The following is a 72089-nucleotide window of genomic DNA, read 5'->3' as shown; positions in this document are numbered from 1 at the left end:
ATGAAACAGAAAATACATTGGCATTATAACCCACATCTCCACAAACGTTCTTGAGAAGCTGTCTACACTGTGAGGAGGGATCAAGTACCTTTTACTTTATGGCTAAGACCTTCAAAGATTGCTTTTCGTCACAGACACAGTGACAAAGGGTGGACTGTAATAAGAGTATAATTTTAATATGTCACTGTACTCTGTGCAATATATATCTTATGAATCTTTCATTTTCTACTGTTTCCCACATGCACAGATGACACAGAGCCAGATTTAGTACAGGGGCTCACCATATAGACAAGACAGATAGACACAACAGGGAAACAGGCAGTCAGACTGAGGACTGTTGTATACTATTTTCATTTGTCAAATTCAGCATGAAACTGTATCCTCTTTTGCATTGTTTGGAATTGCATGATTCACCTAAGTGGGGGCCTGCACATGAAGAAATAAAATAAAGCCTTGGAACATTGCTCAGCACACCTTTGAAGCTGATGGATGGATGGGAGATAATGTCATCCAATCCTGAAAATCCTTCCACTGCAATGATGAAAATGGCAGACACTACACATCGGCACCCCACTCCTGAACTCGGTTTTGCCATTGGCTTCCTTCTGTATGTTATGCCGTGTAAGCCGTCAATAAACAAAGCTATTTCTCCTATGTGATTTCTTACCGCTGTATCACTAAGGAAAGGGTATTGCCTTTTTAGATTATATCCATATAGTTTCGGGTTATGTAACACGCCACAATTACAAAAGAACTCATTCCAAGGGAGCTAACACCCCCCTGCTGGATACAGTTTCTAATTTGAAAGTAATGGAAAAATTGTTTTGAATGGATGTTAAATTTGAAGCATAATTGTTCATCAGATGCAAAGACATTATTTATATGCAGTTCTCTAAGTTTTTTAGTCCCAGACATTTTCTTAACATTAAATACTGCGGTTTGAGAAGGTAGAAAAAATGTGATAGTGTAGCAGTGTAGAGGTGCAACAGATAAATGCTTCCCTGCCTTAAAGTGCTTCCTGCATAGGTTCCATATTCTAAGTGATTGATGGACAATTGGCTTATTGGTATATTAATGTATTTCGTATTTACTGGGGAACAAACCAGGGCATATAAAGAAGTACAGCAGGATTTATTTCTATTGCAGAACAGGCTTGTGTATATTCATCAATTTATGTTAATTTCTAGGTCTTTATAGCTATGAATATTTGCTGCTGAGTAATATAACTGAGAGTTAGGTATTGCCATGTCCCCTTCTGCTTTAGGTCTTTGTAGAGCCTCCTTTTGGATGCATGGATGTTTCATATTTTAAATAAATAAGGTTACAATTTGGTTTAATTTTTTAAAGAATGATTTCTTAATATTTATGGGGATGCTCTGAAATAGAAACGGAAACTTAGGAAGGATGTTCATCTTAACTAGTATTGATTCTCCCTGCTAATGTGAGATGGAGGGTAGGTCATTTGTTCACATCTTGTTTAATTGTTTCCATACTGATAGCAATATTTTGTTGAAAAACATCTTTATATTTACTTGTGATGTTTACCCCTAGGTATTTAAACTGATATGCTAAAATAATTGGTACATGTCCATTATAATAGTGTGTGCTAGAGAGCTGCTGGTATGGACGTTTGTGATATATACAGTACCATATCATTTGCAAAAAGTGGTATTTTCTGTTCAAGTCCTTCTCTGGTAATTCCCTTTACCACTGATGCCTGGAGAAGTTCAACCCAGATACCACAGATCCCTGCAGCCTTCCCTACCCTCAGCTGGTTCACCATCCATCCTAGCTGGAGGATCAGCTTTAAGTAGCTATTCAATATAGCCACAATTGCAGTGACCCACCATTTCATCACTTGCCCCGACTGTGACTCTCAGAGGAACAGATATGAATATGCATAATGCTTTGATTCCTCTGTAAACAGGACATAGCACACTAGACCACAGATGGTGTGTTACTTGCTCACAGATTCCTCTAACAAACGCCTCCTTACCTGCCCTCATAGCCCTTGCAGACCATCAAGCCATTCGCTGTGACTCCTATTGATTATATACAGGTTGCCCTGCAAGAGAAAACACCTCCTTCTGGGAACACTGGTAACACCAACACAACCCTCAGCAATCTTCAGAGTGTTGTCACGGAAGGTCTTCCACATCACATTAGGTTCAGCAGTCACATCCACGTCTGTAAGTTCCGCACACAAACTGTGTGCAAACTGATTACAAACAGCCTGATCTTGGAGTCTGCCCATGTCTAGCCTCATTCTCCTAGTAGGTGGTATCCTGGATCTTCAGAGTAGCAACAAGTCTGTGGTCAGAATTCACAAGCTAGGCACTTCTGTAGACCCTGCAATTGGTAATTGCTGGTGGTAAGGCTGTTCTCCTTGCATTGCAAGTAATCTTGGCTTCCATTTGGGAGACAGGTGTCATCCTAACTGATTGGAAAACAGGACTTGTCATTCCGGGCGGCACGGTGGCGCAGTGGTAGCGCTGCTGCCTCGCAGTTAGGAGACCCGGGTTCGCTTCCCGGGTCCTCCCTGCGTGGAGTTTGCATGTTCTCCCCGTGTCTGCGTGGGTTTCCTCCAGGCGCTCCGGTTTCCTCCCACAATCCAAAGACATGCAGGTTAGGTGGATTGGCGATTCTATATTGGCCCTAGTGTGTGCTTGGTGTGTGGGTGTGTTTGTGTGTGTCCTGCGGTGGGTTGGCACCCTGCCCAGGATTGGTTCCTGCCTTGTGCCCTGTGTTGGCTGGGATTGGCTCCAGCAGACCCCCGTGACCCTATTTGGATTCAGCGGGTTAGAAAATGGATGGATGGATGGACTTGTCATTCCCCATCTTTAAAATGAAAGGTGATTGCCTGGATTGCGGCAATTACAGGAGGATAACATTGCAATTGGTGCCAGGTAAGGTCCTTGCCAGGGTCATCCTCAGTAGGATCCGTGATAACTTGCTCACTTACCAGAGACCAGAGCAGTCTGGTTTTATTTCTAAGAAATCTACCATTGACAGGATCTTGCCACTGGGGGTTTTTATAGATTGCAAACACGTATATTGGCAGAGTTTTCAGCAATAATGATAGAGGGCTCCTTGTTGAGTCCAACGTTCAAGTTTGAAGTAGTTTGAAGGAATGTTGTTAACACAAACAGAAGCTTCAAGACTGGTATAAAGTAGCTTTATCCATGCACATACAATTTTTATTACCTAATGATATGGGGTTAAGATGCCAGCCACTTAATGAATGTGTAGGACATAGTGGTTTAAACTCCATGATCAAATGTGCGTGATCATAAATAACAATAGCATTGTACTTATAAGATTTGATGGTGGGCAATAAATTATTATCTCTCTATTATATAAAAAAGTCTTGGGGAGGCAGACTAGGGAGATGAGACGTGATCTTTTCAGAAGACAATTTGAAGTCCCGCAAGAGACACTTTAAGTAGCTCCCAGCTCTTAAAACAATGACAAGCGACAAGCAAAACAAGCAGCTCGCAGCAGATCATCCGACCACTTCTCTTTGCATGCGTTCAGCCACCCTAATCCCCTCTTTACAACTCAAGCAGCAGAGAAACAAAGTGGCACAGGCTTTACAGGCTTTAAAATGATCAACGATCAGCGCATCAGCAGCTGTCCCCCATTCACAATGCGAGCAGCGTTATACGTCCTGCGAGAAAGAAATTTAACCACGCCTGGGACCAGAAATAAAGGACAAGTATTGTTTTTACAATGTCCCACGAGACAAGGCAGTGAGCCATCATTTAAAACAAGTCCACAGGCATCTAATCTAGCAGTTGTTGGATTGCTTTTGGCAGACATGCATCATGTGCTTCCAGCTCTTAAAACAATGACATGCGACAAGCAGAACAGGCAGCACAGGCAGCTCGCCAGTAGCAGAAAGACAGCAGATGATCCGATGGCATCTCCTTAGCGTGCGTTCAGCTGCCCCCCCTTCACAATGCTAGTAGCGTTATACGTCCTGCGAGAAAGAGCGGAGTTGATTTCGTTGACTCACTGGGGTGTTGGTCTTTGGCAGGCCATAATGTGAACTGGCTTAATCTTTGACCTTTTCCTTCTCTTTCTGACCCGTTCATGCCCTGTTCATGCTTTTAATATACTTGTAATTAAATCCTCTTGGATTAATACAGGATATCTTGGGATATCTCAGATAGGTAATAAATAAGCTAAATACTTCTGCCAGTGGAGCACCACTTCAGATGTTCATTTTCTCACAATGGACAAAACCAACCCCCCATAAGTATAGAATCACTGAGAATTTCTGCAAGTCACATGACCTGGTGTTATATTTGTAGTAAGAGGTGTACAGAGTGAAGAGAAAAGGAGAAAAGACTGTCCTTGTGGTGCTCCAGTGATGTTCACAACCTTATCAGAAACACAGTCCTTGAGTCTCACATACTGCAGTCTGCCTGACAGAGAGTCCATTATCCAGGAGACCATAGGCTCATCCACCTGCATAACACTGAGTTTACCCCTTAACAGGGATGGCTGAATGGTATTGAATTTGCTGGAGAAAAAACATAATCCTCACAATGCTGCCAGCTTTGTCCAGGTGAGAATAAACCTTGTGGATCAGAAAGATAATTGCATACTACACTGTAATCTTTGTCCGATAGGCAAACTGCAGTGAATCCAGGTGGTCTACCACAAATTAACTAATACAGTCCAGAACCAGTCTCTCAAAAATCTTCATGATGCAAGACGTAAGTACCACTGGTCTGTAGACATTAAGTGAAGTGGTGCCTGCTTTCTTTGGAATGGGAACAATACAGGGTGCTTTCCACAGCAGCAGCACTTTCTGAAGGCTTAAGAGACAAACTGAACAGGTGACAGAGGACACTACACAGTTGGTGAGCACAGGCCTTAAGAACTCAATGACTGACTCCATTTGGTCTCACAGCTTTTCCTGTGTGTAGCTTCCTCAGTTGTCTCCTTACTTTATCTTCACCTATTGACAGTCCACAATGATGGTCAGAGGTGGACTTGTCACTGGCCATTCCAGTTGATGTGGTAGGAGTTGTTGATGTAGCAGGAATGGTGTGGGAAGGCTGGTTGTTGAAAGATGGTGGCATAGGGAGAGAAAATCTATTAAAAATGTTTCAGGGCATTAGCTTTGTTGACATCCCCTTGTTGCACATGCACCCTGGATTGCTTAAGTCCTGTAATGATACCATTCCAGAAATCCTTCATATTATTCTGAGTGTTTTTTTGTTTTTTTTAGGATTGTAAGCATTCTTTCCTTCACTCAGCTTTTTGTTTAGCACACAATGTATGACTTCAGAGCACTTTTGTCCTAGGATTTGAATGGTCTCTTTTTTCTTATTCAGGAAACTTTTTAGCTCCTATATAATCCAGGGCTTGCTGTTTGGAAATCAATGAACTGTCTTTGTGGGTACCATTGTATCGACACGCAAGTTAATATAGTCTGTGATGCACTGAATAAGTATTGACCCTATGTGACTCACACATCATTTCCCAGTCTGTCATTTGGAAGCAGTCGTTCAGAGCCATTTCAGCCCTCAGGCTCCTTTTCCTCGCCACTCGTAACAGGTTGCCATCTAATAATAGGCTTGTAACTGTGAAAAGATGAATCAAGTTGTGGTCAGATTTGCCTAAAGAAACCAGTAGTTTACACTTAAAGGCATCTTTAACACTTTAATACAGCAGGCCAGCTTGTTATTTCCTCGAGTTGAACCAGTCCCAAACACGTAGAAATTTGTCATTGTTCCTTCCAAAGTCACATGATTGAAGTCACCACATATTATAACTGTAGGGTGTAGAATGAATCACCATTAAAGCTTTAGTGACAGAATGAATAATTTCCATTGCTAGGTCCCAATTTGCAGAGGGATGAATATAAACATTAATAAGGATTATGTAATGTATGTACCTGGACAAATAATGTGGACAAATTGTGACAGCCAGAATTTTAATATCTTAATTACAAACTGTAGTTTTACATTAGAATCTTTTAAATTAGTATTTTTAAATTGGCCCTAGTGTTAGTGAGTGTGTGTGTGTTTGCACTCTGTAATGGACTGGTGCTGCTCAGGTGTGGTTCCTTGCTAGTGCTAAAGTGATTGCTGGTATAATATTGTGAAGTCTCAGGAACCTTATTGGGTTTAACTGCTCTTGCCCTTGAAGATTAACACAGACATACACACAAACATATAACGATCCTATCCAGACAAAGTCTTGTGTGGTGCCAACTGCCAGTGACTCTGAAATATTACACATATAATTCTCTACATAGGGACTCTCATCCACCAGCACTAACAAACATGCAAGTGTCATCATGATACACATAAAAGTGCAAATTATTTAGTATATGCCACTTACTAACCAAATTATGTCTTGCCTTTATCTTAGTTGTTCTGATTACACTGCAACATAGCCTTGCTTCCTGAAAAAGTTTTGCTGATTGTGATAAGTACCTACTGGGTATGCACAAATATAGTTTTGGTTTTACTGCATCACATAGGAAATCGGAGAAATAGACATTTACATGTTTACTGACAATAACGTATTTAGTCACGTTTATGTTTTGCATAAGCTATTGAATTCAACAGAATTAAATGTGTTTTGCTCCTGATTTTCTTTTGTATTCAATGTCTGGTGCATCACATTGCAGTGTTCAACAGTAGTCAGCAAGCATTGATGGATTCCAGTTGCCCTGGTATTGTTTCTCCATCGTAGCAATGTTCTGGTGAAACCTGTTCATCACTGACAGCACCGAGATTTGCAGGGAAGAAGTCCAAGTGTGAATGGAAGAAATTAATCTTGAGTGACATGTTGCACTTCATTGTCTTGTATGCTTTGAAAAGTTTGTCTACCAGCTAAATCTAGTTTGGGGCTCTGTAATTGCCCAGAAAATAGTCAACAACATCTTTGAAGGGCTTTCCAGGCAATTTTTTCTGGCCCAATTAACATATCTTCAAACCGCTTGTCACTCAAAACATCTGATCTGCGGGCCAACAAAAATGCCCTCTTTGAGCTTGGCATCAGTTATTCTTGGGAACATCATCTTAAATAATGATAACCTTTGCCTTCCTTGTTCAGTGCTTTCACAAAATTCTTCATGAGTCCCAGTTTTATGTGAAGAGGAGGAAAAAATATCTTTGCCAGTTCGACAAGCGATTCTTGTGCCACATTTTTCTGTCCTGGAACTAACTTTTTACAGAGTGGCCAGTTCTGTCAAGAATAGTGCGACTCTTTGGCACGGCTGTTTCATTCACAGATGAAACACCTGTGCTTTGTATAGCCAAGCTGCAGTTCTAGTAACAGAGCAATGACTTTAATATCTCCACAGATATTTCAGTTGTACCTGCTATACTGGACATATTTCAGCAACAGTTCCATATTCTCATATGTTTCTTTGATGGGTGCTGCATAGCCAACAGGTACTGAAGGATAAATGTTGCCATTGTGTAGCAGAACAGCTTTCAGGCTTAACATCGATGAATCAATGAAGGGACGCCACTCTTCCGGGTTGTGATCACAACCCAAGGCCGAGAACAGTCCTTCAATATCACAACAGAAACAGAGACTGTTGATTTGTACAAAAAATGTGGTTATATCATGGTTATAAATGTCGGCCTCGAAACACAGAAATTTTCATACCTGGTGATAGCAAACACCATTCCTGCAGTCTCAAACCCAGCAGCTCGGCTTTTGCTTTTGACAGACCCAAATCTCTGACCAAATTCTTTAATTAGGACTGTGTTATCAAATGTGGATCGCTTGATGAGCACGGTTCAAAATCCAGGTCAATGTCACTGTCAGTACCCTGCATTGCAGTTTCTTCATCTGGTTCGTCTAAGGTCCAATCCTCTCTGGTGGTTTCGGAATTGGAAGACTGTCGTCATGTGGCACGGGTCTCATTACTGAAGGCAGATTAGGATATTAAATTGACTTCTTGCTTTTGGCAGAGAAATCAGACACATTAGTCAAACAGAAGTAACAATCCATCACATGGTCTTTCTGTTCTCGCCATATCATCAGAACAGCAAACGGCATAGTCTTTCAAGTGCCTCTAAGACAGGCTCTCAGACTGACAGCACATGTTGTACAGCAAATGTGAGGCGCCCATTCCTTGTCTTGATCACCAATTTTGCAGCCAAAATACAGATGATAAGCTTTCTTCACAAGAGCAGTCATCCATTGTCTCTGAGGCGCAAGTGTATATTCGCCACAGTTATAGCAGAATGTATCGCGGCTGTTACGACATTGATGAGACATACCGCCCAACACCAAAACATCTATAGCATCAAGCTTATTTACTGTTATATTGCTGCAGATACTATACTTTACTATACTGATATTATAAATACACACTGACTATCTATATTAACCAAATGAGCAGGATCTGTGTATGAAAGCCACCTTTATAGCATGCTGAGAGAGCGTCAAGCTTGTTCAGACCTGCCCAGGATGTCAACTTCTACAGAACAGCTTCCAACCTGGCCTGATTCCATGCCTGGACATGCCCAGGCTGCACAAACCGTTGTTGACAAGTCACTTATGGGAGCGAAAATGTTTGGATACAAATAGAAGAAAAAATCATGACAAAACTAAAGATTTCTCTGAAATGATACATGATGGGTAAATTTTGATTCGTGATCAGCACCCAAAAATCTATAAGAAACACCCAACAGTGTTTTAAGAAGCAAATCTTTGTTGTGCAGTGTTATTGAGGAGCAACCTCAGTAGCCTTGATAAACTTTAAAGAAAGTAGCAATCTAACTCACACTTGGTACCCTTTTATTATTATAAGGATCAGAATGATTCATCATTAAGGTGCTGGTAATTGAGAGATTCATTTCTGTTTCTGAGTCCCCATTTGCAGGAGGTGGGAAAAAAAAAGTAATAAGGATGATATAATGTATTTCCCTGGATGAATTCTGGCAGACGGAATTTCAGTATCTGAATTACAAATTGTAGTTTTAAATGTAATATACACCATTATTCACCATTCTTCATTCACATAGATAACCAGTTTTCCTTCTGTCTTTTTTCCACACAACACCGGGTATATCAGATATTTCAAATATATTCTGAGCAACTCTATTACTGTTTTAATGCCAAAATAATTGTCTCCTCCAAGGAATTACTAATATCAAAGGTGGCAATTTTATCTTTAAGTTCTTCTGACAGGCTATTACAGAATGGAGAAACAAGAGCAGATTTACATCAACCTGCATCATCTGTCAAGGTCTTAAAGATTAAAGGAATTCACTACTTGGTTTGTTTCCCTGATAACATTTAAGCAGATAGTTTGTAGCCTCCCCTCTACATTAGGGTTGGTTAAAAAAGCCCAAAATTCCTTGATAAATTCATCTAAGTTAAGCCATCTTTGTGGTTGGCATTATAAACAGCAACTGTACATTCTAAAGTTTGCCAATCCCCAATGAAATAATAAAGGTTATTTAGAATCATTGTAAAAGATTTATTTTCAAAAATATTGAACACCACAAGATACACTGAAGAGCAAAAAGATCCACAAGGATTTGCCTGAACACAATAGGCAATCCAATAGTGAACAAGTCCCAAAAAACGCAAATCCAAGGAGTCCAAGTCCAAAAGCAGAGCAAGAGGTCAAAAAATCCACAGAATCAACAAAAATGCTTTTGATGAACTGCAAGAGATATTTTGTTTCTTCAGCCTTTATAGGACTGAGGTCAGTCCCTTAACACAGATGGACAGGTGGCCCCAACTCTTGGGGAACCACCCACAAAAGACATGCAACGTAATAGAACAAGCATAGACACATAGAAAATAAATAAAACAAAAGTAATTTTAAAACATAACAATGCAAATAACATACAGAAATAACAATATCAACATTAACAAAAGAATATAAAGGAATAAAAAAAATATATAAAATAGGAATATATACACCAGCCAGGGGAAGCTCTGGCTGAAACATTACAGCTGGTCAAAGGCCAGAGTACATTGATTGAGAAAACCCCAACAATTACTTGGTTCCCCATTAAAACCCTCCAGATGAGAATGGTTTGTTCATGATAAAGATCAGCAGCCCAAGGTATGGATGCCAGTATTATACCCACAGTTGACATTTGGTTTGTCTTATAATGGACAAAAAAGGCTATTTACCAGAAATGATAGCACAAATGAAGGCTTAAATGAAAGGAGAATCAAAAATATGTTCGGTGAAACCTAAATTAACAACAAAAACATTACCAAAAAGTAAGATGGAAAAAGAGGCAAAAAAATAAGAGTATAAGAGTCCTAACTCTAATTAAACATTCCTTTGCATATCTAATTCTGTAATGCAATTCTTCAGCAGTGAATTTTTTAAATGTTTTGATGCATGGTAATGCATGCTTCTAGTTATACAATTGGTTGTTGATGATGTCACATTAATGCTAATGTATCTTTGTTCATTGACAGTCACCAAAAATATTGTTTCATCAATTGTTTTGAGCAATGAATTTCTGCATTACCATCTAAAATGATTTGTGCTCTCATTCTAAAATGTTTGCATGATGGCTATAAGGATCAAAATGATAAATATCATTCAGACTGCTTTAAATTTAACATGTAAAAAAAATTAGGTCAAAAGGGGACCATCTGAGAATAAATTGCTTAATTAAATAACATTTTCTCAATTGAATGGTAACTTCCATTGCAGAGACATGCTCATAATTACATAAAAGCTTAAGAATTAAACTGAGGTTAGAAATTTTAAATTTCATATTAATGTCACAGTTGATTTCAAATGTGGATGAAGAATGCAATAATGATAACTTGTGTAATTCAATATTAAAGAAGAAACATGTGAGCTTCTAGTTTTCATCCCCCTGTCCCAATTTGATTCTACTCTCTCTTTTGGTTGTTGCTAAGCAGTAACAATCAATAATTCATATAATGAAGTCATAACTGGTTCATATATTATAAAGCCCTAGCCCACTTTTCAGGTTATCACATTGTTTTCAGACACTTTGGTTGAGGTTGATACTGTCAGTTTCATAATCTCCATATTTTATGTAAATTGAAAGTTTAATCTTCAGTGTTATCTTTGGAAATATAATTAAAGTTTTGAAAAAGTTTGTAAAGAAATGAAGCGAAGTGGGCACAGGGGCAGCATTACATGTTTAGGTAATTATTCTAAAACTTTTAATAAAATATTAAGTGTGCTTTTATTTTAGGGTTTTCACATGTGGGTTAAGTGAGGTTCTCTATGTGCAAATATGTACATGAACTAGTACAAATATCTCATCTTTGATTTTGAAAATTAAATTTGTATGTTTTCATCTTTTTCTCCGATTTATACTGCATTAAAAAAGTCTTGGGGATCCCAAATCCCAAAAATCAACTGAAGAAGGAACTATATTTCATGAAATATTGCATATAGATTTGAATTTTCAGCTGGTATCTGACATTCCTGGTCCTGTAAATGTAGGATTTCATGTAAATAAATTCTGTATTTAGATGAAAAATTCTGCTTTACTTAATTACACAAAATTCAACATTTAAGTTCTGTTTTATGTGTCTTGCATTTTAAAGAAAAAAAGATTAAGTGCAAAGATGACTAATGTATACTTTCTTCCATATTATACTTTTGTTCTATGGGTTTTCTTTTCATAAATACATTTAGGCCCCTGGCATTTGTTTAATAAAATCCATCCATCCATTGTTCAAACTTGTTTGTCCTCAATAAGGTTACAGGGAAGCTGGGGCCTATCTTCATAAACAACATGAAATGTGCATCACAGGATAGCAGGTTGGGAGTATGCATTGATGCACAGTACGTTGTAGCACCTACCACACAACAAAACACCTCAGGATCCCAAAATAGGACCCGAGTACGCCATGTAAAGGATGACACTTCAGCATCAGAACCCTTCTTTAGAACATTAGGACAATTTTGACTCAATAACATCAGCTCTATAAAATGAACAATCCTATTCACTACTACTACATAACCTTCCTTGACTTGTACTTAACACATCATGATCTGTATATAAACTAACATCCTATTTGCCTTCTTCTGTAGACTGTCCAGATGCAGAAAGTGAAGAGACCCTTATTAATCCTAAGTGTCTCTCTAGGTTTCAAGCATTAAATTGTGTATTTCAATCTAACATTTTACTTTCTACATGTAATACTTTATTTACATTACATTTAATCTACCACAAATCTGCTCAGACTGTATGTTCTCTGTGAAATGATTCACCTGATTCTACATTATCCACCAATCCACCTAGGTTGTTATCTGCAAACTTAACCAGCTTGTTATTCATATTCCAGATTGTTTAAAGATGTATAAAAGGGCTCCAGCACTGATTCTTGAAGATCACCACTTTTAATATCACCTAATTCTGAAAAATTCCTCTTACCATAACCATAACTCTTTCTTCTTCGGCTTTCAGTTTTTCCTGGTGTTTTTGTCAATTTAATACCCACTTAATATACTTTTATACCCATTTTTATACCCACATCGAATACAGAATTGCCACTTCTTTCAACATGAAAATTAGCCTGTCATGGGACCTTATCAAAATTTTTCAGAAACACAATATCAAATGCACCCCTCCGGCCATATATGCTTTTGTTGATTTTGCATAGAATTCTAGCAAATTAGTAAAATATGACCTCCTCTTTCTGAACCCACGGTGACCATTTGCTAACCTGTTTGCTAACACCTGTTCCTAACTTGTGTTGCTCAAGCTTTTCTTTAGTAGCACTTCTCTCTTCATAATTTGTAAAGTAATATGAACTGCAGTAGTAATACATCTTACTGCTGGGAGGTAATCAACTTCTCCAATTCTCAGATTATTTGCTATTTCATTTTCTGTATGTCATAGGTCACTTTTCCCATTGCTAATACACATTCTCCTCAACAATCATTTGTTTACTACTAAAATACTAAAAGGCAGTCACACACATATATATATATATACACACACACATATATACTGTATGTATGTATGTATACACATATGTATAAACTGTATGCATTTCTATACTGTGTAACTGCCATTCCCACCCATGTTTATTTAGTGTATTGGAATGTAATTAGCTAAGGTAGGCTCGTGCTCCTTGTGCTTCTGAAACAGAAAACCATTTTCAGTAATAGATGGGAATAAATAAAGTTGGGATATTACTGATTATGACAAACCTTTATGGTATACATAGAGAATTTTAAAAAAGAAAGACAAATGTAGGCATATTTTTCTCAGAGGAAATAAAAATGTATGGTATTTAAAAAAATGCATAGATTTTATTAAAATGTATAAAAATTTAAAGTAATTAGGTATGCATCAATTGCTCTAGTAAAAATTAACACATTATTTCTCTCAGGAAAAAGCATAAAGAGCTCAAGAGAACAAAGAATGCATGCTCCACGCAATCATCCAGGCCTTGAAGAACCATCACAAGAAAGGCAGCCTTCACAAAATGCAGTGGAGCCTACTGACAATCTTATCTTAGAATATTCTGATTGCCATTGTTCTCAAGATACAGTTGAGGAACTGCCTGAGACAGAACAAAGGAGTTTTACCAGCCCTGAGCAGATGGTACCTTGTACCAGTAATCGTAACCTTTCCAATCCATATGACCACTGGGTTGCATACCGGAGTCTTTCATGCATTCGAAGAGAAGATGAATACAGATTTGTGGGTGAAATCTGCATTCCTGTTTTGCAATGTGTGGCTCAGACAGTAGACATTGCCAATGATATTATGACCTGGCATGTGTACAGTGAAGTAATTCAAGAAGAAATACGGTACCTGTTAGCCCAAGACACGGATGCAACAGTGTATGTGGTGTCTGAGATGTCAAGAGGCTCTACAGAAAATGTTGAGAGGGAAGGGCCACATCATCTTCGAGTTACTTATGATTTTGAAATTATAAATCTAGATGACCAATGCCACCGTGGACTTTCCCAAAGACAACTAGACATGCTGACAACAAAGACATTTCAAGAAAATGGATCCCTTACTACCTGTACTGTGTGTTTGGCAACTTTTATTGAAGGAGACATACTTCGCAGTCTTCCATGCTCCCATGAGTTTCATGTAGACTGTGTTGACCAATGGCTTTCTATGCATTCTGCATGTCCAATATGTCGTGGAATGGTGATGCCATCACTTAAAGTCTGACGGACTGGCCCTGCACCTCAAAACAATGGAGCAACTGTATTAACTTTTCTGTAGCAAGAATTTGAAATACTGGAGGCAGAGAAAGAAACAAAATAGATAAGAGAACTCCAATCATCTGAGCAGGTAGTGACTGTTATATAGTATATATATATATATATATATATATATATATATATATATTTATATATATATATAAATAAATATCCATCCATCTATTATCCAGCCCACATGAGTGAGTGTCCTATCCTAACTACAAGGTCATGGGGGTCTGCTGGAGCCAATCCCAGCCAACACAGGGCACAAGGCAGGAAACAAATCCCGGGCAGGGCGCCAGCCCACTGCAGGGCACACACACTCACACCCACACACCAAGCACACACTAGGGACAATTTAGGATTGCCAGTCCACCTAACCTGCATGTCTTTGGACTGTGGAAGGAAACCGGAGCACCTGGAGGAAATCCATGCAGACACGGGGAGAACATACAAACTCCACGCAGGGAGAACCCGGGCAGCAAACCCGAGTCTCCTAACTGTGAGGCAGCAGTTCTACCACTGCACCATTGTGCCACCCTATATATAAGAGGGGCATTCAGATATAAAAAAGAATTTATGAGCTACACTTTATTTATTGAACACAATGAAATGACTTACACACTATTTTTCTATGTAGTCTCCTGAAACTGCAATACACTTGTTCCAGCACTCAGGAAGTTTCTTAATCCCAGAATAGTAGAAGTCTTTTGACTGCATGTTGATCTATTCTTGCACAGTGTCAATAACCTCATTCAACTTGAATTTCTTCCCTCCTAAAAATTCTTTAAGTGGACCGAAGTGATGATAGTGCCTCTCTGAATGACTTGCACCAATCATGCACTCTAGACTGACAGAGACATTCATCATCAAATCCAAGTCTGAGACGGAAAGACTACTTAATTTGTTGAACACTTAATAATAATTTGCTGCGCAACACTACTGTTTACCTCCTGCTCCAACATGTTGATTGCAGCTGTGTAGTGGAAAACATGTATTTACCTATTACAGTGTCAGTACACAGAGTCTGTGCACAAAAAAATAGATAATTCCCATGCCATATACCAAAATGTGCTGTATTATTTGGTCAAAAAATCACATGTGCCATATTAAAGGGGCCACAGATAAATAAAACAATCCACAGTAAAAGTTCTTATAATCCAACTTATTTGTAGTGGCACATATGTATTTTCACATTACAGTGTTATTGTTGTGAGATTGTTGTGTATGAAAGAATACGATAGCAATTGATGCATATGTAGCAAATTTTAAATACTACACGTTGAAGAATTTTTAGCGAAATCTACTGCCTAAATATGTCCAATATAGCAGCTTTTAAGGTGAAATGGAAATTCCGAATAAGTAGCTGGTGAATTTCCTGATTTCTTACCTTAAAACCGGTACCTGCTGAGACAGGTTGCCAGTGACCATATTGTGGAAAACGAACGGTTGTAAAACAGATTATTTCATAAAACAAAAAAGTATAAACTCAAAAGCACTAGATGCTAAATGACAATTTAAAATACATGTCCTCTGCTGCGATGAGGAAATCATGAATGTCAGACCTATTATTTATTTAACTCATGTAACATATATTGTAAACATGACATAAATGTTTATAAATGTAAGGTTTTATAAAATTTCCATTTTGACACCGACTCACCTCTTTGTCCCCCCACCCACCCGGGAAGTCTTAAGTGAACACTTCAGGCGCGCGTTGATGACATCACTAAATGATATCAATTGGTCAGTTCAACTGTCGCGATTTGTCAGTCATAAGTGCATGTGAGGCGCAGATCTCGGCTTTTTTGAAAATGGTGAGAAATGCTTTAGTTTCAATTTACGGTACTATTGTTTTTTTGTAGACACAGTGTGTTAGATTTATTATGTTATAACATTTCTAAATGTTATTTTTTACAAAAAGTATTTTGGATATAAATCGGAAACAGCGATTTAGCCAATTTATTTGTACGTGAATCAATCCAGTTTGGTTAATTCATTCTTTCTGTTAGAGTAACCTTTTACGAGAACGTAATATACGGAAATCTATTTATAACGCATACAGTTAGGCGTCCATTTTAACATTCAAGCCATTTCTAGTCATATCCCCTGCTTTTTGTTGTTCGAACTGAAGGAATGAGTTACTGAATATTTGAAGCCATTCCTTATGATGTCTTTTTTAAAACCACACCTTTTGTACTGTTTTCAGATGTCAACCGTACAATTTCAAAGAATGCTTTATAAAATAAAGTAATATTAGAATATGTATCTCAATTGAGTTGTATATTAAAACCGAAATTACCTGATATCTCAAATGAGGAGCTTAATAATAGCATTTTCATTACAGATATCTATCTATCTAAAGACACTGTTTTCCAAAATAAATATTTTAAAAATGAGTGTATAACTGTAAATATCTCAACAGGTTTTATTTCATTCTTTAAAGCTATGCAGAGCAAAGGCTGGTTGCATGCAAGTACTTTTAATAAACTGTTCAATCGAAATTGATTACAAATGTAATATCAATATGACTTTTTATTTTCTTGTTATTCATCAACAATATCTTCAATTGCTAACTAAAAGCTTTAATTTATGTGCAATGTGTGAACATTCTCTTTTTTATTTTAGTTGTTCTACTCATTTTTTAAGTCCTTAGTTGGGAAGGATGTGGTGGTGGAACTAAAGAATGATTTAAGGTAAGGTGCATCTTTGTATAGTTCTCATTTTCGCTGTAAGCCATCATTTTGTAGTTAAGATTTTGCATGCACTACCAGTGAGATTTAGAGGTGTTTGGCATGTTATTATTAGGCATATCTAGATATTTAGGACTAATTGAAGATAAGGTTACTCCTAAGTAAAATTCATTTTTTATACTTTTAACTGTGTTATTATGTATTTTTATGCATTGTCAAAAAGATCTTATGTTTTATTTTTCTTCCTGTTTAGTATCTGTGGCACTCTTCACTCAGTTGACCAGGTATATAGTACATTTAAATTTCATGTTATGTTTCATGTTTGCTGGTTTAATATGGCATGCAATAATACTTTATATATTCTTGTATTCTTGCAGTTTTTAAATATATCCACATATAAGATTTTTAAAATGTTAGCACTATTAGCATATATGAAATTTACTATTTGTGGTACACCACCTGTAAATTTTTAATTGGGGTAGGAATGAAAGCAGAATAATCTATAAAGTAATAATTGGGTAAAATCCTGAATATGGTAATCTGGCTGTGATCGCAATTTTACGTTTGGAAAAAAAACACTTAGGTCCATAAGTATTTGTACAGTCACACAATTTTCATAATTTTGACTCTTGCACCACTACAATGGATTTGAAATATAGACCTGCAGTTTTAATTTAAGGTGTTTAACAAAAACATTGTATGAGCCATTTAGGAAAGAGAGCAATTTAAGGCAGCAGTTTTTATACATGGTTCTACCTTTTTTAGGGGCTCAAAAGTATTTGGACAAACTAACATAATCAATAATAACTATAATTTTCAATGCTTGGCTGAAAATCCTTTGCAGTCAATGACTGCCTGAAGTCTGGAACCCATGGCCTTCTCCAAGTGCTGCGTTTCCACCCTACTTATGTTTTGCCAGGCCTTTACTGCAGATGTCTTCAGGTGATGATTGTTCGGTGGACTTTCTGCCACCAGTTTTGTCATTAACAGTTGAAATGCATGTCCAGTTGGGTTGAGGTCACTTGACTGACTTGGTCATTGAAGAATATTCCACTACTCTCCGTTGAAAAAAACTTGTTTTGCTGTCAAAGTATGTTTGAGCTCATTGTCCTTCAGGTTTTCAGCATTTACCTGAGCAGAGAGTATAGCCATGTACGCTTTAGAAATCATCCTGCAATCATATCAATTAACAGCAGTGACATACTTCCACTATCTGTCATACATGCCCATAACACTGCCTCCACCTTGTTTGACAAATGACGTGGTATGCTACAGATTATGAGCCATTCCTTCTCCATACTCTTCTCTATTGGTTTTAATTTCATTTGTCCAAAGAAAGCTATTCCAAAAGTGGACTTTTTTTATTTTTGTAATATTTTCTGGTAAAGTCTTACCTGTTCTTCCTGCATTTAAGGATTACCAGTGGTTTGCACCTTGTGGTAAACCCGCTGTATTTACTTGCGTGAAGTTTTCACTTGATTGTAGACTTTGGCAATGATAGTCCTACCTCAGAGTGTTTTTGGTTAAGCTAAATGTCGTGCTTTGGTTTTTCTTCACCAAGGAAAGAATTCTGTGATCATCCAGCACAGTTGTCTTCCATGGTTGTCCAGGTCTTCTGGTGTGTTGGCGAGCTCACCAGTGTGTTCCTTCTCTTTAAGAATGGTGTTTATGCTATCTTTTGGATGAGTTTGTTTGTTTTCTCTGCTTAATGATGTCTGTTTTTACTTGCATGGACAGTTCTTTTGATCTCAAGGGTTAACAGCAACAACTTCCACATGCAAATTCCACACTTGGAATTAACTTAAGACTTTCTACCTGCCTTAATAGTTAATGGAATAATGAGGGACCTGCTCACACCTGGCTAAGAAACAGCTTGTCAGTCAATTGTCCAAATACTTTTGAGCTCCTGAAAATGGATGGACCATGTATAAAAATGGCTGTCATTCTTGAATGGCTCAAACTATATTTCTGTTAAACCCTTTGCATTAATGCTGAAATTCAAAACTTCAATCGTAATATTTTTTTTCACTTCAAATCCATTGTGGTGGTGTATAGAGGCAAATTATTGTGTCACCGTCCAAATACCTATGGACCTAACTATAATTAGCTTCTATTAACACTAGAGTTACCAAAGCCTACGAAAAAAAACTTCAAAATCCGACCCACCTTAAATCCCTTCTCACCTCTCCGTCAGTCTTTTCTCTTGTAAATGTGGCGATCAAGACAAGCTGTAAGCAGTCTACTATTCCATCCCCCCAACGCCGCAGAACATGCACAAAGGTCTCCCAGTTCAAGCCTTGATTATCTGGGAGTGAGTTTCTGGAGTTTTAGGATGGAAATAATAGATTGTTATTTGTTATACATGCTTTTCATGTGTGTTCTGTTTCTACAATAATCTGTGTAAACACATCATTAAAACAGAAACGTTTTTCATATTTCAGTAATAAATGACAAAATATAGACAAACTGTATAATGTGTGAAATCTGAAGTCCAAAGATCAAATAAGCACTTTCACAAAAGGTTCAAGGATGATACAACAGTTTCTTTGGCACAGCACTAAGAATTGCTGACTTGTAATCAAGAGTCCCCCAGTTTAATCCTGACTGCCTCATTTATTTACCATTTTGAGTAGTGAGCTGCTCTTATTGTTAATATTATCCAATAAACACATACATTTGGTTTGCGTCTGTAACAGCTGGTGTACATTTATAGTACCTGTCAAAATTAGCGTTTTTTTTTTTTTCTTTCCAATTTTATTCTCTCAGTCACGATCACGATACATACCCAGGGGGATCTGACACTGTTAGTTTTTCTTAGAAACTGGGAATAACTGTAGATATGAGTGGTGTTTTGAGACAATCGAACTGGACATTCTCAGATCTGGATGGATAAAAGCTGACACACACATGCTGGTGAATCTGCCATATTCGTATCTCACTTTCACTTTTTTTTTTTTTTTAATTCAGTTTTATTGAGTGTTCCTGCTCACGCTGAATTAGTATGCACCTTATGGTCCATGGTGTCAAAGCTGCACTGACAAAAAACAGAGACACAGGTATATATGATATGTGGAATTATTCATTTTATGACCTGTATAATACGTTTCAGAAAACGCTGTGGCACAGATGCAACATTATTCATATTATTCATATTCATACGCATAGAATTACCATCTTGCAGTTGTAATTAATGACTGCGTTTTTTTTTTTCCGGATCGGAAACGGGATGGAAATTCTTGCCCCAAAGTATGCCCAGCTCAGGTTGGCTTATCTCTGTGAGACTGCCACTGGCACTTGGGGTGGATCGCTTTGGCAGCCAGCACTTACCAGCTACCTTCTTGCACGCACCTCTGCCGGTCCTGCTGCACAGTCTACACAGCTGCATCCCTTGTAAAGATTGCTGCTACTTGGTAACCGGAAATGACCAATACTTGCATCATTTCACACTGTGCCCTAATTTATTTAATGGCATAGGATTCACCCACCTGTCAGTCTTCTTTTCCAGCCTTTCAGTGGTCTGCTGCAGCAGACCTTGGACATGTAGGAGAGACTGCACGGGCTGGAGTACACACTCCAGTTCCCGTGCAGCCAAGGACAGATTCATTTCTTCAGTCAGACTTGAGGTTACCTCGTCCAACCCCGCTGACCGAGAGCCATTGAGGCCCTGCTTCTTCCGTGCAGACCCCTTCAGCTGCCTTCGAGTTTAAGGTGGAGGTTTGCCATCCTTGTCTGTATTCGTTTAGCAGCGGGGTCCCGGCACACACCCTCCACCCTCTTATCTGACTTGTGGAGTATCTCCTGGCTCTCCACCACCCCCTTCACCATCAGATCAAGCCCATCGGGGAGAGATTTCTGGTGCTCCTTTTCCTTTTTCGGCAAACAGCAGGCCCAGATCCACTTCGCTGCCGTTCGAGCTAGCTCAGTCATTGTCCCAGAGATTGACATGCCCAGGCCACCAACACGGATCCGGAACCTCTGCATCTAGGAGGTAGGCACATGGTAGTGGCATACAACACCCCCAGAACCGATCATGTATGGGTCCAGCACCTACCTCCTTACGGATCCCATTTCCCGTTTTTCAGTAGCACATATTTACTACCTTCTGAGGAAGATCAAATGCTTGCCACTTCAGGCTAACACAATGAAAGAATGAATATTTTGATATTGATCCCAAATAATAAGCTATAATTCTATCCAAATAAAATGTTTTAATATTAGTATACCTAATATCCATTTAATTTCAAAAATATAAATTTGATGGCAAAAATATTATCCTAGAAAACATTAACAAACTTTTAAAATTAAATATACATAAAAATGTACATCCAAGCACAAATAAGCCAAAATATGAATCTACTGTAAATGGCAAGTTTAAAAAAAATAATAAACATTAAAGCATGTATTAAAAGTGCCACTTCTGAGGGATACTACAGCTTTTAATGAGAGTAGTTTAAATGTTTTTTTTATGTAATTTAAGCTTTTCAGCTTTTTCCAATGCTTAAGCAGAATATTATTTTTAGAAAAATGGGTACTGGCAATGAATTTAAGTTATATACTTTTCAATTCTATGACATGGTAAGCTGCACTAAAATGGTGTTCGATCTGCTGCTCAGAAAATCTCCAAACCAAATTATTTATAATTATTAAATTGTTCATAACTACTTAAAATGTTTGTGAGGATACACCTGAGTGCGTTTTCTTAGGCTTTCTTAGGATCAGCAAATATCCTGAATCGGCCATCAATGAGTCGACGCAATTATTGAGTTCCTCAAGTTGGAGACTGTACAGACTCCATCTAAATATAAGATGTAAAAATGAATCGAAGTCAGATTACTATTTTCATATTGTAGGTTAAATTGCTCTTTTGTATAATTTAGATATATTAATACTTAAGTATATATCTTGTAAATTAATAAAGATAAAAATGATTTAGGTAGTTTAGGCAACAAATGATCAACATTAAGGAAAACGTTCAAGAACTGGGTTTCCAGCATAGGTCGATAAAAAAATATATATATTTAAATAATTACAATGGGCTACTCACACATTTTCTTTGTCTGGAAGGTTAATGATTATGATTTGAACCATGGTTTTTTGAAGGCAATGACTCCCTCCTTAGTGTTATACCAGGTGCAGTTGATATACTTCATGTGACATGGGCCCTGATTGCATAATCAATTGCTGCCTTTAATTTCTTCTGATAAATCACTCCATGTTGTAACATCCTTTGTTACAATATCAAACCTGGCAATGCAAAATATGTAGCTTCATATACTGTATTCTTAGGTCTGAATCACAGTCTGATTTGGGGGTTTACCTATCCGGTAACGCTTGTGGTTGGTTCTCTCAGTTGCAAGAAGTAGATCATACATATGTTATACAAATAATAATCCGATTTTGATTCAGACCTAAAATTGTAATACTCCAATCTTCACCCTGTCAAATAAGCAAACCAATGTCAGAGGGTGCATCTTGGGTGCTGTCCTCAGAGGTTGAATCCCCGTAAGTGGTTGCAAAAGCACTTGCACCCAATGAGCCCAATAAGGGTGAAACATGTGTCCCGCACTCTTTGTATTATTTGGCAGATACTGTACAACATTTTTTTTTTTTTAAATAAACGTGTTTTATGTAGAATTTTAATCATGATCAATTCTTTTGCACCCTGTTCTCATTAGGGGCTTAATGTATAAATGGTGTGTAAGGACAAAAATGCTGTGTAAGAAAGTTTCCACATTCAAATCGCGATGTATAAAACCTAAACTTGGCGTAAAGCCATGCACATTTCCACCTTAGCTCATACCCTGGCGTACGCAAGTTCTGCACTCGGTTTTGCAGACTGGCAGCACCCAGCGTCAAAGCAGTGCTTCTGTTCCTGTGTGGTTACCCTTTCTTTTTTAGATCCGCTGCTTTATAAATACACTGAAATCAACTTAGTTTAATCAAATTAGTTTAATGCATCTGATTGTAATTAACCTGTAACAATATAATGGTCCACAGAAAGGTCAAACTATTCTAAATACAATAGCTGCTTTATTGTTGTTACTCTCACTGCACCTTCTTCTTCTTTCAGCTGCTCCCGTTAGAGGTTGCCACAGCTGATCATCTTTTTCCATATTACTCTCACTGCACCACTTGGAGTTATTTATATCACTGTATCTGAGTGGGAAGTCACAGCTGTACTGCAGCTGACTGGAAAGAGAATTATCGGTATACAGTAATCCCTCACTTATCACGGGAGATAGGTTCCAAGGCCGACCACGATAACTGAATTTCCGCGAAGTAGGGACACCATATTTATTTAATTACTTAACTTGTATTTGGACGTTCTTAAACCCTCCCTGTATTGTTTACAACCCACCCTTTACTCTATTAATAACAGGGACAACTGCTAAGCAATATGAAATCGGTAGATAAGTTTACACTTACCGCGTGATCATGGTGATGAATATGCTGTGCAGTAAAAATGATGACGATGAAGGATGATGATGACTTTTACTGCGCAGCTGATGACTATTTTACGTCTCTTCAGATGGCGGTGCCATTTCCTGGGGCACCTCCTCCACGGTTTCCGAAGGTGTATCCGTAGTTGTAGGAACTGGCTCTTTTTAGCGAGGCTGAAAAAACATTGTGATCGGCAGTTGCTGCTGCCGCTTCTTTTTCTGGTTGAAGAGCAGCTTGTAGGCAGTCATGACGTTGTCGATCTTGTTGCAAAATTGGACCGATCGAACCATATCGTCGTCCCATTCCTGTAACCGCTCTTGCAGATCCTTAGCCAGTCTGCAGATCTCGACGAACCGTTCCAAAGTCAAGCCAGTTGGGGAGACAACTTCTTCTGTTTCTTGCTGTGCTGCTGCTTCTTCACTCGCCGACTTCATCAACTCTTCGAGGTCTTCGTCGGTTAGCGGCTGGGAGTGGCAGTCTAGTAGCTCGTTGATGTCATCAGTAGTCATGTCTGCAAAGCCCTCACCTCCAATGATCGCAGCCAACTGCACAGCTTTCTGTACTGCCGAGTGTTGGATTTCGGCAAGTGTAAATCCTTTGTCGTCGTAAACAACCTCGGGTCACAACTTTTTCCAGCTGGCGCGAACGGTGGCAGGCTTCATCTCTTGTAATGCCTTCTGGATATTTTGGAGGCACATAGCAATTGTGTACTGCCGCCAGTATGCCTTCAAATTGAAATCGTCATCTTCTTGGATGGCATCCACGGAAGAAACCAGGTTCGCTAAGGCCCTGATAACCCCCGATCCATAGGCTGAATTATTGACGTCGTATTGGGCAGCAGGAACTCAATCTGTACCCCCGAATATGACAGATCAGTAGTGTGACCACCAGCATTATCCATAATGAGAAGGACTTTGAACGGCATGCCATTCTCTGCTAGATACGCCTTCACTTGCGGGATAAAACACTGGTGGAACCAGTTGGAGGTCAGCATCTTCGTCTTCCAGGGTTTTGCATTGTACATCCAATGTACGGGAAGCAGATTCTTGTTTTTGTTTTTTAAAATCCTTGAGTTTTTCGACTTGTAAATAAACCCTGGCTTTAACAGAAATCCCGCAGCATTGCCACACATCACGAGGGTCACACGATCCTTGTATGCTTTAAAGTCAGAGGCTTTTGCTTCCTCTTTGAACAGTAAAGTTCGCAATGGCATTCTTTTCCAAAACAAGCCCGTCTCATCCATATTAAAAACTTGTTTGAGCTGAAATCCACCTTCGGAGTAATCTTCTTGAACGTTTCATTCACGTAAGTTTCAGCAGCGATCGTGTCAGCCGAAGCAGCCTCGCTTTGCAGGGAAATGCTTTTTAAGCCGTAGCGTTTCTGAAACTTTGCAAACCACCCTTTGCTAGCAGAAAATTGCCATTTCTTACGTGGTGAATCACTGGAGGTTCCTAGTTGCGGATATTCTACCTCTTCATCTACTTCGCGGTCGCCACTGTCGCCTTCTGGTTCCTTAGCGGCAAAAGTCTCATACAGGCTCTTAGCCTGTGTTTGGATAATGTTCGAATCCAATGTTATGTTCTTCTTTCGGCAGTCGGCTATCCATACGGCCAAAGCAGATTCCATACAGACGATCGTTTTATTACGAGCCATAACCACTCTCTCCGCCGACTTTTGAAAGGTGATGGTAGCCGTCTTCCTAATGTTCGCCTCTTCCTTCTTGATGTAGCGAACAGTCTATTTGTTCACGCCATATTGGCATGCCACAGCCGAGTACGTTCTCCCTTCCTTCAACATATCCAGAAGTTTCACCTTCTCAGCGATCGTCATCATTCTTCGTTGTTGCTTAGGCTCAGCACCAGCCTTGGAAGAAGGAGCACGTTTGGGAGCCATTGCACGGGGTGAAAATTGAAGCGAAGTTCAACACAATCCACAAAAAAAATCACACACGGCACACTGTAAAGTAAACCGCTCAGCGAGAAAGCTTGAAGCAAATGACAAGGGGAGATACTGTGGGATCTAGGCATCAGTCAAAGCACCAATCACAGGCCCGATTAGAAAGCGGAAAGCTGTGATTTGTCATCTCCGTCCCATGTGACAATCACAGCCCGTGCTACAATGCATGTAGTCACCGAACTTGGTTTGTTGTTCTTAGACTAGGAAATACTACTACTATATTTAAAAACCCGCAAAGTCGTGAATCCGCGATAAGTGATCCGCGAAGTAGTGAGGGATTACTGTACAGCATCACGCACATGCTGCCTCAGCCATGCTGTCTATTGAAGTGCTCATACACGGCAAACACTTCAGAACCTTTCCTGTACAGACCTTGCGGTTCAGAAACAGTTTCATCCCAAGAACTATAAATGCACTCAATCAGTCCATCAAGTGCTCCTTGTAGAATGCTTTGTACTTATAAGTACAATTACCTCAAAGTAAACTTGCGATACAGTTGTAATATTGCACAACCTGAGCCACTTTATAAAGTGCATATTTATATACGTATGATGACAATATCATTTTTAAGATGAAATGCAGCAAAATATGTTTATATTATAAAGGTAAAACTTTAAGTTCATAAATACTATATTGTTAATAATTAAACGTGTGGGCATGGTGCCACAGCACTAGCGAGGCGCTGACGCTCTGTTCATGAATTGTTCCTGCCTCGCGCTGTATTCTTGCTGGTGCAACACTGGAAGGATAGATGGATCGATTAATTAAACACGTACCATGAAGATATTTCAGTGTTCCTTAAACATTTTGAAGAATCTGCGTTTTAAGCTTACAGATAGCTTAACGTCTATTACAGAGCTGATTGTGTGGCGATTGGGTATTTGTAAAAATAAAAGTAAGGACAGGAATTGGGGGTTAGTACATTTGAAAGAGACAGTACTGCTGCGATGAAGTATTTCGAAGGTTGCGCATGGTGCATCAAGCATCTTGCGTGAGACATGAACAACACTGCACCACCGTGTTTCCATGTTTAATTACATGCTTTAACTCCTATCATCATGAAAATGATGTCACGTATACATCTCAGTATTTTAATTATTCAGAGAGCTGTAATATTACAAATGTAATGGATTCTGTGTCCTGTCGGAGGAAGAGAAAGCCCAGAAGCACGTAGTGATTCACACACACAGAGCACATAGAAGATCAAATACACAACAAAGCATTTAACGTGCTACTTTAGTTACAACAGGATTGAGATATTAGGAAATTAAACGATTTTAAGATGAAGTTTATGCTGTTCTACTTTAATGACAAAATAAACTATGTGATTAAAGTGGAAATTTTGAGATTAAAGTTGACATTTCTTGCTTTTTCCTCTCACTGTGTGCCTTTTTTTTCCCCTCTGTACCCTAATAAGCTTTCATATAACACTCAGACAGTGGGCTATGACTCATCTTTTCACGGCGACTTTGGTATGTGACAACTTCGTTTTTATTTCGGGCACTTTGCGACCTTGTAAACTTGAGCTTTCCAGTTTCTCTGACACGCTCTGTCACTCGATCAACTTCATTTTGTTGTTTATACCACTGTTTAAACCACTTTTTTCTATTTCCCCCCGTGCTTTTACCGTTGCCTTTTCACAGAACGCTGAGGTTAAGCGCTATTTATATTGATTTGCATATTCAAAGAGGCATAATTCTGGGAGGAGTTGGGGTGGGAGCGGAAGAACGTGAAAGTTGGTGTTTGCACAGATTTATGCATCTGGATTTTTTTGTGCGTAAGCACATTTCTGCTTTTGTCCGCATGCAATGTTATAGTGTGAATTCCACGCGCAGCGTTCTGCATGAGGCCCCAGGTCAGGTTGAGAAATAATTTCAAAGACGTGTTGAACTGCTTTAATTATTTTATTATAATATATGTATGAGCTTTTTTTCTAAATTGAAATTTGTTACTCATGAATTTCAGCAGGCTTGAATTTAAGCTTACTTTAATGGAGTTATAATTGTTTTTTTTTTTGTTTTTTTCTTAAGTATCTGAACATCAAACTAACAGACATTAGTGTTACTGACCCAGAAAAGTACCCACACATGGTAAGTATTTTAACATCATATGGTAAATGCAACATTTAAATTTTTATATCTGATCAACATACTAAAATCATGTAAATATAAGATGAAATACTTGCTTTAATAAGTGATGTCTACCCTATAACTGAATGAGGAATAAAAATACAGAAGTTAAATCAGACAGAGCAATTGTAATCAAAGAGAAAAAGCAGTCTTAAAACAAATGAGTTTTAAGTTTAAATTTGAAAAGTGAAAATGATTCAATACTTCTGAGCTGAGGTGGTAATGAGTTCCAAAGGATGAAGGGGACAGTCAAGTGGACGGAGGAAGAGGATCTGAGGGTGCGGGAGGGAATGGCAACATGGAGGAGGTCAGACAAATATGGAGGGGCAAGGCTGTGGATACCCTTAAAAGTTAGTAGGAGAATTTTGAATTGAATTCGGAACTGAACTGGAAGCCAATGAAGCTGCTGCAAGGCGGGAGTGATATAGTGAATAGAGGGGTTTCTAGTGATGATGCGGGCAGCTGAATTTTGGACCAGTTGAAGCTTATAAAGAGATTTGCGAGAAAGACCAAAGAAAAGGGAATTGTAATAATCCAGACGGGAAGTGACAAGGCTATGAATAAGGATAGCAGTGGTGTGGGGAGTAAGGGAGTGGCGAATAAGATTAATGTTGCACAGATGGAAATATGCAGACCAAGAGATGTTATTGTTGTGGGACTGAACGGGTAAAGTACTGTCAAGGATGACACCCAGACTCTTAACCTGTGAGGAAGGGGAGACAGAAGAATTATTAATAACAAAAGAAAAATGATCAGTGTTGGATAATGCTGATTTTGTACCAATGAGGAGAACCTCAGTTTTGTCACTATTTAATTTAAGAAAGTTTGAAGAAAACCAGGATTTGATTTCTGCTATGCAATCAGTAAGGGAGGAGGGTGGAAAGGAAGCAGTAGGTTTGTTAGTGAGATAGAGCTGGGTGTTGTCAGCTTAACAGTGGAAGCCAATGTTATATTTACGAAGGATGTTGCCAAGGGGAAGGAGGTAAATAATAAAAGGAGGGGCTCCAGGACAGAGCCCTGGGCTACACTTAAAGTAACAGTGGTGGGTTGGGATGTGAAAGTTTTAAGCTGAACAAACTGAGTGCGGACTGAGAAGTAGGATCTGAACCAATCTAATGGTGTGTGGGTAATGCCAATCGAAGATAATCTTTTGAGAAGAGTAGTGTGACAAATAGTGTCAAAGGCTGAACTCCGATCAAGAAGGATGAGAATAGTAATTAAACCAGAATCACCTGCCATAAAGAGATTATTAGTAATTTTTATAAGTGCCGTTTCTGTACTGTGGAAGGGACGAAAACCACACTGGAACTGTTCATATAGGTTATTTTGAGGTAATTGAGAATGAAGTTAAATAGCCACAATTTTTTCAAGAATTTTGGAAATGAAGGGTAGATTAGAAATAGGACAAAAATTACTGAAATTAGTCGGATCGGCACCAGGTTTTTTCAGTATTGGGGTTATTCCAGCAGTTTTAAAAGATGAAGGAACAGTACGAGTAGAGAGAGAAGAGTGGATTTTAGTAAAAATAAGAGGGACCAGAGAGGGGAGGCAGGCTTTGACCAGAACTGTAGGGAGTGGGGCCAGTTGACAGGTGGATGGCTTAGACTTACAGACGAGTTCTGAGATTTCTGAGAAGCTAGGAAGCTGACAAGACGAAAACGAGTGAGTTAGTGGGTGAAATTCAAATGCAGTATTGGAGGAATCTGTACAGAGAGACTGGTGAATCTTCTGGATTTTTTCATTAAAAAGGACATAAGGGAATTGCAAAATTCAGTTGAGTAAAGGTGAGAAGGTAAAGAATCCGGGGGCTGTGTGATATTGTTAAGTAGTAAAAACAATGACTTGGTGTTTCCTTCATTTAAAGAAATAATGAGAGTATAATAGTTAGATTTTTTATATAATTGTTCAAGTTGCTTTCATAAGCCAAAGTTCAGGTGTGAACCAGGGAGCAGAAAAGGAGAAAGAAACAGATCTAGTTTTTAATGGAGCGACAGAGTTAAGAATACCATTAAGTCCAGTGTTATAGTGTGAGACCACAGGAGTTCTTCAGGAGTGGATAAATTATCAATGTCTATAGGGGAATCAATACTAGAGGAAAGAGAGTCTAAGTTAATATTCTTAATATTAAGGAAGACATGAGACGGGAAAGCATAGTGTTGGAAAGTGCAAGTTTAACATTGATTGAAATAAGAAAGTGATCAGTTATAGGGGAGTTCATTTACAGTACAGTCATCATATCCTTATGTATTTTGAAATCCCCCCAGGAGTATTATGTTTGATGAAACAGTAGATAAGTGTGTAAAGAAAACAGCAAAGTCGTTCAGAAAGTCATTATTTGGTTTAGGGGGCCGGTAAACAGTTGCAATGATAGTAGGAATAGGTCCATTTAATTGACATACAAGAGATTCAAAAGAACTGAAGGCAGGAACAGATAATGGCAAGATTTTCCAATTCTCACAATACATTAACGCAAAACCTCCACCGCGGCCAGAGCCATGGGGTTGAGAGATGTAAACAAACTCCGGGGGAGAGGATTTGTTAAGTTGGGAAAAGTCATGGGCCATGTCTCAGACAGAAAAAGTCAAACTTATGATCAATGAGGCGGTCGTGGATGAAAGGCCAATTGCTCATGAGGGAGCGGATGTTCAGCAGACCAAAGTTAACAATGGCATTATCGCATTTGGCAACAGTGTTAGCTGACCGGGCTAGGCTGGCTGACACACTGTGGTCAGCGACTCTGCCTAAATTACGTTGAGAACTGGACCAGATGGAGTTTATTATTTTTGATCTGTCAACTTGGATACTCTGGTGGGACCTGCGATGGATGTATCTCCGACGGGGGAGGAATACGATGTCTGGGTTGAGATATAAATCGGTCAGTTTAGTCTCGGACAGGTGAAAGCGGAGTTAGAGTAGCTCAGCAGCTGAGTACTGGAGCAGGTCCATCACAGGTTGGATAGCGAGTGACAGGAAGGACCAAACAAACACGAACCAAATAAATATCCTACCGGTCCACAGGTTAAGCGAGGACACAGACAACTAGGCTGTCCGGAGAACAATGCCAGGTAAGTCTCAAGGCAGGGATAGGCCGAAAAATAGTCCATATACAGCCAAATCAGCAGTCAAGCTTGAAATCAGTCTAGCTTTAAGTGAATGAAAAATAAAACTAAACGAATAAATCTGCCTGAAATAAAAATGAAAACCTCTGCTTAGTCCGTTAGATTGTAAGTTAGTTGTAAAGAAAAAAAGTTAGAGTTTCCGGAGAGTAGCAGTGAGCAGTCACGGCAGTGTTCACTCAACCGGAAGTCAAGCTTAATTGTGTACAAATAGGATGTCATAACAGAGCAAAGCTGCAACTTGTAGTGTCCTAAAAGATTAAAGTAAAGAGAGTTTATGTGCATTTTAATACTGAGCACACTTGAATATGCATAATGATTAAATTCAAAGGAATGAAGAGACGCATGTTTTATAGTACCAGAAGTGATTCAGTACAGAATAGTGTGGAATAAATGCATTTACTGCCACTGCACAACAATTTGAAAAGAAGGTTATGAATACATTAAGATGGTAACGAAATGGCAGAGCATTCTGTTATAAAGGTAACAAACCCTGAAAAAAGGCATAGTTACTATGACATATATTTACTAAACTATGTCAGTTGATATGTCTAAAACCGAACTAGCATAAATGTCTTGTTCTCTGCTGGTTCTCATCTTTAATAATATATTTTTAAATGAATCATTTGTAAACCTATTTTTTTTTTTAAAACAAAATTAAATAACTAATTTTCATTTTTGGCTTTATATATAGGGACTTGTTTTACTTTTTAATTTTTAAAATTTTCATACAAGGTGGAGTGGTTAGTGCTGTTGCCTCTTGATAGTATTGATTTAAGTTCAAATCTTGCATCTGGTCACTGTCTGTGCAAAGTTTGTATATTCTCCAGGTTTTTTCTGGATACTCTGGTTTTCTAAATATGGCCTCACGTGAGTACATCAGTATGTGAACCCTGTGCTGAACTATTGCCCTGGCCATAGTGGGTCTCTGATTTGTACATAATTTCTCTGGAAAAAACTCGAATTTGGTTTGTTAATGTCATTTTTACACCTTTCATTTATGTACAGTATACAGGTAAAATTCTATTACAATGAATATCTTTACAACAAAAATTTCTTTACACTGAAGTATTTTTATGGTCCCGATAGTTTCCCCATATGACGAGAGTCTATAGAAATCTTGTTACTACGAAGTACATTCAGCAGATACCTTCATTGCAACGAAGTGCCCAAAAGACCTTCAAATGCCTGAATGAATCAACCACAGAGCAGCTAGTTCTGTGGCCGTAGCTCAGTTGTGTATAACGGTCCCCAAACAGAAACATTGTAATTTTTATTTCTTTCTTTGAACTTAACTCGTACTGTTGTTTTTTTTTTTTTTTTGCCTTTTTTTGTTTTCTGCAATTTTCAGTGATACCTTTTGCTTATTACTCATCAACATTTGATAAACATCCATTGGATTTTAACTCATTGTCACCCTCCTATAGAAACGGCAGACACAAAAAAATAACAGATCCTATTAGAAAAAAACTTTACATTTTTGCAGCTGTCGATTGCGGCAAAAAGAAAAAAGATGCTGCCAGTGAATTTGGAATTTTGCCTTTGGCGCTGTCAACTTTTTTGAAAGACTGAGCAAAACAAGATAAATCTCAGGTTACAAATGTGTGTGAACTGCTGCTGAAAAAGCAGTTCTTTTTGTGGTTCAGTGATGCTCGTTCAAGAAACATTCCTATTAATGCAGCACTTATTCAAGAACATGTGAGGTTTGCAAACTCTCTTGGGACCTCCCCCAACTAGACAGCACGCCAAAGATCATCCCGAATCCTGATCTCCACGTCTGTGGAAGACTGTTTATCTGTTGCCGGGGCAACAGCAGGCTCGAATCTATGCTGCGTCTCTCTGCCAAAGCAAACAGAAAAGATATCGATCGGTGATACAAGGAACATTGTAAATGCAGGTAACAGGATTACTTGATCACTGATCTGGTCATGACCCTGCCTGACTGCTGTGTCTGTGTATAGCAGAGTGGCAGATCACGCTACAATAAATAAGTGTGTCATTCCTGTTTCAAGCTGAATAAAGCTAGTTTTGCTTATGTACTGAGACTCAGCCTCGTGTTTTGGGGTGCAAGACAGGGACTTATAAGCGCGACCCTGATCTTATATGATTTTCTTCTGTGTCGCTTCACTGCAGCGCTATGAGCCTATTTTTGCCCTGCCCCGGCAACGGACAAACAGTCTTCCACATACGCTGCAATTCCGCTTCGGGACACACTTTAGCGTGTCGTTCCTGTTGAGTTGGGAGTGGGAGGTATGGAGGATGGGTCTCGAGTTCAGAAACCTCACAATATGAAGAAAAGGATGATTCGGCTCCTGATTGATAACTGTGCTGCCCACAACATGCTTCCACATTTTGATAATGCTTGCATTGAATTCCTCCCACCCAATTTGCACAGCAGTGCTTCAGCCATTGGATTTGGGCATCATTCGCACCCTGTAAGCATATTATCGCAAGGAAATTCTGAGAAAAATTATCGTCAGCATAATTTGTAGGCAGGAGGAGATTAAAATTAACGTGAAAGAAGCTATTGAAATAATTGCAAACGCCTGGGCGCAAGTTAAAGAAAGCACTATAGTAACAAGTCCCTGGGACTTCATTGTAACGGAATTTTACCTAAATTTTAATAATTTTCTGCTATCTTAAACAGAGTCAGAGCTTATCATAGATTTGTCACTATATGAATTACTTTAATGATAGTTAAGATTGACTTCATGGTAGATGGTAGTTCCTCTATTAAACACGAGTGTTTTGAATGCAGAAGCAGTAGGTCTTAGATGCGCAATTTAAAGATCAAAGTGGTCATTTCCTAAATGTCTGTTATAAACCAAGCCTGCTTTAGGCATACAATATTGTGATTTCACTGGATAACTTTTACACATTGACATTGATCTACTCTTGGAGTACATTATACACTTGAATTCATGTGTAACATTAGCATGTTTGTCTTTACAAAAAAGCTGGTGAAGAAATGCAAGGCCCCATCTTTTCAGTCTCCTGTGCAAAGGAAATCAAAATCTTAGCGAGAGTGCAATGTTGAATCCCATGGCACATTAGATAGATAGATAGATCGATAGATAGATAAGACTTTATTGTCTGTGCCCCAAGGGGGTCACAGAAATTTCCCTTTTGACACGCTCATGAGACAAACAGACCAAAAAAATACAAATATAAGCAAACCATAGAAAAAACCTACTTCATCTGATTCAGAACAGATACTGCTGAGGGTACAAAAGATTTCTTGTATGCATTCTTCCGCACCAATGGGGTTTTATACCTCCTACCTAATGGCAGCAATCTAAAGAACGCATAAAGAGGATGAGAGACATTCTTCACAATCATGGTTGCCTTCCTCAACAGTGCACGGTTGTGTAGTTCAGAAAGGGGAGTTTGAGGTAATCCAATTATTTTGGAAGCCTGGTTAACTACACGACACAGTTTTGTTCTATGTTTAACGGTAAATAAGTTGTACCAAGATAAGTAATTAAAAGTGAGAACAGATTCAATAAGTGATCTATAAACCAGCGTTAAAACCTCCTTGCTAACATGAAAGGCTCTAAGTTGCCTTAGTGCTTCTTATATACAGCATCTGCATGCTGCATTAACTGCAACTGAAACGCGTATCGCTCATTCTGAGTCAAAAGGCATGAGCGTGGAGGAAAAGCAAAAGATTAGTTGGCTATTGGACTTCAACTGGCTTTTATACAACCTGAAGGAGGACAAGATAATATCCAAGTGCTGGTGCAGCAAGCTTAGTGTAGCCAGTAACCAATTTTGTGGCAGGATCACAGTTTAAAATGTGAAAATCTAACAGCACTTCTGACAGCAAATGACATGCGGCAGGGCGCAACATTTTGTTGCCTGCAAGCTAATGTGCCAAAGAATCTGCGGTGGCAAAAGATTTCCAAACACACAAAGATGAATGATGATGCAAAAAGATAATGAATTTTCAGAATATAAAGTATAAAATATTAAAGTATATAAAGTTTAAAGTATATAAAATATTAATAATAATTTGTGGCTTATTACTGTTTAAGGCTGTTTTATGGCTCACTGTTCTGACAATATCACAAGGAATATGGATCAGTTCATAAGACTGTGACAAGAGTAAAGTATAGTTGGCAAAATAAAAGCAGGCAAAAGGCAGTTAAGTCAAAGATAGGCTTGTTTTATTATTTTGGAGGTTTCCATTGGGCAGAGGCAGGATATAGTTAATATCACGCAGCATTCAGAATAAAAATCATGTTGGTGCCTGTGAACTCGCATAGAAAAAAATGACTCTTGTAAGATTGTCATGGTATCAAGTCAGGGTCCTCACAGTCTGCCTTTTTTTCTGCTTTGCTGATGCAGCAATATTTAACTCATTGTTTTAGGCATTATGTGTTAAATGGGCAACCAAGTAAATGGAGAGTAATTATAGGACACAACATGTTGATTCTTTAAAGTGGAGAATTTAAAATGCTGTAATAAAAGGAAAATCAGAATTATATTATTATTTTCCATTTGGTTTAATGAGAAGGTCTTATCATTAAACAGCTGTTGGGGATCTCCGGTTTAAGAGTGACTGGTACAGAATCAGGTGCAAAATGGTACTTTCAGGGCACCAGAAAAGCATTTGAAAAAATCCCTCCAAGCATGCTTGTGGGGGGAAAAATAATAATGTTGTGAAGATAAGCTATTCATCCATCCATCCATTATCCAACCCGCTATATCCAAACTACAGGGTCGTGTGGGTCTGCTGGAGCCAACACGGGGTGCAAGGCAGAAAACAAACCCTGGGCACGGTGCCAGCCCACCACAGGATAAGAAGCTAACCATTCAAAATTAGAAATGGCTGATTGTGGAAATGAAGTGTAAAAACATCTGCCAAATGTGCCAGCTTTGCACAGCATACCTGGAGTAACTCAATATTGTAATTAGCGCATGTAAAATAAACAAACATACTTTTACAATCAAATACCAGTTTTTGCTTTTAAATTACATTTGAGTAGCAACATTCAATCTGGCAGCTGTAATCTAAAGCATATTACTCTATTTTTATGGCATGCTGAAAAAAGAAAATTCAGAATCACGATCAAAACTAGAGAAGTATTTAAAATAATTTTTTTAAATAAAAGGAGTAAATAAGACTTTGATATTAATTTGACATTTCAGCAGTAGTTCATTATTTAGAAAGAAGTGCTTTTATATTATAAAATCATATTGTTGAAAATGTGACAATGGTTTAATGACTAATTTTGTGTTTAAAGGAGTAATTCAAACCCAACTTGTATGATAGAATCAAAAGTTTTATATTAGAGAATTATGAATGCACTTATTTACGTATAGAATGGAATATTATTTGAAATCTCTGGGCCAAGTTAGCATTATCAGTTAACACACAAGTTTATAGGATGTTTGCTAAATGTTTAGGAAAGAATTGTACAGTGCACATTTATAGGATTAAATTTGGTACATGTATTTTTCAAGTCAAAGGTGTTTCTTCGCAATCATGGTGTATGTATTTGCCACATGAAAGTTCATTCTAAAGCAACCCTCATTTTATGCATTTTACACAATAACTAGAATGCTGTTATGTTTTATAATTGAACCAATGGGTACTGGAGTCTCTTTGTAAACACAAACCTCAATACTTTCTTAATATATCTACTTTGAAGTAGAAAAAGTTTTGATTCAAGAAAACATGGTTTTGTGTTTTTGGGGCATGCTTGTGACAACAAAAGTAAATAGAAAGCAATATATTTTATTGGAAATTCTTGGTAATATGTTCTCGAGGTAGTGATACATTTTTTTGCTTGTTGGTCTGCTTGCAGTGGCCATTGTGGGTGGATTTATGATAATCTAATGCCGAACCCCGCCTGGCCGTTTACATTCTGTTTTGTTATTTTATATAGCCTACAAAGTGACATGCGCAGCGAGTGGTACGGTTGAGAAAAGCACGCAAGTGAATTTCATTGTACTTTGTGCACATAATAATAAATCTTTACTGACCTGATTACTTAAGATTTTTGAAAGAGCCAAGCCACTTTCATGTCACTTCTTGTGCATGCATTATTTATAAAAAAAAAAAAAAAATTGAAAAGGATAAAGTGAGAGTGTAGGGCAGATTGAAGTACAAAAAACCATCTGTCTTTTTTTTTAAATAAGTTGCAATCGCTGTGAATAAGATTATAAAAGAACTGAGCACCGTGTTTTTGAGGGAGTAAATTTATTGACAAAGGACAGTATCACAATATTTACTCAATATATCACAATATATATTGCAGTATTTATAAGTATTGAAATATCTATTAATAATGAAAATGCTGTACCTCCAAGGCACTAGTACTATATGTCAAAAAAGTTGTATTGCAAATTTTTACACAGTATTTCAAAATTTAACCATACAAACTACTTCCAGAAAGAAAATGTATGTATTCTAAGCTATTGTTTTAATACAATCCTAATATTTGCAGACATTGCAACAAAAATAGAGTAGATCAAATAAAACTTAGACAAGTTTATGGCTAAGTGTGTGCTCTAATTTTAGTGCAGATGTAGAGATCATGTGCTTTGCCAACCCTAACCCCCCAACCCCCTGTATTCTGAGAACTATCACAGGTTGTGCCCAATGCTTCGTAACAAAGTTTCCAACTGTGCTAAATAAGCTTTTAGATGGGGCACTATTTGCAGGAATGTACAAGTATTGTAAGTGACAGACACAGTCAAGATAAATTGGTTTTATTGATTTTCCGCCATTGTAGAGGATCACACTTACTGTCTTAATCAGCCATCTGGTTACTGCTCTTTCTAAGTTGCATGTCTGCTGGCAAGACCCAATTCCTGAGGTTTTTGGAACAGTCTTAACCCTGCTATACATAGAAGTTTCAGGAAGCACTATTATATACCCTGGGTATTTAGTGACCTAGCATATACTATATATGTACAGAATGTGTAAATCAAGCCACGTATAACCATAACTGTGAACTTTTATTGAATACCTCTTTCCTGAACACTGTGTATTTTTAAACTCATTTTTAGTATTTCCTTCAAAATGTAATAACAAATTACACAGTCAGACTTTGCTTCTCAGCAAAATAATCAAATAATTTGGTTCCTGCACATAGAGTAGCAGTCAGTTTTTTTGCAGGTCAGTAAAACTGGCCATGTGTGGCACCTTCTGTGTTTTTGTCAACTTTTACATTTGTTTCAGGTCATGTGGCTGGTGCTGTTCAACTCTGAGAAGCTGCTGTACCTCCTTGCCCCCTTCTCGTCATCTTTCTGGATGTCCTGATGAGCATTGTGGCATTTATTTTCTTATCTCTTACCTCTCTATAATTGTAAATACCTACATAATAAGCAAGAAGGTAGAAGTGCAACTGAAATAAACATATTTAGATACAACACATTTTTTTCAAACACCATTTTTAAACTCAGCATTGAAAATGTGCATGTAAGAATACATTCAATTTCTACACGGAAAAGTGTCTGTATTATTGCGTAGAGGCCATGTATTTTGGGAAGAAATATTTAATTTCTATCAACTTACAAAACATTTACTCCTCAAGGTATGAGGTTTGTAAGTAACTTGTCTGTTAGTTTACAATTTTTATTAAGATGGTGCTTATAATAGTACTAGCTGAAATATCCAGCATTGCCCGGGAGGAAAATAGTGTGTTTTTTTTTTATTGTTTGAGAAAAATATAATTAAAAAAAAACCCACAACTTTTAAAAATAATAAATATGAGTCGGTTCTTGAAACCTGAAAAATCAATCATAAAATCAGACCCCAACTTATACACCAGGTTCAAAAATGCAAGTTTATTTATTTTTTTTAACATCTTTTTGCCTCCTCCAGTCTCGCATCAGTTTCTCAGATGCATTGAATTGTTTAGTAGCAGTGCAGTTACCAATTTCTTTCGCCACTTCATTTGACTTTAAATTTAAAACCAGCTTCATATTTTTTTCTGATCAAACACTCCATCATAGATAAGGGATGCTCTTATGATGAAGTTATTAGGGTGTGAGATACAAAAAACACAAAACAGTGCGAACATTGCTTCAGAATAGTTTGGGTATTACCATGTGGTCACGTAGGCACAATAGAGAGAGAGAGAGAGAGAGAGAGAGAGAGGGAGGGGTTAGGAGTATGCACTGATACAGCGCATTGCCGCACCCACATAGGAAAATAAAGGCAGTGTGCTAGGTGTTAACTCTCTCAGATGGGTGTTAGCATATCATAATCTCTTGGACCAATAGCATGAGTTTTCCATATTCATCTTGTACGTCCAACATTATAAAATAACACAAATTATACAGTAAAATCCAGTCCCGACTTATCTGCGGGTATACACGGTAATAAAAACAAAAACACAAATTTAAAAATAAATTAACAAACAGTGAAGACTCACTAATGTGTTTGTCTTGAGGTCTTGTATGTATGTTATCATACAGTTGACGCACAGAATCAGCCAACTGTATTTAATTTCAAAAGCAACAGGGGCGCAGAGGTGCTCAAACATAAAGAATATGGGCAGTCACCTCCAGTTCACTTTCTGGTGGTCATTCCGAGTGGGTTTGGGCTGATTTCACCCTACAGTATCTATCTATACTAATAAAAGGCAAAGCACTGACTGACTCATTCACTTACTCACAGACTCATCACTAATTCTCCAAGTTCCCGTGTGGGTAGAAGGCTGAAATTAGGCAGGCTCATTCCTTACAGCTTACTTACAAAAGTTGGGCAGGTTTCATTTTGAAATTCTACGCGTAATGGTCATAACTGGAAGCTATTTTTCTCCATATAATGTAATGGAGTTGAGCTGGATGGCCGTGGGGGCGGAGTTTCGCGTGACATCATCACGCCTCCTATGTAAGTACGTAGAGAACAAGGAAGACCTCCAAACAGCGCCGAACAAAAAACGCCATTTCACAATTGAAAAGGCAGAAAAAGATTATGAAGCAAGTGATGCATACAAGCGTATTCATAAATACAAGCATATTCATAAGTACAGCTACTGCAGAAACAAAGCACGGCATGAACCGTAAGTTTATATTAAGTTTATAGACACACTCCCGCCTACGGCGAATGACGGTATTCGTGAGATACAAGTTTACTGAGAAGACACGAGGTATAAACGAGACTTTGGATCACTTTGTAGTGGAGTTAAAATTGCTGTAGCAAGAAACTAAACAAAACATTGTTTTACTTTTAATAACTTATAGACTACATTTTATTTTTTTCCCTTGCACTCGGTGAGCGAGGCCAATGCATATTCATAAGTGTAGCTACTGCGGAAACCAAGCACGGCGTGAACCGTAAGTTTACATTAAGTTTATAGACACACTCCCGCTGCCGTTTGTCATGCCTACGGCGAATGACGGTATTCACGACATACAAGTTTACTGAGAAGAAATAAAAATTGCTGTAGCAAGAAACTTTTAAGTACCGGGTCTTAGCTAACATTAAATAAACACATCCTCCAAATACAAACCTGATTGCAAGAAATAATGATGATCAAATCCTTGATGACAGCAACACTCACAAAACAATTACTGTATATTGACAATCATGTTACGTTATTTTTAAAATGTTCCCTTTTCTTTTTCATAACTTCTTTAACACACTACTTCCCCGCTGCGAAACGCGGGTATATATATAGATGGGTTGTGACCATGATGGCCATTTGGAAGTCGGCCATTTTGGATCCAACTTTTGTTTTTTCAATAGGAAGAGGGTCATGTGACACATCAAACTTATTGGGAATTTCACAAGAAAAACAATGGTGTGCTTGGTTTTGTGTGTATATGTGTGTGTATATTCATGTCCATGTCTATTATTTGATTCTGTCGCCCACTAAAACCCTTTTAAATTAAAAAAAAAAAAAAAACATGATTTGGGGCAAATTTTCATGTGTGATTACATACGATTAATCAAGAATAATTATTACACAGCCTCTAATTAATTAGATTAATTTTTTTAATCGACTTCCACCACTAATATATATATGTAGATATATATATGTAGATTTTTATATATATATATATATATATATATATATATATATATAATGTGTGTGTGTGTATATACAGTATATATGTAGATATGTATATATGTATGTATGTGTGTGTGTATATATATATATATATATATATATATATATATATATATATATATATATATATATACACACACACATATACACATTGTCAATCATATTACGTTATTATTAAAATGTTTCCTTTTCTTTTCATTACTTCTTTAACACACTACTTAAGCTAAGCCTGGTATTTTGCTAGTATATAATATATATATATATATATATATTGTATATATACTGTATATGCAAGGTGACACAGACAAACGGGAACTTTTGAAAAACCCAATAAAAATAGACGAAATCCAACAAAAAAAATTTATTGGCAGCAATTGAACCACTACAACTTGCCTTTTAAGAGACAGTAATCCAAATTATCAATGTCTGAAAATTACGTCCTTTAGATGGCGTCCTCCTGTACGTATGCATTCTTCCAATCTGCTGTTGAGGTTCCCCATTGATCGCTGCAACATCTCAGCTGGGATACCCTGAATTTTGTCTTGAATTCTTTGTTTCAACTCATTCAGTGTCCTAGGCCGAGTCGTGTAGACCCAACTGTTAAGGTAGCACAATCACAAACGGACAAATTCGGTGATCTTGAGGGTCAGGGAATGACACCGAATCTTCATGCTAGAAAACCCTCAAATAAAGCTGAATTACAACAATTCTGCAAAAATGAGTGGGCCAAAATTCCTCCAGAGTGCTGTAAAAGACTCATTGCAAGTTATTGCAAACGCTTGATTGCAGTTATTGCTGCTAAGGGTGGCCCAACAAGTTATTAGGTTCAGGGGGCAATTACTTTTTCACACAGGGCCATGTAGGTTTGGATTTTTTTTCTCCCTAAATAATAATAACCATCATTTAAAAACTGCATTTTGTGTTTACTTGTGTTATATTCGACTAATGGTTAAATGTGTTTGATGATCAGAAACATTTTGTGTGACAAACATGCAAAAGAATAAGAAATCGGGAAGGGGGCAAATAGTTTTTCACACCACTGTAGATATGGTTCATATGTTAGGCTTGACCATAGAATTGGTGCAATTTTCAGACATTGATAATTTGGATTAGTCTCTTAAAAGGCAAATTGTAGTGGTTCAGTTGCTGTCAATAAAGCTTTTTTGTTGGATTTCTTCTATTTTTATTGGGTTTTTCAAAAGTTTTCCGTGTTACCCTGTATATACTTGGGGTCTAAGGCATTTTGAGTGTTTTTAAATCTCTTTTTACATCATATAAATGGGATACATTTCCTCAGCAATGTGCTCTGTTATAGCATTCGTAATTTAGTTTGACATATAATTTAATTTTTTTTTTTTTTTTTCTATTTTGTGTCATGTAGTCTTCATTCGTTGGAAGATGAAACACCATGCAGAACATCTGTATTGAATTTACTAAACTTCAACCTGATTAACCTTGTATTGCTAAACTGGTCCTTTGTGTGTTTTTTCTCTGCAATGGACTGGTTCCCTGCCCAGGGATTGTTCCTGCCTTGTGCCCAGTGCTTGCTGGTTCCAGCTGCCTTGTGATCCTACCCATTATTATTATTGTACCTTTAGTGGAGTAAAGTATATGAATAGATTAATGAATGGAAGATATTCAGGACAACAATTATGATGATGTTGACGGTAGTATTAAAACATTATTATCCATCCATGCATAATTATTATTATTTAAGTGTTGGTTCTGCCTTGATCCCTGTTATTGTTGGGAACGGCTTCAGCAGCAGCACTGCTTTGCCCAGGAGCCTATAATGCTGTTAAGACGGTCCTGCTGCAGTTGGCAAAATTCTTTTTATAAATTGTATGTACCTGAGATGGAATCAGAGATCAATATGGCTGTTAGAAAATAAAAAGCCCAGTATGGGATATTTTTGAATGCAGTATTGAAGGCATTCATTATAAGCACATTGTCTTGGAGCAGGGTATGTTGTGTGCTGCAGACATTTAGAGTAAAATAAACTCAAACCTTAAAATTCACCTAAATTTTATTAGAAAATGGCCTGGTCTGGGCAATAATAGGAAAAGATAAAAAGTGCCAAAATCAACACACATTTGTTCAGCATAAATGACATAGAAAATATTTTTAAAATGATAAAATTGTTCATATTCAGTATCTGGTTTTGATTCTGCTGGTTTTTATCAGACAAAACAAAACCAGGTAGTAAACCATATAGTGTAGTAAGCTTCCACTAACATGTCAATGTCAATTTCAGTTTACTTATATAGCACATTTAAAACAACATAAGAATGCTGTGGCCAAAGTGCTTTACAATAATAGAATAAAAGAAAACAAACAAATAACATAAATAGAAATAAAATATATGACCATAAATAAAATAAATAATAAATAGAAGTAATGTTATATAATTACAATGAGGAAACCATCAGTATTACTGAAGGCCACGGAATGCAAGTGAATAGAAATTAGTCTTTATATGACATATCTAAATCCATTAAATGTACAGTTCTTTCTGATTGTGACACAAAGCTAAACTCCATAGTAGCTCTTTAACCATACTATAATTACTAAAACTGAAACTAATAGATATAAAATAGAAATGTCTTTGTGAAGTAAAAATTTAATTAAAACTAAAAATACACAATGAAGGTAAACTAAACCTAAACTGAATTTCCAAGGTTAAAAAAAATATAGAAATAAAAACTAATACAAAAAGGCAAAACTTTAATAACCTTGGTGTGTGTTTTGACCCTTCATGGACTGCCGGCCTGTCCAGGGATTGTTTATGCCTTATTTGTAATGCTTGCTGGGATATGCTGCAGCTGCTCCATGACGCTGCCTTAGAATAAGTGGGTTGGAAAGGTGGGCAGATGAAGCAATACCTATAACTGCTGTTCAGTTCTTGTCATTTGATTGAATGCTTCAGGCGTACTTGTTATTCTCTCTCACTGAAGCATATGCACGCTTTATCGATAGAGTGGCATCAGGCAATTGGTTTGTGATATAAACAAATAAGTGTTTGTATAATGAAAGAATATAAGCAATTGTGTGACTTTTTTAGTTACTTTTGTTTAAAGAAAAATAGACCACAACCCATAGCACTGGGGCTGTACGGTGCCCAGAAGGAAGACAAATTGGGTTTTTGGCAAAGTGAAACGCACAGCTGGACTCCTTTACTACGAGATTTAGCCATTTTAAGGGTTTGCTTTTTGCTTTTTTACCTTCTTAAAACATCATAGATCTTCAGTTTAGCAGTATGTATGTAATCTTGAAATATGTTTTAATACTCTAAAGTTTGCCCTAACACCTATGTCTTTAGAATGTAGGAGGAAACCCATGCAAACTGGTAGGAGAAAGTATGAATATGTCTATACCCAGTGCTCTGGTCAAGATTTGAACTTTATACTCTGGGGCTAGATCTCAGACTTGCATAGATAATGTGTTTAGTGTTTACCATATTTGTTTTTTCCATATCTGTGGCTGCCAATTGATTGACAACGGGAATTAAACCAGTAGCTTAATTGTTTGAATCCAGCATGTTCTCTCTTGATTTACTTTATTTTTACCAAGTTAAAAACGGGAGTTTCATATAGAGTGCACCTACAATTTAAAAAAGGCTTCAGCAGAATTTACTTTCTTCCCTTTCTTAAAGTCCAAAAATGTGAGCAGAGATTTAAACTTTTACTAAACAGTACAAAAGTAAATTGCACCTTTCTAAAAAATGTGCTAATGGCTATTCCTTGTGTGCTGTATTGGTAATATTGTGCATACGCTTGCTCCAGTCTTTTAGTGAAGAACAGCTTAAGGATGTGCATAGCTTCTGATGAAGTTATAAGAACTAAACAAAAATTCTAGGTGTATATTTAATCCTGCATTTGCTGAGGGAGTAAATGTAATCCGCCCAATTTAGGGTCTCGGGGAGCCAGTAATTGCAGATTATATGCACTGGGAGTAAGGCAAGTTGCAAATGTGGAGGACAGTATATCATTCCTTTGCAGGGTACAATTGAAAAGAATGTGTGTACAATCCGGTAACACAAACGTATAAATAAACTATAGTTTTGGTTTTAATCCAGTAATTTGCTTCCACTGTGTTTTTGTTTAAGCATCTGTTCTAAACTTTAATGTGATCACAACTTAATGTATACCTTCTAATTTTTGTGTAGTTCTGGTCATCTGATTGCAAGCTATGCATGTGCTTAATATTTTTATTAGACAATTGAATCACATGCATAAGCTTCAATAGGTTTTTTGAAGTTGTTAGTCTAAACCTTTATGTAAATAACACTGTATGATTTTTATTCTATTTATGCACAGCTGTCCGTGAAGAACTGCTTCATTCGAGGATCAGTAGTACGGTATGTTCAGCTTCCTGCTGATGAGGTGGATACCCAGTTACTTCAAGATGCAGCACGAAAGGAGGCTGTGCAGCAAAAGCAGTAGATTTGTTTGTTTTTTGTTTCTTTTGGATTAGAAATACATTATTTCTTGAACAGCATAATCAGTTTTTGTATGTTTAATTCATTTATACTATTCTCCTCACCTTCCCACTCCCACAAGTATTAAAAAGAACAATCCAATTGAAATGTTTGTTTATAATGTTATGTTGCAATACTTTTTTTTTGTTAATCCCAGCATTGTATTCTGTTAAGTAAATTCAGTTTGATTTTTGAAATAAAATACAGATAAAGAGAAGAGCTGTTACATTAACATGTTTTTTAGTTCTGTATTTTTCCCCCAAATATTTTGTTTATTAGATTTATCTATCCTTTTTTTCAATCCTTCTTCACTATGGTTATCAGTTATGCATTTAGCTAAAACAAGTGTGTGATGCTTGTATAAAAAAAAAATGATTAAAAATAATGCAAATTTGAGTGTTCTACTTGTTGCTTCTTTTGTTCTGCAGATTCATATTGCTTTTGTAATATGGCCTGTTTAATTAGTTCTTTAAGCATTCTAATGCCAGTCTGTTTAGCTTAGTTAAGATTTCTGAACAACTCTTGTTTAGTTGCTACTTAGGAATATTTATTTTGTCATTTGATTATGTAAGCATTTATCCTTTGGGCTGTTATTAGATAGTTTGTCTCTGCTTTAATCCGCAGTATTATTCACTGAATAAAATTCAGATGATATAGGTGATTAAAACAGTAGTAACTAGTAAAAAATGGGAATATATTTTAACAGTGCAAAGTCTAAAAGGGATAAACTGGGATAAGCCTTTAAGCATGGAGTCCATAGAGCAGCAATGGTGCAGGTTTAAAAGCGTTTAATGTTCAAGGCAGGACATTTTTATCCATAAATTTTGAAATTGAATGAGATTAAAGACAACATTGTGGTGTATAAATAAGGAGATAAAGAGAATGCAGTGTAAGTGACATTTAGAAATGCAGCCAAATACATTATGATCCAAAGAGATTATTTTGGAATAGATTTGATTAGATACACTTTATTGATTCCCAAAGGTAAATTCAAATACATACCACAGCAAAACATAAACTACAATGATTCCTAGGGATGGCACAATATGAAAAATGAAAAAAGTATCTAAACAAGGTATTTAAATTGCAAGAGTAAAGTTATGTAAGCCCTGACATACAAATTGCAAAAAGCACAGACAGAAGTATTTAAACACACAGAGGAGTAGCATGATTCTGTAACTGAGCATAGGAAAGTTCCAGTGTCTTAAATTATATAGTAAATGTGATAGCAAATAATTTTAAAATTGCTTGTAATAAAAAAAAATATATAAAGTAAAACACTGGCTCTATACTTTGCAGCAAGGGGTTAAATTGAGGGAGCAACAGAGCTGTAGTTGTAAAAAGTGTTGAATGAACAGAACAGAATACATCTGTGCTGGAGGAAAAAATAAATGCAGACTACTGACTTGATGCATTCAATTTTTAAGTGACTACTAAAAAGAGTGTGGTATAGGCTATATGGTTAAGGCTTTGGACTTCAAACCCTGAGGCTGTGGGTTCAAGTCCTGCTACTGACACTGTGTGACCATGAGTCACCTGTCTGTGCTCTATTTGGAAAACCAAAAGAAATGTAACAAATTGTATCATAAATGTTGTAAGCCACCTTGGATAAAGGCATCAACCAAAAGTGTAAATCAAAAAATGTTTTAACCAGTATGAGTAATAAGCATCACATTTCTACTTCAGACACAACAGTTTACAAGTTTATATTTATTTATGTTTCCAAAATTTAGAAATGAGATGCCTCCCGAAATTCTATGTATTGACTCGCCTGTCGTGTTTTTATTTATTTATTTTTTTTTGTTCATTAGTTCACCTTATACAATTTCTCATATTAGGAATTTGTTAGTTTTTGCATACCCCTTGGTGTCAGAGCGGCAGGGGCAGCCATTGTACAGCGCCCCTGGAGCAATTGAAGGTTAAGGGTCTTGCTCAAGGGCCCAGCAGAGTAAGATCTCTTTTGGCAGTGACGGGGATTCAAAACGGCAACCTTCGGGATACCAGCACAGATCATTCTCAGAGCCACCACTCCGCCCGTGTTTGACTAAATTGGTAGTGGTTTGTGTTTATCGTATGGTTTTACATGTGTTTCATGGTATTTCCAGGTGTCACTCTGGCTTCCCACTTCGTCAGGTGTGCTGGTGAAGGCTCCAGTGGTTCTGAGGTTACCATCTTACTAACAACTTTGATTGGATGAAATTCATGCCAATTGATAGCCTATGAGACTTGGTTATCAAAATCCAGGGTAAATCACAACTGCATTTGCAATTTATGCTGTAGAATCGATACCATGAAAAATGAGTATTGAAGTAATTTTAAAATGTTAAAATTGGTACTTAATTTATATTTTTGAAAACCCTAAAAGAGACTCAAAGTACAATATAAGACAATACAATAAATATTATGCTAAAATAACTGTTTGCAGATAGTCTGTGCTGTCGTGCTATAGCTTCAGGCTGGAGTAAACCGATAGAAAACATCCATAGAAGCATTTCTTGTTACACCATGGAGGAATGAGCTCTAAGTGGTGGATGGGCAGAATTGTTCATGATGGCAACTATTTTTGTCATCACCCACTTTTCCAAAACAGGCTCCAGAGTGTCCAGAGTCTGTGCTATGTTGAGGCTGTTTTTTCTGACAAGTTTGTTCAGGTATTTTGCATCATGGGACCTCAGATTGTTGCCCCAGGGGACCGCGTCATTGAAGAATGCATTAGTTGCAGTGGAATGGTAATCCAGCAGCTTAGTGCACAGTTCAAAAGAGCAGAGTCCCCCTCCCCAAGAAGTACAGTCTGTTCTTATACAATGCCATTGTACACTATGTTGCAGTATAAAAAGGGCAGGAACATTTTACTGTTTATTTGGATCCCTAGGTATTTGAAACTCTGCATCACCTGCACTTCCTCCACCTAGATAATGACTGATCTCAAGGGCTCTTTGATGCACCGTAAAATCTACCAGTGATTCTTTTATTTTCATATTGACCTACAGGTTGTACTCCCTGCCTCATGACAAAGTCTTCCAGCAGCCTCCTGTACTCAGACTAGTCTTCATTCTCAGTACAACCTATAATAATTCATCTGAGAACTTGTATAGATGGCAAGAGCTGGTATTATAATGGAGGTCTGTTATGTAAAAAGTAAACAAGAACACAAAATTTCTCTGAGGTGTCTCATTATTACACACTACCTACCATCTGTGACACTGTTGTGGTCTGCAAAATCTGTAAATTTTGGTCTATATTTTAATTTTGCTCAAGATAAAACAACAGATGAATTTAAATACAGGTCACTTGCATGGATGGTTAACATCAAAGGGAATCTGTTTTCCTGAATTATACCAATATCAATCACAGTACCATCTGTTTGAACTGAGCAGGAATTCAGGAGATTACATTACAACCTGCGAACAGGAGGAGATGCTGTGGAACTAGAAATGGCCAAACCAGTTTACAGCTTGAAGTAGGAGATTGTTTAAACATCAAAAGCTGTATTGCATGATAAAACGGACATACTCAAATAGTTTTGAAGACTTTTAGCAAATTCATCCATCATATTGACAGCCAGCAAATCAGAATACCTAACAGTCATTGCTGCAAAACCCACACATTTTTTTTGAAGAGGAAACAATGACGTGAGAAGAGGGTGCCAGCAAAGTATTTCATGAACAACTTCTAGTGCTAGATCGTGCCGACAATAAGTAAGTCCCTTAAGTGCTAAGAGAGTGACAAGTTGTGTTATTCTTATAAGGCACTTGTGTAGTTTAAAGTGCTAGAGATTAACCAGTTGTGTGTGTGTCATTTCTAGGGCACTGTTGAGGTTCTGTGTGTATATCAATGTATGTGTGTGTTAAACTTGAGCTGCGAGAGTAGACCAACCTGGTAACAAACCTGATGAGTACACGTATTCCTGAAGAAGATAGGTAGAGTAAGTAAAGGGAAATATCACGATAAAACAGACCTATATGTGGGTATAAGATGAACCAAGTTGTGGTCTGATCTGCCAAGGGGCAGCAAAGCAACAGAGTAATTTGCCTCTTTAACATTAGCATATAATAAGTTAAAGTATTAGGTAGTGTATCAGGAATACTCATTACAAATTAAAATGTACAGACATCTAAATAGTAAATACTGTGAACTTGCATCTTTCTGAAGTTTTCACATGCGAAGAAATTGATAACTTCCCAGCAGTAACTTGAACTTCTTAGGAGAAACTTTGCTATTTGGAAACTGTAGAGGAAGAAGTATTGCTTGGATTAAAAGGCTGACATCAAACAAATTGCTGAGACTGAATGATGTTTATCATAGAGTGCTTAAGGTGGTTAGTATGTGTCTGCATAAACCCTTGATGTGTATTGTTTTGAAAATTGCTGAACAAAGGGAAAGCTAACAAATATCTCATTATCCCATTATATAATTATAACCCAGTAACATGCATCATGGGTAAATTAATAGAAGAAATTATTACGGAAAAAAGCATCTTGTAACGAGAAAGGTGTATAAGTGAGCAGTCAGCATAAATTCAGGTGGTGCATAATTTTAAAAATGGTCTTTAGGGATTAGTACTGCAGTTGATGCTCTTTCTAATTAATATAAATGATCTGGATAGGAATATAAATAGCAAGCTGCTTAAGTGTATAGGTTACACCAAATTTGTTGCAGAATAAGTTTAATGTAAATTAAAGAAAGCTATTACATGTAGAAAGTATTTTTTTTTATTTTGGTATGGAATGGGAGATTTAAAGCTTGATATTAGACTTAGGAAAAGGGCCTAGGGGTCTCATGTACACCTTCCATAGAATTCACACATAAAAATGGTGTATGGACAAAACTAGAAATGTGCATTTGTTGTTTCCTCGGGGAGTTTCTTACACACAATCCATATACTTCATCCATACATTATCCAACCCGCTATACAGAGCCAATAGTGACCTGAAGCTTAAGCTTTAAGCAATGCCAAGCAATGGCATGCATGATTTGTCTTAATTTCAATTTCTGCACTAAAGTTAATTTCTAATATATTCTTCTAATATTTTTGCTAATGCTTGAATTTACTAAGATTTTCTCTTCATGCATTATGTCAGTGTGACCTTGCTTACAGCAAAAGCCTTTTGTTCCCTTTCTGCTGATTCACCAATCCAGCTGGTTTTGCTATGTGCCTTTCAGAGTTGTCATCTTTGTTATCACTTCCTTAGCTTCCTAAGCCACAGGTGTTCTCAACCTCTTATCTTGTCCGAAGCTGGTTTCTGTGCATCAATTTTCTGTTCTTTTCTTACTCTGGAAATTTTGCTGTAAGCTTAAAAAGTAATGCAATATAACTGATTTTTTAGTTAACTATTTGCTTGACCTATCTTATTTGCTTAACATTCTAATTTATGCTTAATCTAATGTTTCAGAAGCTTTTAATTACTTTTTATGGCACTTTATGTTAATTTGCTATTCTCTATGCTAATATAAAAATTTTCCTTCTACAAACCCGGGAAGCGAACCCGGGTTTCCTAACTGTGAGACAGCAGCACTAATCCATTTACTATTAAAGGAAGTAATAAGTAATAATATATACATAAAACATGCTGCATATACACCATTCTTTTATAACACCTGCAGAAATCTGTATTATCTAGCATTTGGTGTTTATTTGCTGCATCTCTCCATTTCCATCTCTGAAGGAAAAGATTTTGGTTCTGTTGCTTCAGTTCAGTTATGCAAACTGATTTGGTGTTATGCATTCAAATAAGCATATCTGGATCTTTTTGATAACTTTAGAGAGTAGGATTCTGAATACATTGAATGCCCCTACTGAACAAGATTCTAAGGTTAGGTTAGTATCAGATTTATGGTTTACTTGTATTCTTCAAATTTTGGGTTCTTATAGCTACTTTGGGTTGGGGTGAGACTTGAGGTCTTTAGTAAAACCCAGAGGTTACCCTCTAATATAAATTGCAACTGGGTAATTTTTTGCCTTTAATGTTAAGCTACCCTTGGTAATATCCATTGATCAGAGCCAATCCCTATCTGCAAGGCTGAAAAAAAGAGTGGGTGGGGCTATAGTACAGTTTATGTGAAGTACTAAATTTGCCCATGTGGTTAACTAAAGAAAATAAATAGCAAGTGTTCTTGACCCTGGAATGAAAATGAGTTTTGGTATAGAAATGACATGTCAGTCATTTATCCTGTATTAACCTTTGCTTTTCAGACAGTTGTAGTTCATTCATTAGATTCCCAATTCCCAACTCCAAGTGAGCCATTCCAACATGGTAAAGCTTCATGTTGTCACGCTTGGGTCGCAGATTAGCACAGAGACACAGGTAGTTGTAGAAAACAGGAATTTTATTCAAACACTGCAAACAAACGTTTCTTTTTCAAAAGCTTAAACGTGCTCCATGACAAGCCAGAAATGACAGTTCCGCTAGGAGCAGAGAATGTCAGAGAGAGAGAGAGAGAGAGAGAGAGATAAAAGCAAACTATCAATTCCATATCTGACAGGCGCTGCACAAGGCTTTTAAGTTAGCGGAGGCTTTTATTACGCATTATAGCGCAAGTGAGAAGGTAAGGAGCAATGTGAGGGTAGTCTGTGTTTCAGGAGTTGGGGTTTTCCCAGGGGCGTCTGCATCTTCTTGGGGTGCGATCAGCCCTCCAGCTCACAATGTACTACTAAGATATACCTATCTCTTTTTGGTGTCAGTTGTGCCGTGGAACTCACCTTCAGCAGGGTTTATGGTAACCACATCTAAGTGTTTCGGTCATAGTGTATCTTTCCTGGAGAACTTCTTCTTCCTCTTTCGGCTGCTCCCGTTAAGGGTTTTCAAAGCAGAACAACTTATTCCATATTTTCCAGTCGTCTGCATCTGTTCTCATGGGTGTACCATCACCTGCATGTCCTCTCTCACCACATCCATAAACCTTCTCTTAGGCCTTCCTCTTTTGCTCTTGACTGGCAGCTCTATCCTTATCATCCTTTTCTCAATATACCCAGCACCTCTCCTCTGAACATGTCCATCTCTCCTCTGCACATATGTCTTTCCTGGAGAACAAAATTTGAAAATATTGCAAAATTTTTAATTCTTCTTGTTGGTGACTGCAAACATGAAAAGCCCTGGCCCTGGCCCTGTGGCCCAGCAGTAGAGTTGAATGCAAATGAATATTTATCCCATAGTATATAGTACCTCTGAAAATGAGAAGCATTTTAAAGAACTTTATATTATAACAGAAGAGCAATGTACCATAAATCTCTCTATTATAAAAAAAAATCCTGGGAGGGAGACAAGGAAGACGAGACAGGATCTTCTTGGAAGACAATTTGACATCCCGCGAGAGACACTTAATGTCACGTGAAGACAATTTGACATCCCGTGAGAGACACTTCAACGTCACACGAGACAAAGCAGTGAGACAACATTTAAAACAAGTTCATGGACATCTAACCAACCAGTTATTGGAATGCTTTTGGCAGACTGACATCATGTGCTCCCAGCTCTTAAATCAATGACAAGTGACAAGAAGAACATGCAGCTTGCCAGCAGCAGGAAGCCAGCAGATGATCCAACCACTTCTCCTTAGCGTGTGTTCAGCCCATCCCTTCACAACGTGACCGGCAGAGACATGAGGTGGCAAAAGGACAGCTGCTGTACAGGCTTTTAAATGATCGACGAGCAGCGCGACAAAAAGAACATGCAGCTCACCAACAGCAGCAGAAGAAAGACTGCAGATGATCCAACGGCATCTCTTTAGTGTGCGTTCAACCGCTCCCCTTTCACAACACGAGCAACGTTATACATACTGCAAGAAAGATTTAACCACACCCGGGGCCAGAAATAAAGGATTGTTTTTACAAAAGTTTTAAAGTAAAAGTGAAAATAATGCATATGTAACAATTTCCATGAAAATAATCTCTTTAAATTGTATATCCGGTAAACCAAACCCGGGGGTGAGCAAGCAAAGCGAGCAGGAGGTGGAGCACCCTAGTATATTATAATTTGAACTTGTTAACTACAGTGTGAGTTGAGAATAACCTCCTTAAATTGTAGACCAGTTCCTTTATTCCAGTAACAGGACAAGAATACCATGCATTTTTTGTCACAAACCATAACTATAGGAATAACTTTAATTGATTGCATCAGAACCAAGTAATGGATATTTACCTATATATGAAATATACAGGGAATTACTGTGGTTTGTTGTTTCTTTAATGTACAGTATGTTCTTTTTACATTGTGCAACATGGTGAATTTCAGGAAAAACAATTACCCATTAGATTTAATTATAACTTACAAAGCTGAAATTCCAAATTTAAATATTACTTCATTAAAAGAGGTTATTTCCGATCACTACTTAATTACTTTTGATTTGGTTCTTCCCTTACCAATACACTCGCAGATTAAAACAAAGACTAGATGGCAAAAGACAGATCTAGATTGTAATTCTGCTTCAAAATTATAGATACTTTAAGTAAGTCAAGTGTAATTGTGGAAAACCGTTTATATCAGTTGAATGTAAACGTGGAAAACAATTTAGATCAGCCAACATCACATTATATATATGATCTTGAGAGATGCTTTGGGCACAGTGGCTCCCTGTAAAACAAAAGTGATCAAAGTAAACAGAAACTCTCCCTGCTTTAATGAGAACACTCGAGCTCTTAAATTAGAGTGTTGAAAATTGGAACACAGATGGAGAACAACAAAGTTGCTTGTCTTTCAAATTGCATGGACAGAGAGTGTTAAAAATATAAAATACCTCTCCTTAAAGCTCACTCAGATTATTATTCTAAAATTATAGATAGCAACAATAAAATCCTCAGGTACTGTTTAGAACAGTGGCTAATTTAACAAAAGGGAATTCAGATCTGCAGTGTAAAATACAAACAGATATTAGCAGTACAGACTTTATGAACTTCTTTAATGAGAAAATTAAAAATATAATATCCCAGATCTCAGATTCACAGTACAAGCCATATACTAGCCTGACAGACCCTGTCTCACAGGAAGTCTTGACTTTAATTTCTAAAATGAAACCTACTACTTGTTCCCTAGATCTGGTGCCAACAAAATTAGTAAAAAGTGCAATGGTTGTTCTTGCAGAGCCTTAACATTACTATTAGTTCATTATTGCATGGGACAGTACCTGATGCACTAAAAGGGTCAGTCATCAAACCATTACTTAAAAAGTCAGACCTAGACCCACATATCTCTCTATTATAAAAAAAATCCTGGGAGAGAAAGACAGGAGACGAGATGTGATCTTCACGTTAAGATCACGGAAGACACTTAAAAGACCTGCGAGATGAAAGAGAATGGCCACGGAGCGTCTTGCGGGGACCTTAAACATGAGACTTTGTGCCAAGAGATTGATCCAGGACTGTCTCGCAATGACGTAGAACATGAGATTCTTGCAAGACATGCCATACTTACAACCAATATCAAATAAGACCACGGGCAGCAAAACACTCAGTCGTGTGAGTGTAAGGCTTTGAGCACATACAGATCCAGGGCCCTCAGCGCATATAAAGCGTATAAGGACAATATGTTATTGATGAAACGTCGACGACTAAGCGAAAAAGAAAGAGCAGCGCGAAAAAAAGAGACTCAAAAGCGTTGGAGACAAAATAAATGCAAAAAAGAAAAAGAATAATCAAGGTGCAAATTCAGAAAATAAGGAAAGTAATTGTCAGCCCGGAACAAGTGGAACTGAAAAAAAGCACGTCCAATCGGGCTCAGGATTAAAAGACAGAGTAAAAGACACAAATGTTGGCGCTATACTCATGCAGAGCAGGTTAGAGATTAGGAAAGCAGTGGAATTCGAAAGGCTAAAAAAAAAAGGCGCGATACACGTGAAGAAAGTTAAATAATATGAAAGTAGGAAAATTAGAAAGTATAAAAAAAGAAAGTAAAGATCGCAGTAGCGCAAAAAAACATAAATTATTATTCGAAACAGGGAAGATAATCACCATGAACCAAGTGTCATTGAATAAAAAGCAGGACAAAGCGAGGTCAGAAATAAAAGACAGAGTAGGAAACAAAGTAAAACGTCATAAAGAGGTTAAAAAACAAGGGGGCCAAACACATGCAGAGCAGATTTGAGATAATGAAAATGGAATTCAAAAGACTCAAAAAAAAAAAAAGTAGGTGCGAAACACAGGCAGAGCAAGATACAGAATATGAAAGCAGAAAAATGACAGTGTCAAAACAAAGAAAGTAAACATCGCATTAGCGCCAACAAATAGAAATTATTACTCGGAGAAATAACGAAAAGGCAAATAGAGATTGGATATATGTAAATATTGTAAGGCTTTGAAGTTCAAGTCAGAGAATTTCAAAAACATGGTTTACCTCACATACATTTATTGGTTACTTTGCAAAAACAATTATTAACTGCTGATGATGTAGATCGTTTTGTCTGTGCTAAAATTCCAAACAGAGAAATTTACCCTGAATTATGGCACAAAGTCATTAAACACATGTCTCACTGACCTCATTGAAAAGATTCAGCATATTGGGACTCCAAAGATTCCAAATATTGTTTTTACAGAAGTTCTGAAATAAAAGTGAAACTAATGGATTATCAACAATTCAAAGAAAAAAAATCTTAAAAGTATGTATCCAAATTTACCCTTTCTCTCTAAAATACATGAAAAAGTAGTCACCAATCAGCTTCAGTCACACTTTACACATTACAATTTACTTGAGAAATTCCAGTCTGGTTTCTGCACTGGTCAAAGTACAAAAACAGCACTAATGCATGTTGTAAATGACACTCTGATATCCTCTGATAAAAGAAACCTCACTGTAATTATGTTGTTAGAATTAAGCGCAGCATTTGACACCATTGACCATTCCACTTTACTGCACAGGCTGGAAAATTATGTTGGGCTTCTATGCAGCATCCTTGCCTGGTTTAGTTCTTAATTATCAAATTGATTCCAATGTGCAGAAATGTGCTAACAGTACTCTGTCATTACACACAGAAATGAGATATGTTGTCCCGCAAGGCTCAGTACTAGGACCTTCACTGTTTTCACTTTACATGCTTCCACTGGGATCTATCATTAGAAAACATGAAATGAAGTTTCTCCAAAGTTAGTGTTAGTGAATTAATGGATGAGAACTACTTATCTTTAAACACTGATAAAACAGAGGTGTTAATTATTGGAGGGAATGATGATCGCAACATTATTTTGTCATCTTTTAACTCAGATGGAATCACCATTAGTTTTACTGAATCAGCCTGCAATCTAGGAGTTATCTTTGATTCTAGCATGTCATTTAAAGCACACATTACTAAGTTGACTAAATCATGTTTCTTCCATCTTAAAAATGTTAGGAAATTTAAGTGTTTTCTAAATAAGCAGGATTCTGAGAAATTAATTCATGCATTTATTTCTAGTAGGATTGCCTACTGAAATGTGGTGTTCACTGGATGTTCAGACTGTTCTTTATGCAGCTTCCAATTAATCCAAAATGCTGTTGCAAGAATTATTACAAGAACAAGAAAATATGAACACATAACTCCACTTCTTAAATCCTTACACTGGCCCATGGTTAAGTTTAGGGCAGGTTTCAAAATCCTCCTTTTTATCATATAAAGCTTTAAATGGCCAAGGCCCGGCTTACTTGTCTGAACTTATCATGACTTACAAACCAAAGCACAAATTAAGATCTCAAGATGCCAGTCTGCTTATGATTCCAAGGATTAATATAACAGTGGGAGGTCGAGCTTTTAGTTAAAGGTTCCCCTTAATTGTGGAATGGTTTGCCTGCTTTAAGAGATGCCTCTTCTGTCTCAGCTTTCAAATCCCCACTGAAGACTCACTACTTCAGTTTAGTATATCCTGACTAGAGCTGCTGATTACTGTAAAGACTACATCTCTGTTATTAGTCATTAGCACTAAAACCTAAGTAATATAATAGCTATAATTTCTTACTAGCCCTTACCTATTCTGTTTCTCTTTTCAATACTCTTTTCAGTGCACTTGATGCCACTGTCCACCTGCCAAGTTGTTTTGCCTGCCTAAGGTAAAGTCAACACTGACAGAGGATCGCAGGAATCTGAATATGAGTAGGGGGTTCTTTCATCGGATATGCTGGCCCAGTACTGACTCATCTGTGGACTGGTCAATACGGGGAGGCAGCTTGATGGCCAAGATCTCCAGGACTCTGAAGAAATCCAAATAGTACTATGTAATATCATCTCCTGTTGAATTCTGCTCTGTACTCGTAATATTTCTATTGCACTGTTATATTGTATTGAGGATTACTTGTGTTCTATTCTGTGTATTGTATTGTATTTACCCCCTTTTTATGACACCCACTGCATGCCCAAACTACCTGGAAAGGGGTGTCTCCTTGAACTGCCTTTCCCAAGGTTTCTTCCATTTTTTCCCTACAAAGGTTTTTTTGGGAATTTTTCCTCCTGTTAAAACCCATTGTGGCACTTCTTGTGTGATTTTGGGCTGTATAAAAATAAGTTTTATTGTATTGTATAAATTGTAGAATCGAGATAGGATCTCCTCCAAGTGTTTCAGGTGATCATCAAAGAAATGACTGAAGGTTAAAATATCATCCAAGTACACGAAGCAGGTCTCCCATGGAGGACCATACAGCACCATCTCCATCAACCTCTGAAATGTTGCTGGAGCATTAGTCAGTCCAATGGGCATCACTTTGAAATGATATAGTCAACATTCTGTTGTAAATGCAGTTTTCTCCCAGTCACATTCTTCCACTTCTAACTGCCAATAACCTTGCTGCATGTCCAGGGTAGAGAACCATGCTGAACCTACTAAGGCATCTAAAGCATCACTAGCTCTGGATAATGGATGAGAGTCTTTAATTGTGATTACATTGAGCTTATGGTAATCAAGGCAGAAATGTCATGACCCATTTTTTTTCCTCACAAGTACCACTGGTGCAGCCCAAGGACTGGCATTTTCTTCAATAACATCTGCTTCTAATAGTTTGTTAACCTGCTGCTGTATTTCAGCTTGTTGTTCAGGTGTTACACATTAAGCTCATTGTTTAACATGTGGAGCATCTCCTGTGTGAATGCGATGGGAGATGATGTTTGTATGTTCCTCCAGGCCTTTGCTGAACACCCCTGCATACTTTTGTAGTAAAATCTCAAGGGACTGTACTTCAGTCACAGTTAATATTGCTTGGTCCAATTGCACTGCAGGTAAAACTGGTGCAACAGGAAGCCATCAGTGGTATGGGTTATATAGCAGGCACAGACAAAAATTGTTGTAAATATTGACCTACATGTAATTCCAAGTTTTCATTAGAGGAGTTAAGCACTTATACAATAGTAAGTCCATTCAGTACCTGACTGAGAGTGCGAGCTACAACAACATCACAATTATTCTGGGGTTCCAACACACCAAAATAGTTGTCAGGAACCAAAGAAGGTAAAGTGGGTGTGCCCACACTGCACTGTCAGTCATGATAATTTAATTCCCTGCTGGAACAACCACTGTATTGATCACTGAAACAGTAATGACTTCCCTTTTGTTTTAGATAAAATGGGATTTCCCAGTTCCTCAGTAATAATTTACCTTCTTTAAGGTCTACAACATCACGATGCCTTTGTAGAAAGTCAAAGGCCACCTCGTACTACATGGAAGTATTGTTGTAAAAGTTCTTTTTCAATGTGAACGGCAATTGTCATACTTCCCAAAAAGTCCAAACTTTGTCCATTAATTACTGGAGATACCATCAAAGATGATTTCAAAGGTTACTGTTTCAAAGATGTGTCACACAAGTGAAAATCCTCACTAATTAAAGAAATGTATTAGCCAGTGTCCACTAGAGTCAGTGCTTCAAGTCCTTCCACCACAGCCAACATATTAACTGTGAGGGATAGTGGCATAGATTCATGATCTTCGTGTGGGAGAAAAAAATGAACAGAATGTGATTGGGGTCTTGTAGGACTAATTCCCCTATGTTTTCCCATCACTGGGTTAGGACTGTGGTGCCTGTACTCACCACTGCCTGATCATTTAGCATAGTATCACTCTTCAGGCCACTGTTCATATTCTGGTGAAATAGAACTGGAGTAGAGACTAATTGAAAATTTCTCATCATCATTACCTTTATATAATTGTGAAGAGATAATGTGGAAATGTTGGAGACTCCTAAAGTAATGCTGGTGCTGTCCTTCAGGTAAACGATGGAATGTACAGTATATTGTTGAGAGTCATCCATAGTCAAAACAGAATGATCTCTCGTAATGAGTGGATTTCGAGGAGGAAGGATGATACCTTCAGAAGTAAATCCTAGCTGTCTGGCAAGCAGGTGATTAGGTTCTTGCAGCTGGTTTAGATGTGTTTGTAAAGAGTCCTCCTTAAATGTTATATTTCCATAGCACGTCACAGATGGTGGTCACTGTTTTCAGAGGTATTCACCATAGAAACTGATGGTAGAAGTAGTAGTACTAAGGGAGTAATATGGCTAAAATGTAAAGGTTAAACTCATTTTTAGTAATTCTGTGGCTCTCTGTGGATGAGCATTGATGTAGGTCTGAAAGTAATCAGGAATAATTTAAACCCCAAAACATCCTTCAGCTTAGATGAAACTGTAGAGTAATTTTTTTTGTGAAGCCGTAGGTAGACTGTCCCAGTAGAAAAATGCTGTTCCTGAAAACATGTGGGGAGCAGAGCTGCTAACACTGGTTGTAACTCAGATGCAGGCAAAGGGTACAAGTGCTGCAACAGCCACTTTAAACTGCCATGCCCACATTGCAAAAGATTCAGACCCATCACCTTTAAAACCAGGAGACAAGATAATAGGAAACAAGTGGGAACTGTGTGGTAGCTGAGCCTATGCCATTCACCAGAAGTCACTTAAAATATCCCCTGACTTAGCTGAATCAGCTCCTACGGACATCTTAATGAGCACAAGGTGTCCTAAACAAAGGTTCACAAAAGGGGTGGGGGGATGGACTTAATCTCGAAAGTCTGGTAAGTGCCAGGTAATAGAAAAAATTATATAGCTTCTTACCAGTCTTCACAAATCATGGGTCTCAGTAGGAATGAAATCTGTAGGACATGTTAGTTTGTAGAAAAAACAATCCGTCCTTGCAAATTATCTACCAAAAAATTAGAAGAAGAATAAAAAATTGCTACACTGCTGGTCACCAAATGTTATAAGGTTTCTCTTCTAAGATGGATGGAATCTTTTTTGGAACAAAAAGAACTGGATGGAGGCAGATTTCTGTTTTTGTTTTAAAAAAAATGCTGCATTCTCTGGTGCTGCTAGCACGTATGGTAGGTCCAAATCAAAACAATAACAACCTTACTTCCTCTCACATATTCTCCCAGATCTTGGATGCTTACATTTATAAACACTACTTTCTAGTGTGGAAGAAATTTTTTTAATGGACACTCCCACAGGAATGCCCCAGTTTAATCAATTAAACACAGGCAGGAGAAAGTGTCAAATCATTATTCTTTATCTAAATCTTGCAGGAGGCAACAGCATATCATATTGGCAAGTGTTGCATAAAATGAGTGTCCTCTGTGCTAAATTTATACAACTAGCAAAATACCCGCGCTTAAGATTTTTATTAAGAAGAAAATTAAACCTTTTTAAACTGAGGGAAAATATGCCAATAATTATTTAAGGATCTCTTTGTATACTACATTGTGAGTTCAGCCCTCCGGTTGTAATATGACCAAGCTGTGCGCTGAGCTTACTCTTAAGCATGCAACGTACAGTTGGCCATGTGAACAGTAATCTTGTTTCAAATCTCACAGCTTGGATTGCTGCTGTCATAATCGGTTTGAGTTTCATTGATTGCTTCAATTACGACAGTATTTGCAGGACTTGTGTTCAAGTGACATTCGGCAACTGTCAAGCGTTGTAAGCATACAACCGGTTTCATCGATAACTTTACATCCAGCTTTTGAGAATTTAAACATCCATAAACATCAAAGCGTCCACTACTGAAATCGTCACCTGTGAATCTAAGATGTTTAAGAGGCATTGGTGGTTGTCGAAAGGTGTAAAATATTTGGCCATTTCGGTACACTTGAAAGCGACAACTGAACAATTCAGCGGCAGCCATCAACTCACATGCAGAACCATAGGTGAAGGGCTTAAACATTTCACTCTTCTAGTGCTCCTGTGTAGTAGAATTATCTCTTGTACCGTCATCAGTCCACACCTTGAACCTGTCCCAGTCATTCAATACATAAGACACAATGTTCCTCCGGATATCAAGAGTGAGCCTGATATGGCCGTGCAATATGTAACAAAGAGAATGGAAAAGGTAGGTGCCATCTCCGGCATGGAAACCACTCGGTAAGTGACAGTTCTTTGATCGATGGTGATCACCTCTATAGACATGTTAATGGGGGTATGGTTGGAATGATAAAGGAAATGGGTACCTGAACAATGTAAAGTATGTCTAAAATATCTACACAATAACTATAATCATAATAAACGAACAACAAAACAGCGGAGAAGCCGTGGATTAAATAAAAATGCTGTAGTTATCAGCAGGGAGATGCGAATCCCGTGGCGAAGCAAGGAAGGGAATGTAGAAACCAGAGCGACGGACGGCCTTATATAGGCAGGCAGCCAACAAAGTGGGAGGCGTGGAGATGGGGGACCCAACGCCGCCTCACACGGTGACAAGCTGCAGGCTATGGACGTATATATGTACGTAAGTAGGATTAAGTTAGCGCTGGGAACCCGTGTACCAAATTTCTTGAAAATGGGCCCATAAGTAACAAACGCCGTTGAAAAGTTCAATATGGCGGCCGACAGTGGCGTCATACCACCGAAATAAGTACCAAATTTCAGACTTCTACCTACACGGGAAGTTGGAGAATTAGTGACGTTGGAAAGTTCAATATGACGGCTGACAGTGGCGTCATACCATCAAAATAAGTACGCACATTGGTTTCGGTTAGCGCAGGGAAGCTGCCTACCAAATTTCGTGAAGATGGGGCCATGAATAAGAAAGTTCAACATGGCGGACGTTGTTGACCGTTATGACCGTTACACGTAGAATTTCAAAATGAAACCTGCTTAACTTTTCTAAGTAAGCTGTAAGGAATGAGCCTGCCAAATTTCAGCCTTCTACCTAAAAGGGAAGTTAGAGAATTAGTGACGTTGGAAAGTTCAATATGGCGGCGGACAGTAGCATCATAGCATCGAAATAAGTACGTACATCGGTTTCTGTTAGTGCAGGGAAGCCGCCTACCAAATTTCGTGAAGATGGGGCCATAAATAAGAAAGTTCAACATGGCGGACGTTGTCGACCGTTATCGACCGTTATGACCGTTACGTGTAGAATTTCAAAATGAACCCTGCTTAACTTTTGTAAGTAAGCTGTAAGGAATAAGCCTGCCAAATTTCAGCCTTCTACCTACACGGGAAGTTGGAGAATTAGTGATGAGGGAGGAAGTGAGTGAGTGAGTGAGGGCTTTGCTTTTTATTAGTATAGACTATCAAAATACACGCGCTTCACAGCAGAGAAGTAGTGTGTTAAAGAAGTTATGAAAAAGAAAAGGAAACATTTTAAAAATAATGTAACATGATTGTCAATGTAATTGTTTTGTCACTGTTATGAGTGTTGCTGTCATATATATATATTGTCACACACTTGTGCATGGGAGGCAGCTAAAGGGCTTGAGTGAAGGCAGTTTGGAGGCATGCCGGGATGTGGCAGAGTACACTGACTCTTTTTCTCCCTTCCCTGTAGACCATTCCCGGGGTAGTCCACCTGGCTATATTGACATCACTTCCAGGATCGAGCCAAAGGAAGTCGACTTCACCAGCTCCGGCCCCTCTGACGTCACATCCGGCTGTGATCCAATGGTTGAAGACCACGTGCTCGATCCTTATGACCTCACTTCCTGTCTCCACCTTTTAAAACCTGCCCCTTTTCTTTTTCCCTCAGTCTTGTTTTGGACTCGTTTGTATGCATTTCAGTGCTGTATATTCTGATAAAAAGAACGACTTTGCAGCCAGGATACCAGATTATACGGGTGGCTGCCCCAAATCTTTATCTTGAGTATGTCTCGTTATTGTGACACTCGGTATTGTGACAATATATACACACACACACACATATGAACATATATACATATACATACAGTGGAACCTCGAGATACAAGTTTAATTCGTTCCAGCACTGAGCTTGTATAGCGAATTTCTCGTATCTAGAACAAACTTCCCCATTGAAAATAATGGAAATCCAGTTAATCCGTTCTGCACCCCCAAAAATATCAACATAAAAATCAATTTTCCTAACAAATAACACTAATAATATATACAAGTGGAACCTTGGTTTACGAGTGTTTTGCAAGACGAGCTAAATTTTTTAATTCATTTTGACTTGATAAAACGAGCGATGTCTTGCAATACAAGTAGTATGGATACACTTTGTCTGCTGAGCGTCATGTGAGCATAACTGAGCTGATGGTTCTTCTCTCGTGCGCATCTCTCTCTTCTTATCTCTCTCACTCGCGCACGCGTCTCTCTCTCTCTCCTTATCTCTCTCGCTCGTTAGTCTCTCTCTCTCTCTCTCTTTCTCTCTCTCTCCTCTTGAGGGCAATCATCTCCTATTCTCCGTCTGCATGTCCGCGATATTTTTGTTTGCGCTTATACAGCGAACAGCTACAGCTAAACAATGAAATCACAAGCGCACAAACGCGTAGATCCTCACGCTACGGGAGAACAAGGAACACTGAGTGAGCTGATGGGCTGGCAGCATCAGCTTGAGTGAATCCCCGAGTCGAGGCGGATTAGGAAAAGCATCACGCATATCCACAGCGTGGCTCGTTACGTGAGCCAATGCTCGCATTTAGATCCGAATTTTTTGCTAATACTTTCCTCTTATCTTGAATTTCTCGTATACAGAGGTGATCGTATCTAGAGGTTCCACTGTATATACATATAAACATATCTACATATACACATATCTACACATACACATATCTATATATATATATACACTAGCAAAATACCGGCGCTTCACAGCAAAGAAGTAGTGTGTTAAAGAAGTAATGAAAAAGAAAAGGAAACATTTTGAAAATAGCGTAACATGATTGTCAATGTAATTGTTTTGTCACTGTTGTGAGTGATGAGTGTTGCTGTCATATATATACACACACATATAAACATATATATATACATATCCATACATATATACATATACACATATACACATATATATATATATATATATACACTGTGAACGCTGGCCCCGGCACAGACAGACGGACAACATATTTCTGCCCAACACACTGTTTATTTACAATATTATACAATATAAAAGTCACATGCACTCACACAACCCCAGTGCCTCTAGCACTGATTCCCCCAAGTCCAGGGCCCACAGTTCTGTGCCTTGCTTCCTGGCCGCCTCCTGTCCTCGCTCTCCAGCTCAGTCCGCTTCCTCCCGACTTCCACCAATGACTGGAGGGAGGCGGCCCCTTAAATAAGGCTCCCGGATGAGCTCCAGGTGTTCCGTCCTTAGCCACGCCCAAGCATGGCGGAAGTGTCGGCTGTCTTCCTGGCAGCTCTCCGGGTGCCACACAAAGTCTTCCCCCCGGCACTTCCTGGTGTGGCGGAAGTGCCGGGCTCCCGGGTAATTAGGCACCAGGGCGCCGCCTGGCGGTGGCCACGGGTCCCTACAGGGCTGGGCTTCAAAGCCCTGTACCCGAGGCCCCCTGCCTAACCAGGACGGACGCCCCACTCTGTCTGGAGGAGGCACTCGCCCTCCTCCGGTCCTCAAGCGCCCCGCCGGGCTCCAGCCCGACCGGCAACCGCCGGGATAAACCGGCATCGGCGCCGCCTGGCGGTGACCACGGGCCCCTACAGGGAAGGGCTTCCATGCCCTCAACCCGTGGCCCCCAACAGAACCAGGACGGACGCCTGCGGTATGGAGCCGGGCACACACACACACACACATATATACATATATATATATATACATATATACACATACATCCACATATATACGAGGTGTGGCAGAAAAGTAATGAGACTGATTTTTTATTTACCAAAGTTTTTATTTTTTTCAAACATCAATGTTATCCCCTTCAAAGTAGTTCCCTTGAGCAGCTACACACCGATGGAGACGTTGTTCCCACTGTTGGTAGCAGCCCTGGAAGTCTTCAACCGGTATGGTCTTCAGCATGTCCGTTACACTCTTTTGGATGTTTTCTAAAGTCCCAAAATGACATCCAAATGACTGAACATTTTTCAGTTTAGAAAAAAGGAAAAAGTCACACGGACTGAGGTCAGGTGAATAAGGGGGCTGGGGAACCACAGGAATGCCTTTTGAGGTCAAAAATTCTGTTATGGAGAGGGCAGTTTTTCTGCACCATTTTGGCACAGACCTTTCGCATGTGCAAATGTTCAGTCAAAATTTGATGAACGGTAAATCTGTTCAAATTTAATTGTTCACTCAACATTCTTAATGTTAAACGACTGTCTGATCTCACAAGAGTGTTCACACGTTCGATGTTTTCATTGGTTTTCGAACTTGAAGTCCTCCCTGAACGGTGTTCATCTTCAACGTGTTTTCTGCCTTCCAAAAATGATTTGTGCCAGCGAAAAACTTGAGCTCGGGATAAAGAATGTTCCCCATAGGCCTGTTTTAACTTTTCAAACGTCACACTTGCCATTTAATGGCACAACGTTGCTCCAAATTCTGCTGTTCCATTATGCGTGATGCACAACCAAAAACACAACTTCGCTAATAGCAGTCACAAAAATCACGTAGTTAACGGAAGGAGTTGAAACTCACACTGAGCTATGGGAGGGTACTGATACACGTGCTCTATCAAGGACAACAGTGCAGCGTTCCCAGATCGCTGGCAGTGTTGCCAGTCTCATTACTTTTCTGCCACACATCTATACTAATAAAAGGCAAAGCCCTCACTGACTGACTGACTGACTGACTCACTCACTCACTCACTCACTCACTCACTCACCACTAATTCTCCAACTTCCCATGTACGTAAAAAGTTGAAATTTGGCAGGCTTATTCCTTACGGCTTACTTATAAAAGTTAAGCAGGTTTCATTTCGAAATTCTACACGTAAAGGTCATAACGGTCGATAACGGTCGACAACATCTGCCATGTTGAACTTTCTTATTTATGGCCCCATCTTCACGAAATTTGGTAGGCGGCTTCCCTAAACCAATGTACTTACTTATTTCGGTGATATGACGCCACTGTCGGCCGCCATATTGAACTTTTCAACAGTCTTTGTTACTTATGGGCCCATCTTCAAGAAATTTGGTACACGGGTTCCCAACGCTAACTGAATCCTACTTACGTACATATACGTAAGTTACGTTCCATGGCCTGCAGCTAGGCCACCGTGTGAGGTGGCGTTGGGTCCCCCATCCCAAAGCCTCCCACGTCGTTGGCTGCCTACCTATATAAGACCGTCCGTCGCTCCGGTCTCTACATTCCCTTCCTTGCTTCGCCACGGGATTCACGTCTCCCTACTGAAAACTACAGCCTTTTTGTTTAATCCACGACTTCTTCCGCTGTTTTATTGTTTGTTTATTACAATTATAGTTATTGTATAGGTATTTTAGACTTACTTTACATTTCTCAGGTACCCATTTCCTTTATTATTCCAACCCCCATTACCATGTCTATCGAGGTGATCACTATCGAACTGTCACTTGCTGAGTGGTTTCCATGCCCGGAGATGGCACCTACCTTTTCCATTTTCTTTGTTACATATTGCACGGCCATATCAGGCTCAGTCTTGATATCCGGAGGAACATTGTGTCTTATGTATTGAATGACTGGGACAGGTTCAAGGTGTGGACTGATGACGGTACAGGAGATAATTATACTACAGAGGAGCACTAGAAGAGTGAAATGCTTAAGCCCTTCACCTATGCATTGTCACGCATGGGCGAGTAGGAGGCCGCGGGCGAACCCGAAAGTACTTCGAAGGACGTTTGTCGCTAGGGAATGGCGGGGTACTAACCTTTCTGCTTTCTCTTTCAGGAAAAAAGACGCTCCGCCACCATAACCTGACCGCACCGCGTCCACTTCCACCCTCCCTCCGCCATCTTCCCTGACGTCACGGATCCCGTCATCCCTCACGCCTCCTTCCCAGCAGTACTCCACTTCCGGCTCCGCCTGTATAAAAATGGCTGCCGACGCGTGTACAGACGTCGGCGCATAAGCAAATGTTTTGTTTGTATTTTGACCTGAAAAAAAAGTTTTTGTAAAGAATATTTTTTTGTTACAACAGTATACGGGGCCGGAAACCCCAACCCTTCATGCTGTGTTGTCTTTACTTTTTACAGTGGCGTAGTCGGCAGGATAACTGCACTGAAGAATGACTGAAAGGCAGGACCTCAACACCGTGCTGCAGGGCATGAATGCCCAGATCCAGTCCCTGCAGCAAGCACAGGCTACTACTACCCGGGAGCTGGAGGCCGCAAAGGCGAAACTCGCGGAAGCCGAGAGGGTAAGGGCCGAACCACCTCGTCCGAAACCTCCGTCCCTTGTACCAATGACGGAGGCCGACGCATATCGAGTCATACCTAGGATTTTTGAGAGGACGGCCACCCGGAACGAGTGGCAGCGGTCCGAGTGGGCGTCCCTTCTGGCGCCCTACCTAAAGGGCCAGAGCAGCGGCCTATTATGACCTCCCTGAGGAGGAGGCCGCGGACTATAAGCTCCTGAAACGGGAGATCCTGGCGCGCTACGGCATTACGCCGAGCCAGCAGGCGAGTGAATGGCGGGGCTGGCAGTTCGACCCCGAGAAGCCGGCCCGAGCACAGGCCTTCGACTTCTGGGGCAAAATGGGTCGCTGGCTACGGCCCGAGGGCCCCCAAGCCCGGAAGGTCGTTGAACAAGTGGCCTGTGAGGGCCTGGTCAACGCACTGCCCGGCCCCCTCGCCCAGCAGGTTCGGCGCCATCCATATACGGATATGCCAGGACTCCTGGAAGTCCTAGAGCGCCAGCTCGCGGTCTTCCGAGCCGGGGGGGCAGAACGGCTAGCTCGCGGGAACCGGCCGGGACGGGCGGCCATCCCCGAGCCCTCTCGACGCGCTGCAGAAGCACCTCCCAGAGCCCGCTGTTACAAGTGTGGGGAGACCGGCCACCTGCTACCATCCTGCCCGCTGAACACCCCCATGGAGCCGATGGACTGCACCTGGACCTCGGCGGAAAGGTACTGTACTCCGCCGCACCCCTTGGCAAGTCCGAACACGGGAGTGGTGTTAGTAAACGGGCACTCGGTGGTGGCTCTCTTCGACTCCGGCAGCAACATAACCATGTCTTACCGCGACAGTGGCTAAACAAACATGTACGGGTGTAATACTACATGTTTCTTAATGTCACTGTATCTGGACAGTACTGTTATGAGTTTTATTCACATGTGCATGTTAACTGTGGCACACACGGGCTCAGCAGTTAGAATTGCTGACCAAGCATTGGATTAGATAGCCAAAGACAACTGGAGGCTTGTATAGTCAGCTTAAACACAGGTTAGGGTATTTCTGTCCTCTATCAGCACAAACCTTCTTTCCTTCTTGGGAGAATGAGAATCGACATGTAAGCACTATGATATTTCTGTATTTTGTGGGAGAGGAATTCAGCCCTTGTTTGGAGACGGAGAAGACCAGCAAATGAAGCAAGAACCATATAAAAGGTCTGGACAGTGGCCAGACCCTTCGAGGCTGTGTGACACCAGGTGTGTTGAAACCTCCCAGCGTAGGGACGGAAAAATGGCTGACTGTGTTGATCCAGATTCCCACCTGGATAAAGTCTGTCCATATGCCTCCCCGTCTGTAACTGCGTAAAACGTCAGTAAATGTAAGCTAAAAGATATTTTGTCTCATGTGATTCTTGTACCGCCGTAATCACTATGGGAGGGATATCGCCTTTTCTGGTATATTATGATATTGTTTAATTATTTAATAAGCCACAATATTAAAAGAACACATTTCCAAGAGAGCTAATGCCTCTGCAGGAAACATAATGGCGTAGTCGGCAGGATTGTGGCTACATTAATAATTATATTATTATATATTAATTATAATATTTTATATATATATTAAACATATGCTTACACTGATGAATGGGAGGCTCGGTAATAATATTTGATATATATATTTCGGGATTGGTTGCGCGACGGTCATGGACTCCGGCCGAGAATTAAAACTGCCTTAACATGCCTGGCCTGATTAATTTATCCCATCAAAAGACAAGAGGCGGACTTGTCAAACTCGGCACAGTGCATGAGGCTGGAAAGAAAGCCCGACATCTGTCGGCGAATCGTGGTAGCGTCTGCTACCTACGGTATGAGTGAACTTTAAGGTTGGACTTTTAAGTTTAACGCATAAGTGGGACTAAAATTGGACAAAATAAATGGAATACAACAAGATTGAAACTGATGGCACGAGACTGGCTGGCCAGTAAAATGAAACGGCACTCACAGGGCAGCACAGATTAATTAATGGCCGTCGAAGCCCAAAATCTACCTAGAAAAGTAAATGCCGTGTTGGGAAACACGTATTTACAATAAATTACATCGCTAGCCTTTAGAAAACAATATTGAAGGCTATAAAGAACGGCGCGTTATTGTATATTAGTTGCGGCAGGCAGACAAGACATGCAGGCATTGCACTCACCTTGCCGTTTGCGTGGTAATTCAGCGGAGCTGAAAAAACTTAAAGATGAAATCAAAGCAACAGCGATAGAATCCATAACGTCTCAATCACGATCGCTAAAATAATTTGTAGAAATCTTTAATGGCATCCAAGCAGCTCGATGCAAAAATACAAGCTTCGTCCACGTGTTACAAGCAGTCTAAAAGACGCCAGCTGTTTCTATCAGTCTACCTACAAGGGTAAAGGTTAAAGGTTTTGGCAAAACCCCCACCTATTTTGGTACTTTTAAGAAATTGCCGTGTGTTTAAACACACAGAAATAATTAAATTACCTTTTAAATATAGCTTAAATAACGAACATACTTTATAAGCTAATGTTTAAAAAGAATTTGTAAAACGGTGTACACATATAGCTAAAATGCAAAAGAGCTCGAACAACAAAGTGGAAAAAGAATAAATACATTTGGGGTTAAAACTTACAATAAGAACAATTGGTTTAAAGCAAATCAAAAAAGAATGTCTCCACTTTTGTTTAAAACTTATAAACGTGCAAAACATTTTTTCTTTTAAACCCTGATCAAGTTTAAAGGAAAAATACTCTTTTAATAATACTAAATAATAAGGGAGACAAGTTCTCACGGATATGTAGCATGTGCCCGATTGTGCATGAATGGAGGTTATGTATTTTGGGAACTCTTAAGGGAATGTATGGTGGCGCAGTGGTTAGCACACTTGCCCGGTGATATGAGATAAAGGTTCAAGCATGTATGTTTTCCTTGTTAAGTCAGAATATTCTTTGTGACCGCATAACTTTTCTGGGAACACTTTCTTGTTGTGGAATTGTGCTGCGTGATTTCCTCGCGTGGATTTTCTTGTTGTCGCAGAATTTACGGATCGCCACGGGTAATACGTTACCCTCGTTTGACGCTGAGTCGTGATGTTCGCCACGAAAATTCCATGATCTGGAAAATAGCGCGTATGAAACTGAGGTAAGAAGCATTCCTAATATTTTCAGTAATATCAGCTTGCGGCCTGAGATGTTGTTTGATTAATAATAAGCATGAAGGAAAAGACGTGCTTAAGTATGTTGCATGGTGAAACCCTATAGATAAACAAAAAAGCACAACCTCGAGTGAGTTTATAGCACGTGTGCTAGAAATCGAGAACTTTATTCTGTGAATGAAGTATTGTTGTAAAAGAGAACGTGAGTATGTGAATACATGTGAAAGAATGAAGCAATTGCCAAATACTGTGTGTAGAAATGACTGAAACGAGTGAAGGTTGATTGTCTGTTCTCTAGTGAACGAATTTCTGCTTTAGCTAAGTAATTCTACTTGGACATGAAGCAGAGTTTAGAATCTAGAAAAGAAAATAAAAGACGAATAAATTATTTTTATTCAGAGTCTGGGGTGGCAGATGCGTGTTTATGTCATTTGTAAGTCTGTCTTTCTATGTTCGTCAGCTGACTAAGAATGTTAAACTGTAGAAATGGGAGACGTCCCATATAAGAATATTCAAAGTTAAATGTAATACATGTGAATATCAATAGTGATCATGACTGGTGATTGATAACACAATCTGTGCCTGGTCTGTGTTTTGAAGCCTGCAAACAGATGCAGAGTTTAAATAACGCCATGACTTATTGACCTCGACGAATCTCAGAATAGCTTGTAACATGGTCAGTTAAAGAGAAGAATTTTCAAATCTGAATTTCATGAAAAGTGTTATAAGCATAAAAGTTGCATTTAAAATCTATAGATGTTCTTTTTCTCCAGATTCAGCAAATCCAGTGACCAACGGATGGAAAACACAAACTATGTTTCTATACAAGTTGCAAAAAATAGCTTAATAGCAAGTTTGGGCAGAGCAATTAGAAATAATCTAATCGAAGGATAGTGAATATTTATCAATCATAAATTAATGAATAGCAGCTATTAGAATAATTTTCTTGCATGCTGATTTAGTGCAAGTGTTAAATGTTTTAATGAAAATGCAAACAAAAACACTAGACTGATTTCATTCTTTGAAAAACAGTATAGAGGGTTTACATATTTTGATGTATGACAAATGATTATTATTATCACTTCAGTAATTACAAAATGTATTAGAAATGACATACATGTATTGATTTGTTTCTGTAAGTGATTAATTTTAGGAAGAGTTGTTATTGCATCAATGTATTACGTTAATGCTCAGTGATAATGCACACAGCTAAATGGATTATGCAGTTATACATTAGAAGCATTAGTCTATATGAACTGTTATAAAATCTTACAGATTTTGTCTTTTAATAAGATGAGCTATATGATATGGATGTTATAAGATATTTTTGTTTAACACTTAAATTCAAATATGTAACATCCTGTTATAATGTAGGCAATGTGTGAATTTTGTGTAATGTATAATGATCCTACTGAAGAAACATTGTCACTAGCATAGTTTAAATGTATTACTCTATTTCTTACTGTTATTTTATGA

At 38.5% G+C, this 72089-nt stretch overlaps 1 protein-coding gene across 1 annotated transcript; it reads left to right on the top strand.

Moving 5' to 3' along the window:
* Positions 1-15897: 15897 nt before the first annotated feature.
* On the top strand, positions 15898-45388 carry smx5. The gene is made up of 5 exons (XM_039769961.1): positions 15898-15990; positions 16802-16869; positions 17120-17150; positions 27294-27353; positions 44856-45388. Exons 1-5 carry the CDS (start codon positions 15907-15909, stop codon positions 44979-44981), a joined length of 369 nt encoding a protein of 122 aa, XP_039625895.1. The 5' UTR covers positions 15898-15906; the 3' UTR covers positions 44982-45388.
* The last annotated feature ends 26701 nt before the right edge of the window (positions 45389-72089 follow it).

Source organism: Polypterus senegalus, chromosome 11 (genome assembly GCF_016835505.1).
Source record: "Polypterus senegalus isolate Bchr_013 chromosome 11, ASM1683550v1, whole genome shotgun sequence".
Lineage (NCBI taxonomy): Eukaryota > Metazoa > Chordata > Cladistia > Polypteriformes > Polypteridae > Polypterus > Polypterus senegalus.
This window is presented reverse-complemented; position numbering and strand designations above follow the sequence as displayed.

What these genes read in the sequence shown, in the direction of transcription:
- smx5 (XM_039769961.1), top strand. Translation starts at nt 15,907, where the DNA reads ATGATATCAATTGGTCAGTTCAACTGTCGCGATTTGTCAGTCATAAGT. An exon ending in GAACTAAAGAATGATTTAAG is followed by an intron (nt 16,870 to 17,119) that starts GTAAGGTGCATC and finishes CTTCCTGTTTAG; the next exon opens with TATCTGTGGCACTCTTCACT. An exon ending in CAGAAAAGTACCCACACATG is followed by an intron (nt 27,354 to 44,855) that starts GTAAGTATTTTA and finishes ATTTATGCACAG; the next exon opens with CTGTCCGTGAAGAACTGCTT.